Source organism: Panulirus ornatus, chromosome 48 (assembly GCF_036320965.1).
Source record: "Panulirus ornatus isolate Po-2019 chromosome 48, ASM3632096v1, whole genome shotgun sequence".
In the NCBI taxonomy this organism is placed as follows: Eukaryota; Metazoa; Arthropoda; class Malacostraca; order Decapoda; family Palinuridae; genus Panulirus; species Panulirus ornatus.
The window spans coordinates 25,650,015-25,722,103 of NC_092271.1; the positions used below are offsets into that span (position 1 = coordinate 25,650,015).

Below are 72,089 nucleotides of genomic sequence, written 5' to 3' on the forward strand. Positions count from 1 at the left end.
TCTCTCTCTCTCTCTCTCTCTCTCTCTCTCTCTCTCTCTCTCTCTCTCTCTCTCTCTCTCTCTCATTTTTTCTTAAAAAAGGGGTGGTTTGAGGTAAAGAAGAGGTGGGACAGGGGAAGAAACAGTTTGAAATGGAAGAGAGGGGCGAAAAATGCACAGGCTGTATGGTGTAGGTTTTGTGATGTGTATATGTGTGTGTGTGTGTGTGTGTGTGTGTGTGTGTGTGTGTGTGTGTGTGTGTAGTTTTCCACAATGTGTATTTAGTGATGTTGCTTCTCACTGACCTTGAAAGAAAAATTAAGCACTGTCCACCATGTCCATCGACGGCTGGCTGGAGCCTCGCTTAGAGGACCTGAGGCTTCAATCACCCATCTTCCTCTTAGAGGGAAAAAATGAGGCCCAACATCAGCCCAGGTTCTTATCGCCGTTATCACGTGTAACAGTGGTATCAGAGGGGTGCTGGGGCGGACATCCATGAGTTACATTATGGATTTTCGTTCGGTCAGGAAAACACATGGAGTCCACCACTAGACTATGGCCGAAAACACATGGATCCACCACTAACTAAGGCCGAAAACACATGGAGTCCCCCACTACACTAAGGCCGAAAACACATGGAGTCCACCACTAGAGTAAGGCTTAATGTTGTATTCGCCTTCACCCGCACTGCTCGCTGGGTACATAATCTACTGTCCATGCGCCACTGACCAGAGTTACATCAATAGGTAAAGTCACATATGAAATGGTATGATATAAAGTATGTGCAAGACCTGAGGAGATACTGCAGGGTTCTCTTCCCCTTCACACTTCCGTATTCGTTATTGTCATCTCACCCAAGACCTTGCAGACATCATGGTCTCATCACTTGCCAAAGACCTTCAGCTAATAACCCACTTGACAGCTCTCTTCCTTGTGGCGCCCTTGAGACCTCGAAGTTATTTTGGATGATATGAAGTGAAGGACTTGTAAAAGTATGGAAGCCACACGCCATTACCACAAGCAGACCAAAATGCACACTTTAACCTTTGACTGAAGTGAAGGACTTATAAAAGAATGGAAGACACACCTATTACTCCAAGTACACCGAGACGCATTTTAACCTTCCCGAGACTAACCAACCTTCTTTCTAAATGCCTAATTGACCACCTCTCGCAGTAGTGAGGGACTCATGGACAATGCGACGAAATACTGAAGTCTCCCTCTGAGGAGACCTTGAACCTTCGTTTACTTAATTGTCAAACGGGAACAAGCAACCCCCAAGCATGACAGTGACAAGCCCAAGCTTCATAATGAGACAAGACTCAAGCATTATAGCGACGGATTCGGGCTTATGACAGTGAGGTGCGTGTGTGTGTGGGGGGTGGGTGATGGGGGTTACTCCTCAACACCTGCCCCTTCACTAATCAAGAAACAGTCACTCACCTGATCGACCGTTGAGATGGCAGGTTATCTTATCATTCATACTTCACCAGCGGACTCTACCTGACGACCAACACACGCAAGAGCATACTTACCGTCTGTACCTTCGTCTGAGGGCGTTAATGAGGATACATGAGTTACGTGTTCTGTATAAACGAACGTCGTGTTACCATGTGTGGAGGCAAATGTTCATGTGTGGTTACTATCTGTGTTATAGGGAGAGAGTTTTGCACTCGTGTTGCCCCGTCTCTTAACCTTGTAAATACACACACACACACACACACACACACATATATATATATATATATATATATATATATATATATATATATTCCCAACCTCATGTGTATATATATATATATATATATATATATATATATATATATATATATATATATATATATATATATATACATTTATACAGGCCAGCTTACGCCAAGGACCCATTCATGGACCGGCCCCAAAAGGGGAAGGCGAACAGCTGGGTTGCCTGACTGTAACCCAGCTGGGAGCCCCATCCGGATCTCGAACCCAGGCTCGTCGGACTGGTAGGTGGCAACAACGCTAACCACCTCTCGTAGTATGCACTCTTAGGAGCGAGTATGCACGGCAAGGCAGCGGTAAGGAAGGGTAGAAAAAGAGGGGGAAGGAGGGGGTTTATCTGCGCACCATTGGGGAGGTGGGAGAGGGACGGGTACCTGTGAAATCCTTCAGGAGGGGTGGGAAGGGCGTACCTAGGAAGTCCTACAGGGTAGGTGGTAGACGGTAGATGGTAGAATGGATAGCAGGTACTATACACTACACACCCAGTGTGTGGGTCGCAGTCGCCTGGTTATCTTGGGCGGGTAATCAAGATAAGACCACTGATGGCTGTTATCTTATCGTCGCCAGTACCGTGAGAGGACGCGCTCACGCTGCAAGCGTCCGGCACACACACACACACACACACACACACACACACACACACACACACACACCAGAGCCGTGGATGGGTTATCTTGGACCCACGTGGTGGCTGGGTCATGCCTATATTTACCCCTCTCTTGGGTCAGGCAGGCAGGCACAAGCATCTGAGGTTTGTGAATCATGTGTATATCCAACCATCTATCCGTCCCTAGACCACGACGGTACGACCCCCTTGGGCACGACGGGCACGACCAGCGATCACGACGGTAGATATCATTAACAGGATGGTAGAGTCCCTCCCCCCTCCCTCCCCCAATTCTTGTAGAAAACGGTACAATCCGTTGAACAAGAAGTTAGCAACCCTCCCTGAGCCAGACGGTACATCAATTGAACTCGACGTCACGATCCCTTGATCGCGACGGTACGATCAGTTGAGCACAACGTTACTACCCCCAGAGAGCGACGGTACGATCAGTTGAGCACGGCGTTACTACCCCCCGAGAGTGACGGTACGATCAGTTGAGCACGACGTTACGTCCCCCAGAGAGCGACGGTACGATCAGTTGAGCACGACGTTACCACCCCCCGAGAGTGACGGTACGATCAGTTGAGCACGACGTTACGTCCCCCAGAGAGCGACGGTACGATCAGTTGAGCACGACGTTACTTCCCCAGAGAGCGACGGTACGTTCAGTTGAGCGCGACGGTACGACCAATGTTACGGGGGCACGATCCGTGATAGCGAAGGCACGATCCTTGAGCGCAAACGATGGGACCCCCCGGTTGCCAAAGAGATACAACGCACACACACACACACACACGGAAATAACATACATGAAATACGAACAGATGACGTCATCACAAACGTGGGCGTAAGTTTCCACGTCAGTGATGTTATAAACCGCTGGAGTAAACCACCGACAGGTACCGCCAAGGAATGAATATCAGCTGAACTAAAACACAGGAACAAATACTTGAACGACATTACTCACCCGTGAACGAACCTGTTCAAGGACAGACACTAAACTACATACACTTATACACTCGACAGTATTTCAACTCCTCTTCTGATTAAAGACTTTATTGGAAATTTTCCATCCCTCTGTGTTTAGCGCGGCTGAAATTAGATCAAACTTTGTTTTTCCGTTCAACCCTTCCCAAAAAAATTTCCGTGTTAGTATACACAAAGGGTACGCGGTATTTTTCCCTGGCGGTTGATGCGCAGGAGGGGAGGCGGGTGGAAGAGAAGCCTTCTGCTTCATCCTCCTGTCTTCATCTATTGGGGTGGGTGGGGAGGAGCCTTCTGCGCCATTCTGTCTCCGTCTATTGTTGCGGGTGGGGAGGAGCCTTCTGCTTTATTCTCCTGTCTCCGTCTATTTAGGTTAGGAACTTAGATTACTGCTATTGTTCCCCAGCCCTGAGCCGTTACAAAAAATTGCAGGATTGCGACCCAGCCGAGTTTATGGTGATCCGCGTCTTCACATCAAACTGTCACGGAGACATCATGTCACCCTGACGTACTTCCAAACCTCCAGTTAACCATTATCAAAGTAAGGTTTACTCTCACACAAGCTTTACCTCCACAAAGAAAAAAGAAAAAACGAAACCACTCTAGAAATACAGTTCACTTTCACAGAAACTTTAACTCACCACAAAACCTCGTAAACCATCAAACCACAGTTTACTCTCACAGAAAAACTATTTTCGCCCTACAAAACCTAATTAAGTGTATCAGTCAAGCCTTTCAATCACACCAATGCGTTAGAATTTCCTCAGTTCCCTACCACCTCAGTTCACAATGCCTTGACTAAATCCTGCAGCACTTGACACTTTAACTCATGTCTACTGAATGTCTTTCCACTGCTTGGCTAAGTACAAGACAACTCTGTATTGATCTGATTTCCGTCTTACACGAACGACAATAATTCTACCACAATCTTCATTTCCCGTGGTTGTCTACCATAATCTTCTTCATTCCTTGTTGTTGAGGGACTCAATCCCCTATGATACGCGTGATTCTTAAAAGTGGTTAATCTTCGTACGAGCTTTTTTTATGGAATAATCAAAAAGAATAACCTCCCAAGTCATGTATTTTTTGGTTAAGTATTAGTCATGTGGATTGGCTGATGAGAAGTTAAGAGAGCTGCCTGCCTAGCTCAGTGGCTTATCTTATCTCTCACTGCTGATATGGTTCGGCGTTCCATTCTCCTGCCACCTCAATTCTATTTCCTACCTCTTCTACCTTTCCCTTGTTACTTCAGCACCTCCACTCCAGCAGCCTTCACGTCCTTCCACAACCCCAACTGGAGTTCTACTCTGGCCCATGAAACCCACTTCGTTTCTACACCTTAAACCTGACACAACTCTAAGATCCTCCTCGTCGCCTTTATTACTAAAAGATTCATGTAATTCCTTTTTTTTTTAAACAACTTGTATTCATAAGCATTACGACCCTTGAATACAGCAGTTCGACCCTTGAGCACGACAGTTCGATCCTTGAGCACGACAGTTCGACCCTTGAGCATGTCAGTTCGACTCTTGATGAACATGGCGGTACGAACTTTGGGTAAGACGGCCAGGCCTTTTGACCTTGTACCTTCGTGCTCAAGGGTTGTACCGTCGTGTTCAAGGAACTGTGCCTTCGTGCCCAAGGGCTGTACCGTCGTGTCCAAGGGACTGTATCTTCGTGTTCAAGGGCTGTACCCTCGAGCTCAAGGGCTGTACCGCCGTGCTCAGAGGGACGGTGCAGCTGAAATGAAAATAAACAAATCAAAGCTTCAAGTGGAAAGTAACCTCGACAGGTATCACCCACTCACCAGGTAAGGACTGATGATGAAACATGACTCACGCCAGGTCGTCCCGTGTAATCTGACCAGGTGTACCCACACGGAATAACACGGGTCGTTTCCGTCCGCATTCGCTCCCGGACTTGACCTCCTTCCGACCCTCGTGACTGGCCGGTCGCCGTGGTTTCACAACGCGCTGGCTCTTCCCGGCGAAGCGGACTTCGATGTCTCCAATGGTCGCTACGGCCGTGGTATTTTCGACGGTAAACAAAACACGACAGCACGAAGAACTCTCCCTCATGAACAATATCTTCCATCGTCGTCTTGGAGCTCAATAGTTCAATCATCGTGCTCAATAGGTGGTAGTAAAAGTAGCTGTACTTCATTGAGGTTAAAGTCGTACTCATGCGGTAAAGTCGTTGCACTCAACGGGTGATGTTGTCGCAATCAAGGGGAGGTTAAGTCGTCGTGCTCAGAGAGGAAACGGTGTCACGTTCAAGGTGAGTAATTCAAGGACACCACTATGTAAGCAGGTCAGGACGCCTCCTGTTCCACTGGGGTCTGACTAAGACCCCTTTTCTGACCCCCCTGTAATCCTTTTGCGCTACCGCTCACAGGATGAGCATGAGGTGCACAATGAATCTGCCGAGGGAACACCGGCACAGATCAAGTCAATGTTATACAAACGCCGCAGCGGCAGTTATGCACACTTTTTTTTTTTTTCCATATCTCCGTTTTCTATTTCCCAGCGTCGCGTTCCTCCACTCCACTCCATCCTTCTCCGTTTCGTCAGATAATCGCCCATCCGATAATGAAGACGTTTGTTACATGCCTTCGGTGTAACACGTTTTAACTCCATAACTCCTAGAAATACACAAATACATATGCATGTAGACATCCACATACGCACCACTTTCATACAGGCAAGGGGTTCTTTCATCAATAGATTCTTGGGCAACGCTTCGTAAATATGAGGGTTTTGTGCACACCAGCACATCCCAGTCGGTGTTGTGGCGTTGGCTTTGACCTCACCCTAAATGGTCATGTCTTTGGGTAGACAGTCATACCTTATGGTCGTCACATCGTACTCAGTGGTAGTTCTGTCTTGCTCAATGTTAGTCACGTCAAGCTCAAAGGGTAGATCTGTCGTGTTCAGGGGGTCGTTCTGTCGCGATGTGAGGTCGTACCATCGTGCTCATGGGGGGTAAATGGCGTGTCCTCCTGTTCACGTAAGAAGGGACTAACCATTACAACGTAGGAGTATTGGGAACACAAACACATCACCCTCTAGCATGGAAGTCATCATCTAATCTGTTTAAAACCTCGAGTCAGCTTCCCTTTCACCCGCCTACACACACATACACACACACACACACACACACACAACCATATTTAGGTAAGACAGGCGTGTGTATATGACCTCTCTTCCTCCTCCGCACCGAAGCTCATTGTGTTTCACCCTTCCAAAAGGAGGGAGCTAAAGTCTGCAAATCACCGTAGCGTAGGTTGGTAAGGTGGATTTCTCCCGACCTTAGTCAGTGCGCGTGCGCATGCATGTGTCAGCGTTTATGGCTCGGAGGCGGCGGTGTGGGCGAGGACGAACGTGCGCTGTCGTATGTTAGGACGGGTTGTGACGTCCCCCACCTGCCCTGCTTGGTCGAGGTTGTGTGTCAGCCACGGCCTGCGGGGGTAATGATGTTGAAATACCAACAGCAGCCGAAAGGAAAATATACTACGTGATCGGAATATAAAAGGCATAAAACACTAGTTCCCTGGTGCTATTCTTAACGTAGGCGAGAGGCAGGATAAACAGGCTACCAGTCCACCTAAACCTTTGACCTGCAATTTAAGTCAGGCCATCGTAACAAGAGTCGCACCATCTCGGAGCGTCCTAATGAAAAGTCGTCCCGTGGCGCCGAAGTCAGTGACATGTCTTCGAATCTTCACTTTCAATAACGTACGTGCCTCTCATCATCACAGCTGCTGTTGCACAAATGGTCCTTCGCCTTTAATCGATGACCATGCGCGAGTGTAAATCTTCGTAGAATTCCTTGCGTACAGACACGGCCTTGAAAAACAAAGGCGAGATCCCGGAGCACGACAATGCGACCCCGTCGAGCACGGCGATCTTTGCATTTCGCGGTCCTGCAGTCGCGCCATCGTGCTCAGGGGATCGGAACGCCGAGTTCGAACCCTATCATCGTCATGATGGATCGTATTGCCGTTTCCAAGGGAGGTTAGAATAAAATTTGTTTTCTGTCCTCCCATCCCTGTAGCGTAAGACACCCCTCCCTCCCTCCGTATGCTATATTCATCTTAAAAATCGCGGCACCGAAACGCTTACTACTGAGGCAGAGTATGTGTCATGCACGTTATATACAGAAAAATAAAACTCGATGCTTATGTACAGGTCCTCGAGTATTTCTTACTTACTCTCAAGGAGCCACAAGTATATCCTCTTAAGATGGCTTCAAACATCTTGAATTTGATTTACAAATATCCTAATTGGATGCTATACTTTTCGAAGTTCCCTAGATACTTCGCTATTCAATTCTGATAAAAAGTCAGCTCTGAATTAGTGAAGAATCATATTATATAGCCCGTTCTGGCAAAATTAAAGAAAAAATTCTTCTTATGGTTTGTTTACTAGGTTAGTCACTTTCACGAATGCAACACAGAGATGGCGCCTGGATATGGTGAGTCAGAGTGAGTGATACAACATACATTTATTTCCGTTTTAAAGATGATTCATTACCTACACTGACTCACTTATTTCCTCATTCGCCTGGTGTACCTGATTTTCTGTTTCTTTTTCATCTAAAATCCTAGTTACTCCTGTCATAACCATGTTTATCTCGCTGGTTATAAATACAGTACAAAAATTCAAAAACTGAAAAATTCGTCTATAGGTAGCTAAGTTTTTTTTTATGCACAGTTTTCTAAGTTTCTTTCGAGTTGGTTTTATGCTAATATGCAACTTTCGCGTTCCCATTTATACTATCTAATTCACAGCCTAACTCACGTTACTCAGCAATAATAAAGTACTCAAATTCTTACAGCGTTAATATGGACTTTCAAGCGAAAAAAGAAAAAATAATAAAGAAGGTCGCACCATCCACCATAGCAACGACGCTGATCCAATGATCTCGTACAGTGACTCCCACTCCCTCGGCCATGTTCACTGCAGCTGCCGCCGTATCCTGACCTCGCCCTCATACCTTTGAGAGGACCTGACTGATCGGTTACCCACTTGAGATCAACGGTATTACCCTTTGAACACGACGATATGACCCTTAGGTACCAACGAGCCTTAAAGGTCCTTAAAGTTAGAGCGTAATACCTTAAGGTCGTGCCGTTGTGGCCGATGGTCGTACTTGTGCTCGAGGGTCGACACCGTCGTGCTCGAGTCGTAGTTTCTTTAAGGGTCGTACCGCCGGGCTCAAGAGCGCACCGTCGTGATTGGTTGATTAGCGTATCCTTGTCCCGAGCAACACACGCCTGCATATCCTTGAGCAGGTCCGTTTTTGTCTCTCTTTACTCTACATCTCTTTTATCAAATATTCCGCCTGTACATTACACTTGTACTCGATTCTATTTCCTTTATTCTAATCATCTACCACACAACAAACATATATATATATATATATATATATATATATATATATATATATATATATATATATATATATGTATATATACAAGAGAGAGTTATTGCTTAAATAACTCCGTCTGTTTACCTTGGTCGATCATAAAAACATCGTTTCATTGAAAAAAAAATAGGGAAGAATAAACGCAAAAGATAATTAACCTATGATACTGCAACAGTAATAAAAGAGACTCGGTTAACAGAGACGAGATTTAACGCAGAGAGGGCTTGCTGGGGGTGGTGGGAGTGGTGGTGTGGAGTTTTCCTAGTGGGGATTGGGGTTGTAATTATCTCAAGTTTCTAAGTTTCTAGACATCCTTGTGTGGCTTCAGTTTAATTCGGAAGTCCTACCACAGCTACATGTGCGCGAGGCGATCCAAGAAGGTATAGGTAAAAAGTCGTCTGTCTCCCTTGAGTGCACTGTGACATGCTCTCTTATCTTAACCCCCTCCAGCTGTTAAGGATGACATAACGTAGGCGAAAAGAATCTTATAATCACAACGCGTTTAGTACCCACTCGTCTGGTTAATCTATTATTACTTCTTTCTTTCTTTCATACTATTCGCCATTTCCCGCATTAGCGAGGCAGCGTTAAGAACAGAGGACTGGGCCTTTGAGGGAATATCCTCACCTGGCCCCCCTTCTCTGTTCCTTCTTTTGGAAAATTGAAAAAAAAAAACAAATTCGAAACAAATTCAATATACACTATATATATATATATATATATATATATATATATATATATATATATATATATATATATATATATGGAAGATGATAAGAGAGGGAGGGAATGGGAAACATAAGGAATTTAACGCTGACCGAGTGACGAAATATAGAGGATAAAAATAAGTTTGTATGCATTCCCCGCTGCACCTGATCTGGCAACATTGTAACGGAAGGCGTGGCGTTAGAAGTGGAGCTCATTACTGTCAGCTCGAGGGGCGGTTCCTTCAGCGACTATCAAATGTCATACCTATATCCCTCACCTTCCCACCAACACAGACCTGCCTAAAATCAGAGAACAAGATGCGCTAATGTTTGGCCATGCTCCGCAAAGCCTCGCGTATTTCTCGCCACAGTCTTGGGATAACCACCAAATTCTTTTTATTCTTAGATACTGTTGTCTTTAGTTCTAAAGCTAGATTTTCATTTGTTTTCTATCATACCCTTCTGTATAAAGGTATACTTCCCAATTGCAAAGCATGCTAGATTAAATAAAATGCATCGAGGTGAGCGAGTGACCCCGGCAGCGAAGGCTGTGTTACTCCCAGACATAATATAATGGCTTAACGTTCACCAGCGCTGCCAAACGAACACCTCTCGCCAGTGTTGGTCCAACCAATTCAGGCCCCCAGTCAGCTGGATTGGGCAAAGCTGTGCAGTTGTGCGTTTTTCCACCTTCCCGTGAAGGCACGTTCAAAGTCGCCAAATTACGTAGAATATTACGCCATGTGTCCAAAGTCGCCAAATTACTTAAGGACTAACGTAATGCACGGTGCTTAAAGTTGCCAAATTTCATAGGATATAACGTCACCTCTCGCTTCTTCCACACAGTAAGGGGAAATTATTTCATCAAGCGACACCGTGTAATGTGCTGAGTGATAAGTGGTCGCAGGAAAATCTGTCAATGCGTTGTGTGTCATTTGTGTTCTGTGCTTGTTTCCAAAGCAATGCATGTACTTTGTAGCGAAGTGTGTGGAGCGAGTGAGTAATAAGTGTTTTGATGACTCAATCGCTGCTACCCAGCCCGTTGCATGCGTCACCCCTGGAAACTCATGCCTCCACATTTTCACCCTACGCCCCCCCCCCCCCCTCACCTCCCCCATGACCACTACTTCACTTCGCACCATGTTTACCTCTTCAACCATCCCCGACACGCCCACACCCTGACACTGTGACGTTAGCATGGACATTCATTCTCCAGGATTTCAGCACATGGACACTAACGAAACACCGCTATATTTGTTGACAGGAAGTTCATAATATGTTCAGCGGGTGAAACAGAATTTTATTATGAAGTGAATGGGTGCTACATATGAATATTATTATTATTATTAAAGGGAGTTGTTGGGCTGGAGCCTTTGACTGAGTCCTCTTATATATATATATATATATATATATATATATATATATATATATATATATATATATATATATATATATCGGTCTTTGTAATGTTGCAGATTGGTACTGTCCAGAACACAGACAAGAAAGCGTAACTCGTACATGCCTGGGGAAAGGAGTTTCAAATGAGTGTGTCTGGTAGATAGGTCTTAAAAACTGTGATTGACAGTTATGATTTTCAAGTTATTTAGGTGTGTATAGGTTTTTCTATGATGTGTTTGTTGTTGGAGGGAGGACCTTTAAGTAAAGGCTACGAAAGTTTTATTTGGGGGTTGGTAGTTGGTTATGTGGTTTATGTGGGAAGGGTCCACTGTTGTCGGAGAACATGGATGCCAAGCATGTTGAAGTGAGCCTGAATTGGGAGTATTTATGCTTTGTTGTTCAAGTGTTGAAGCCTTGTAGTTTATAAGCAGCCAGTAATTGTTCTGAGCGCTGGTTTGTGTCGTCTGCATCTTTATTTGCGGGGTGTGTGGGGGCTCCTTTGTCGGAGGAATGTCATCGACGTGCGGTGCTCCTCATGAGAGGATGACCTTCGCTGATACATCTCGTAGAGTGTGACTCGTAGTGGGGTCATCTTTCCATCCGCTGGATTGCAACGGACAGGCAGGGTATATCGACACTACCCAGACATGCGCATCAGTTTCGTTTTAATGTCTATGTTCTCGACAACATCTCTCCAGCAACATATCGCAACATCCCTCATGCCCAAGGCGAAACGTCCACGCTGCAGATTCGTAACGCTCGTTCCACAAGTGTCCTTGTACACCTCTCACAACCACATACGACCTGAGCGTTGAAGGAATCCTCAAGAAGTAGGGTCCAGGGACAGGTGTGTGTGTGTGTGTGTGTGTGTGTGATTACCAGTTTTTAAGTTAGGAGGGAATTTACACTCATCTATTTCTCTTTTATTACTATTTGTCTTACAAGAAGTTTATATTCATGTTGACCAGTCTTGTGCGCACACCTGACGCCATGTCTTGTGTGTACTCACATACACATCCTAGCTTATGCCATGTATTCCTCTCGTCTGTCGGACCGTAATCTTGAAGCCAATTTTACGAAAGTCAAGCAAACCTATACAGTGTCACCGTTACTTAAGTGATGCAATCACTGTGCCACCGATACTTATAAGTTCCCTTCTTTAACACCAATGTTCTGTGATTAACTTGACTAAATCCAACCTATTTATGACAACGCTTTTTTTTTGGGGGGGGGGGGATAAATGTATAAAAGCTTTGCAGATCAAAAAAAAATGGGTCAACATGACGGTATGATTAAAAATAAACGCGAGATATCACAATACTTTTATAATGATATATTTCAGGAAACAACTTCGTATGACGGTGAGTAACGACATTAATTCTTGACCAGTCGCCGCCTCCACCCACTCTCGAGAACCTTATTCACAAAGTAAAACCAATTTTTCCCAGCTGCAATTTTCATGATTCGTCAATTGTAGGATCATGATGAGAGAGTACAACCTTGCTCGAAGCAACGGCCAAGGCTTTGATAAGGATAAGATTACATTCCTTTGAGTAGGTCCGCCAACCAATGGCAAGACAGGTTCCAACGGCCGATAAGATAAAAGCCGGCCTGCGCGCATACTCCATTCTAAAGGTATTAGCTCCAGTTGTCCCGTTGATACTTGTGAGTGAGCACCCTCGAACCTGCTGAAGGTAATTATACACTATATCTGTCTCAAATGAACCATATATTACCGCGTCACGTCGCATTCCCTTCAGGCTTGATTGAAGATGGTCTCAAATTTATACCTTACCCTTGAGTCGACTTTTGTTGTTACATGAAAGCGTAAAGATATTTTCATCTTTATAATTAACAAAATGATTAATAACTTGGGTACATTGGAGTGCAGACTTGTTGAGGGAGGGATGAGTGTTCTTTATGATTGTAAGGTCAGGGGGGTCGAGCCAAGCCAGCTAGCCAGGAGGTGTACCAGCCAGCACTTAAGTTGCCGCTAGCCAGTGATATGGGTATCGCACTGATGTTGACCAGGAACAGTATCTTTTATAGTGATGGTGGCGGCGAGAAATTGTTGTGGTTATGGCGAAGAATGGTGGTGGCTGTGCCGATGGTGGATTACGGTGATGGTGGTCAAGAATGCTACTGGTACCCAAAGTAGCAGCAGAAGAGTTATTCACAATGGTATTCAAAGGATTTCATCTGAATATGAAAAATTTACAATTGCATTTGTTAAAATAGTGGCGGTTGTGGTGACGGTATAGCAGCTGAGAGGCGTGGAGGTATATGTGACGAGTGAGGATGAAGCTCTGGTACAGTGACACATTGATGGCAGTTGTAACAGAAGCAGTGCCTATCCTAAAGGCAAAGTTACATCATAACTTACAATCACTGTGGCAGCCACGGGGATTTTGATAAGGATTAATGGCGGTAGACCATTTGTGCGTTGATGGCTGTGACGATTGTTAGGTCAGCAGTGGTATTTATCTTAGCTGGTAAGTAAAGCTGACGGCTACTGTGAAAATAATGAAAAACATGGCAGTGTGACATGCAAATAGCTCACTGCCAATGAAAAACGTGGGAACAATTACTGAGTTGCATATTGTGTTGTGGCAGACAACCCAAACAGCAAGACTAAACGATAGTGTTGAGTCATCATTCATGGTGATGATGGTGTACATTCGTTGTGACAGTGACAGAATGGAACCCTGAAAGAGTTATTATATAGGTCCGGTACAATGATTATGAAAGTAATTGTGAGTTACTGTTAACAACAGTTGGTGTCACAGGAAATGAAGTATATCAGTGAAGATGACAAGATAATGATTCTAGCTCAAGAAATGTAGGACTAAGGTTAGCTGGAGACTCCAGGAGCGTTGTTGTCACGGCCGAGGAAGAAATAATGGTATGCATCTAAACGAGAGAAAAGGAGGAAGGGTTTCCACAAATGAATATGGTAACGGAAATGTTTTCATAACGTCTTCGAACATGAAAATTCGTAACGATAACATACCCGTAAGAATTTTCAGTCTGTTCAGGACAAAGCCGACTCGCTAGGTTTCCTAACGGCAGTATGTGGGGGAACCTGCAAAGCAAATCCGGTGCCGAGTGTCTGGTGTAGCGAAGACAGTTTACTTGGAAACTCAGTGTGACTAGGACGTTATCTAAGCCGCCCGCGGAACATTCAGTGGTGCCTGAGAGCCACTGAAGCCTGGAATTTCTCTTTAAGACAACGAAAAGATATGCACCAAACGTGGTTATAATCGTTAAAGCTTTGTGACGATTAGAATCCCAAACAATTTCCTGTGTAATGATGATTTCACGGTCATGGAGTGCTGTATCAGGACCCAGATCTTATAGGTATGTTCCTGAAGCGTGAGAGTTTTATAGAGATTTATCGAACTTTTAACTCCAAATGACATTTACCGTTGTTATGCGATAACACGATCTTTTCAGACTTAATCGTCTGTGTAAAGACAGATTGTATGCTGTAAACCGTGTGGTCATGATTTGATGAACTGCGTATGTGTATCTACATATCATCATTAGTAAGTTCATCTGTCTGTGGAAAAAGCTACCTTTGACCTTATCCGTAATGGTTAGGCTAAAGGTTTAGGGGGGTTAGCGATCCGTGTGAAGATAAGGAAACTGTGAAAACACAATAAAGCCTAAATAAGAGTGTAATGACGATAAGGGTGCACTGAGGATCGCTGAAGGTGCAGTGAAGATGAGGGTGTAGTGGAGGGCGCAGAGAAAATCAGACTAGAATGAAGATATGGATGCAGTAAAGATGTGAGGATGCAGTGAAAAGGTCACAGTGAAAATCAGACGGTAAGGAAAATATGAATGCAGTGTAGATGTATGCCAAGATGAAGGTGCAATGAAGCAGGTCTTTAGTCTGACCCTAGGAAAGATCCAAACTAGGTTCAAACCTGTCCGAAGAAGTCAGCTGCTGCTACAAATGAGAACACGTACGGCGGACGCGCTGTAAACAACGAAAGGCGGAGGACTGCCACAGGAGCGGATGGATGTCCTGAAATGTGGACACTGGTATGTCCCAGAAGTAGGGTCCGGTGTATGTGTCTGAACACTTGTAAACATTCCATGACAGGCACAACTGCACAGGCAAGCGCATATATATATATATATATATATATATATATATATATATATATATATATATATATATATATATATATATATATATGCACAAACAACTCATGCACAACCAAAATGAAAACAAAAGGGGGTCGGGTTGGCAGCGAGGTGAGTAATCAACCGGTGCCCGTATAGCGTCAAGAACCAGGATGTTATGTATAACAGTTCTAGTCACCGCCAAAAATACTCCTACAGACATAGGGTCGCGTGACACTCTTGCACCATCTATTATCACTTTTATCATTCTAACCGACGTGGTAACATCTGATATACTCTACCATGTTTACAATGGTTATGTATTAAGATACATGTTAATGTATTCCACCTCTGGGGACTTGCGTGAAACAATTCACGGAAACGTATTAAAACTTCTGGTAAATTTTGTGACCCGTTACATTCGTAATTTTCTCGTCTTTCGTATAATAGTTATATAGTGCAAATAATGTTATTACACCATGTGGGCTAGCAACATCTCACGAACTACTAACGAAGTTTCCAACATTCATCAAATGAATCACACAGTGGTTGTGAAAAAGACACGAGTTACTGTATTCAACCACTGAGGGCATGTCGTAAAACAATTCATGGAAAATGTTCCAAAATTTCTCCTTAATCCTACGACCGTTAGGGCATGTCACCGTTACACTTTTCGCAAGACTTTCTTTTTTTTAACATTTGATTATAACATCGTTACTCTTGACTGTTGTAAATGGTGTAATTACTTGCAGGTGAACTAGCAATACCTCCAGTATTTCAAGAAGTACCTAAGAAGCTTCCGACATATATCGCATTATCATATGACTTAAGCATGCAATACTCCAACCGTTATCGCAGGTGCAATCTCTTTACTATAAAATACTAGGCTTTCAGTGTTTTCAACAATGACTGTATCATCATACGCTAGGATTGCAGTATTTTTCGGTGTTAATTGTATCATATGCGCTAGGCTTGCAGTATTTTTCAGTGTTAACTGTATCATCATACACTATTTTCAACATTATTTGTATCATCCTATCTCTCCTTATATGAGGCCCAGTGCACAGCGAGTGTTCATACGTAGTCTCAGAAGAATCATCCTTAACACCTGAAGTTGGTATTAAATGATTTTTCTGTTGGTGGTTGTAGCCTGACGTCAATGGGCTTATTAATTAATGACCCTGACAGTTGACAGACCAAAAACCCAAACAACCATCTGTCAGCGTAAGTTCCAACATTTATTACAGTCATTGCATCCAGGCTGACAGTACATGCAACATTTGTTCCATTATTACAATTATGTCAGCAGTGCTTTTACCATAAGATGATATCTGTAGTTCTTTTATCGCATCATGACTGGATCTCTAATAGCAGTAACTGTACCATTTATCATATCTATATTTATGGCGACTAGGCTTACAGTATTTCAGCTGCCAAGTGTGCAATATATGCAACGTTGACGGTATTATCATTACAAGGTTGGCAGTGTCATTAACATGGTAGTTAAGCAACCATTAATTCATGTAAAAAAAAAAAAATAATAACTCGCATTTTACTTTTAAACAATTCATAACAAAAAGATAAGCAATAAAGTTCACATCAAAAGCATAGGTTTAAATGTTAATATACTGAAATACGTTCTCGAATATGAAATTAGAATATATTTGACAAACGTCATCCCACACACCATGGATACATGAATGTAATGCGAAAAAACGGAATATATTTGCTATTTGTGATGTTTTTATTAAAATTGCTGGCTGTTTCCTGCTGTAGATTTTGACGAAATTTACGAACGAGCTATTTTTGCAATGACATTCCTTTTTCACATGATTTTGGGAGAAACATATCATAGAGAAGGGAAAAATTGATTTTTGAAATATTTTCCTACACACTGAAATAACAGACTGTCCATAAAAGGCCGATTTTATTGAAACTTCACAAATGGAGTAGGACTGAACACAGCCACGAAAAAAAATAATAATAATAATTAAATGTGTATTAGTAAATGAGTACATGTGTACCCTCGTGTTGTGCCTGTATATCCATCCCTGCTTGTCACTGTCATCGGGATTTTTATTTTCCTGACCCAAAGCTGAAATCGAACAGGAGTGGTCCCTCTTTTCATTTTCATCTTCATGAACTTATTTTTTCTTTCTTTTACCAATAATCTTATACGATATATATATATATATATATATATATATATATATATATATATATATATATATATATATATATATATATGTCCGTTCATATTTCTATCGATTCGTTGACTTTGATTTTCGTTTATAATGGCCTAATCGCATTAATGAGCTTGGATATATGTTTTCTAAGAAAGGCTTTTGATAAGTTCAGCAGGCATACACTCGAATGTTCGCACTTTTGCTTGAATGAACCTAATGTTCCTTCATTCAGTAACGCCTAACCGTTCAAAATCCTTTCATGGCGAATCAGATTCGTTATAACCGAGCAACATGAACAACGCTGGCATTCGTATCATATCTTAGGGTACACTTACGCAAGACCGACTGTCCAGGGGGTTGCAAAATGTGTGGACGATTTTGTCCATTACTTTGTTCACAAGTACAGAACAGTGACTCACGTGTTGTACCTGGGAATCTCTTATCGCCCATGATAACCTGATTACCGCAATCTTATCAGTACTAATGACAAAACACCAAGCCCCAAACTCCTACATCCTGGAGCTTAACTAGGAGCAATTGTCAGAGGCTGAAATCACGTTCGATTTCTAAAGCCATGGTGAAAGCACTATCATTACTTCATCTCGTGGTGTTTTTACGGCTGAGTTACGGAAAAAAAAAAAAAGACAGTTCTCTTGTAGGGATTAAAAATGAACTCGTCCTCACCTTAAACCCATAAACACAACGGTGCGACCGACCCTTGAGCACGACGGGTATGACCCTTGGGTATAATTAAGCCTAGCTGTAAGGGTCTGGGCAAAGGCCCTGGCCGTCAACGTACAGGTCGTGCTCAAAGGATCGTATCGCCACGCCATTCTGATTCATCTGATAACATAATCAACAAACAGCTTTATAGCAACACCATTAATATCGTGAAGTCCAATAAAACTCAAGCCACAGGACATTTGCGGCATATTCCCAGTAACGATAGAGTGACAGAGAGTCGAGAGCACCTTAAAATGCATTCATGTGACTGAACCCTGAAATCCATCAGTATTCTAGGTGCTTCTGCGACACCTTACCCAACTCTTAGGTACCAACTGCATAATTCTTACCTGGTGCTTCGGTTCTGAACTCAGTCGTACCGCATGGATCGTACTTATTGTTTCTGATTCGAATTCAAGTCATACTTGCATGCGTAACACCTGCTCAGGTATCATGTTTTCTACGCTTCTCAGTTTTATTTTACATCTCAGACCCTCATCTTTGATATCCGTTCTCTCCCATTTTCAGCACAATGAAAATTTCCTCCTCCTTCCCATCGCCAAAACTCGAGGACCACTGTTCCTCGACCCATCTCCTCTATTCTTCTAATCCTACATAGTGTCACATGAACACACTCACTTGCACCACACGGACACATTCACTTGCCCCATTATGTCTCTCGTGTTCAGTAGCCTCGAAGACGCGTTATATGTTCATATTGTGGTTGAATATAACCAAAGGACATCTAACGGCTCATCGTGGACCTCTGTGTTGTAATAACCGTTTATAACTATGACTCACGCAAGGGCCCGCACCGGGTTCGAATCACAGGGTAGTCAGACGGCTCATAGGCAATAAAACCGTTCTTCCTCCCTTGGGGGCTGGTCGATAACTTGCCATATATATATATAATATATATATATATATATATATATATATATATATATATATATATATATGTGTGTGTGTGTGTGTGTGTGTGTGTGTGTGTGTGTGTGCGTGCGTGTGTGTGTGTGTGTGGTGGCAACGACACATCACATGACGTGCCGTATATGGAAATACTGGAAGTCCGTTCACACACTACTTTTGAGGCATGAGTTTACAACCAAACGGATAGCGAGGCAGCGAGTTTACCATGGGTTAACCCAAGCAATAACGAGGATGTGTTGAAGAAAAAATACCGTCGCACCGAAGAATTTTTACCTCAGGAAAAATAAGGGAAGGAGTTCATATAAAATACACTTCAAATAGCCAACACAAACCAAGCATTTTCACCTCAGATATATTTTCCTGATGATGTAATGGAAATCCTTGACCACACCGAGTGCTTCCTACAAAACTTCGTGATATTGACGGTGCGACCCTTGGGTATGATGCAAAGACTTTACGGCGTTTAAAACTATTCTGAAACATTTTCGTAAGGGAGGAAAAAGAAAGAGAGGAAAAAAAACGATTCGTTGGTTGTGCAAGATCATTCGAATGACTATTTTCTCTACGTTTTCTTTTCAGAGATGTCCAGCAACAACCTAGAATGTGTTGTGTTATAATGTTTACATCAACAGCTTTGCTTATCAGGCTACGTGCAGTAGTCTGTACCGTTATTCTAACTCTCTAGAAGTACGACGGTACAATGCAAGAGTTACAGTGCTATAGATAGAGTAATCATACTCGAGGGTAGTACAGTCGTGCTCTAGGGTCGTACAGCAGTGGTAATTATAACCAATACATCCGAGTCGCGCCATCATGCTCGAGGGTCGTACCGTCGTGCGCAATGGGATAGAGACTAAATCCTAACCTGGTGCACTGGTGAAGGAGTGAGAGGATGGACGCTTCTATGACGGTTCCATTGCCTTCGCTGGGACAAAGGAAGAAGCTTGGATTGCCCGGAGCCGCCACGGTTGCATGCCTGAAACAAGAGTTTTTAAGATAATACATATCTAGTCACCGCTTTCATAACATTGCACTGAAGAGGGGAATTTGTAACGCCTGGTGAGCTAAGCACATTTACACACTAAAATTAGCGAAACATTACTTCGTTACATATAACGAAGTAAATGAAATGTTTCGTTTCATATCATGGAAGGAAAACGTGAACAAATACAAAGAAACAAAACAAAACTAATTCCTTCACCCAAAAATATATCTGATGAAGAAACACTCTGTCTCAAAAAGAACACAAACTCTTAATCTAACAAATATGAAGTTATTGAACAACTACGATATAACTAGCGATAGTTCCTTCAAGCCACAAAGAAGTACAGTGACAATTATAATGGTACAACTTTATGGGGAAAGGAAAGGTAATAAAAACGTCGACAAACGGTTCCTAAACAGGAGAGGATACAAATATAACACCAGAATAAACATCACGTATCATCAGATATTTTCTTTAGGCGAAAAGTAGGGATGCAATTATACCACAGTTAAAAAAAAAAAATAATTATATTACATACTAATGAATAACTCTGTTGAAGAATGACTGCTTGTATGTTGACAAATTTCGATTTCTTATCATTCTACAGATTAGCTGTTAAAATCTTTCTTACCTAGGGGTAATAAGACCAAAATGTCTTTTTTCCCCATTTATCCTATCATAACCCATTTCCGTCGCATCATTCTCTCTATACATGGTAATGAAAAAAATGTCCCATAGGGTCTTTTTAAGATCCCAGAGGGCGAATAATTATACCATGTTATAATAAGGCTTCTTCATGACCTAAGCCTTCAGTTTTCCATAGGTGCATGTACTAGATTAAAATACCGAATACAATTGCAGTATTACAGGTATCTTATTATTAACAGTAACGTGTTCTGCCATTTCTTTCAGGGTTTGTATGGACCCCTCCGTCAAATATTCTACTTTTTATCCACAGTCCAAAGGAGAGTGTGCTAGTGTGTGTTCATATCTCTGGCCATACCCTTACAGTTCACATGATTTACATAAAATAGGCTAAAGTGTTAACAGGACCTATAGCCTATATCTAATATAGTTCTCACAACAACTTGTAGTTTCCTGGTCTTGTTACTTTCATGTCTGCAGATCTATCCGAGGAAGTGGTGAGTGAAGTAGACCTGCTGTACCATGCCTCCATCTGCTGTGGTGGGTGGAGAGGAGCCCTCTGCTTTCAGAGACTTTCTCCACCCGTACACATCATGACTCTTAAGATATTACCACTGTCCTCACGCAAGTAACCTCACAACAGACCATCAGGTCCTTCTCATGAGCTCCCTTAACCTTAACTATTGCCATCTCTCCTTTCTGTAGGTTGGTGCCATGTTACCACTGCAAAGAGTGGGGCTACTACTGGTGCTGCTGGCTGGAACAGGTGAGTGACTTCACATCAAGATCCCTCACACCCAGAAACGTACCCAGAAATTTACATAAGGGTGAAGAGGCATACGGTTCCCCTAATAAACACGTATTTAGAAATAAGCAATCCATAATTTCGTTAAAGGTAAATTGAGTATAACATATTTGTTTGAGGTAAATTCTGACATAATAACTTTCATCTATACAGCTCACTTCAATTACCAAGACAAAGCGACATTAAGCAAGGGGGAAAAAGCTCTGATTACAAAGGGCATTATTGCATTTTCTGTGTGTCACCAGACCACAAAGGCTTTCCAACCCTTAAAGCCTTAAAAGCCTTGAATTAGGGTCAGACCAAGAGGCTAGGCCATCGTACCCAAGGGTTCGTACCGTCGTGCTTAACTCAAGAGTCGTACCGTTGTGCTTGTGAGTCGTACCGTCGTGCTCGAGGTTTTGCGGAATAAAACGTTTCAGTTAGAACTTGATTAAGTTCATGGCACGTTTGCACGATCATCATCATGAATTTCACAAGACAAACATAAAAAATTCTTCTCGGAGAGATTATACATCTTTCTCCATCCTCATATTATCAACCTTTTATCACCACCATCCCAACCGCTGGTGAAATTAATTGTCAAGTTCTTGGAAGACAACACTGGCAATCTCCACAACGCTATTAGCTCACAATATTTCGCAATAGGGGCAAAACGGCAGCTTTTCATCGATGCTCATCTCTTCTTTTAGCCTAGTACTTAAAAAGCCTAATATAATGACATTTCTGGCTCCTGAGCTATATATCATTCGTGATTACCTTTTTTCTCTATAGTAACAAGTGTAACACACAAATGGTAGTCACACACGCATACACACACACACACACACACACACACACACAGTTACTGAATGACGGCACCAAATGCTGCAGCCGTGAAAATAATTCTAATAAATCTGTGGTTTACCGCAGGGGCGTGGGATCATTCATTCCAGTCATGGAGATGTTACGAACAAGACCTCGAGAATCTCGAAGACCGCTTGCCTCTCAGCATAGGCAACTTGGTCGCCCTCATCGAGAAATGGGAAAAAGAAGACTTGGGCTCGTACTACTTCGTCCCTGACCGCATAGCAGCAGCTCTAGTGAAAAGGTAAGGTGAGAATGTATACACACACACACACACACACACACACACATATATATATATATATATATATATATATATATATAGAGAGAGAGAGAGAGAGAGAGAGAGAGAGAGAGAGAGAGAGAGAGAGAGAGAGAGAGAGAGAGAGAGAATCATACGAACAAGAATGAAATGGTTCGTGTGTCAATCTCCCTCAGGTATAGACTGGACGGCATCGTCTATAAGACCGTTACCACCCAGCTGCCCTGGCCACGCAGCGAGACACCAGAGGTGGACAAGCAAGACATTATGAAGGAACTCCTTGTCACAGAGGAGACTGTACCGGACAACATATACGACCCGCGTGAAGAGGTGAGGAAAAAAAATGACTTGTATCCACTGAGATTTGTATTCAAATTAGAAAATTCTTATTAAGGTACAGGGAAATATTGGACGGATTAGGGGGAAAGCCACGGCACTACCTTTCTAAACAAAACACAGACATTAGATTCTCACATTTTCCACCAAATGTTAATACCTTTGTTTACGAATCTACGTATAGCTGTTACAGAAGAACGAATTATGTAATCTGATTTCATAGCACACGTTATACACCGCTCCAACCTGAGTGTACTATACACACTACAAAGCACAGATACATGTTCAGTACTGAAATAGAATAAAAATAGATACACCTCTTGTATTAATGCGTCTATATATTTTTTCTTAACAATCCAATCATTTTTATTTTTCCTTCTTTCTTTACAGTGTTCCTTGCACTTCATGTTGTCCCACAGTACGGACATTTACCCACACCCTGGTCTGGATAAAGTGTGGTATGACGCAAGGGTACGAAGGTCGACAGCAGGGCGATCAGACTCCAGGAGACGAAGGTCTGATCCTTACTCTACCCAGTGAGTGTGAATGTGGGTGTAGTAGATTCTGTCCTCTTTCTTCTGTTGCTCTTTTGCATGTAGTAGTTGTGACCCCAAGCTAGGCTTTTTTTTTTTTTTCTTAATAAGACTAATCTTAAAGTGTAAAAGAACTAATGTAATACTATAGTAAACAACTAACAAGATGTTTTACGAATATGTTCTCTGTATTTTTGAATATCATTGGAAGGTAAGTAAAAGGACTGGATCTAAGAGGAGGGGTCTCAACAAAATGTATATTTCTAAGATTTTTAACATGGATGTGATGGTACGTCTGTACTTATTGTATCTTCGAATCTATCCCATGACGAAGGAAGAGGTAAATATTATGAAATGAATAAGTAAATTATGTGAAGAGAAGGCATATGATAATTCATGTGTGGCAGACAACTAGAAGGGATGTAGAACAATGTCCTAAGTTCAGAAGCCTCTCAACAATAAGTATTATCAGATCTGGAAAAATTTACGAACTTCCCACCGAAACTAAAGCGCCTATTCTACGCTAGGCTGCTGAGAAATCTAAAACATGCACGAATGCTAGGCTGCTCAGAAATTTGCAATATGTACGGATCGACCATACAAGTCCTCAAAAGAAGACTGAACTCTCGACTGAAGGAAGCGCTTCGTTCGGAGAGCCTTGAATTCAAGATGATCACCAGACGGGCGTCGTACCAGATGTTGAGATATTGTGCCACTCAACAAGCAAGACATGCGGTTGGCGCCGCGACCTTCCCATGTAGGCGAAACGTGTCGTCGTATGTACGTTCTCAGTAAAGGTCTTTAGAATCCAGATTCCTTACATTTGTTCATGACTGTAACTTAGAGGAGACAAAATCTTTGTGAAATCAAAGCACAGTGCTTGTAGCTTGTACGTACTATTTTTCTTTCACAAGTAGGATATCCTGTGTGATTTAGATGGATCAAAAACGTCATTACTGTTGAGAGCTCATAATCTGATACAACTAAAAGTATTTGGCTTTTTGGCTCCATGTTCATAGTTACTTCTAAATCCTCTGTGTTATTTAGTTGGATTAGAATCGTCATATACTGTAGAGCTATATACTTCATTTGTTAAAATTAAAAGTAGTTACTTCTAAATGTTGACACTGTAGCATCTGATTGGTAGAGCTTATTGGATGAAATGTGGTAGGGTACACTTAGTGAAATAACTGTCTGGCCTTTGTCAAATTACAAACTGCTTCCTTCTGAATTAGAGTAGAGTAGTGTTAACTTTCTTCTCATGAGTGATTCAGCGCATTTACGTACGATGCACTGAAAAGTAATAATTACAAAAATATCAATACCTTAACATATGAATTTTCTCATGATTTTTTTTCTTTTTCGATTTTTCTGAATATTCTGATTAAAATTTTTGCAAGTATCTATATCGACCTCTTTCCTATATTTTTATTTTGTATTCAGAAAACGTACCCACCAATTCTTTTTCGTGTAGGAACTCATTCATTTTATATAATTTGCTCAGTGCCTTATTCAAATAACTTCTACACCCATTTTTCCCCCATTTTTTTTCTTGTACACATTTTTATATTTTCTAATTCATTATGAGAACACTTATTCACGAAAGAGGTAATCCATGCATTTATTTCTATTGACTATTTCCATCATGCCTCGAAAATCAAAGGTAACTTGAAAACAGTAAACGCATTTTTTTTCCATGACATCCAGTGTGCAAATACAGTTCACTAAAAATATGAACACTACTGTAATTTGTAATTCTAAATGTATACCAATCATTTTCTTACAAATACATACATTTTCTTTAACCTATGACAACAAATTTCTTCAACTTTAAATGTGCAAAATTAAAAATCCATTTCGAATTTGGTTTTACTGTTTTGATGAGTAAAATCTCAGGATTATTCTCCCTCTAAGAAATGCCGACGTGCGCTACATTCTACCAGAGGGCCAGAAGCCGGCAAAGCACCCTATTGAGAATGGAGTCATATGGACGCCTTATGGGCCAATTGCTGCTGGCACCCTTCTTGCAGGTATGGCGTACTAACAAGTGGGTTTCTATGTATAGTTTTCACACACATACTTACATCATATATATATTTATATATATATATATATATATATATATATATATATATATATATATATATATATATATATATATATATATATATATGGTTCTCATTATCTACTCAGTGACTTAGTAAACTCATCAGTATTGCCAACAGAGCTTATAACCATAATCTCATTAATGTACTGCTGAAGTAAACTTTTGTTTCGTAGACCTACGCGTCTCAATCGCCACAGATGCCCTCGCTGTGGTCGTGCCTTGAATGAAATGGGAGGGATCCATACCTCTGACCCTGATCAAAGTGAAGCTGCCAGGAAAGAATTATGTTACCTCGACTGTGTTCGTGGCTTTCGCCCAGTAGGACACACTTATAACCATACCCCTCCTTCAAACACGAACTCCACGACACAAGATGATAATCACCCTGTTATATCCTCCTCCCAACAGGAATTACGGCTACCCCTATGACTGACGAAACTACCATCCGGGAGCTGTACGGTGAGAAATCAGACTATATGCCTGATGAGATGCGGAACAAGCGTCTCCACCCCCAGCACGTCTCTACTTTAGCAGGTACGTCTGTACGCCTTTCCCCTCGTTGGTATTTATGTTTTGCTAATGGAGAACCAGAGTGATTGGACTAAAAGGGTAGAGCTAGGGGGAGGCGTTGCCCCTTGTGGCGCCTTCGTATCTCCAGTACAGCACCAGATGCCTACCCGACGGCAGAGGGAGAGAGTAGCCCTCACCATAACCTGATAGTGTGAGTAAGAGCCACTCGCTCATATCTCAAATTATCCCAAATTGAGAAGAGATGTTTCCTATATATGTTAAAAAAAAAACCCTGCCTCTCCTGATTACAGGAGGCATCTATACTTATTACTCGTTTAAGGTTCCAGTTTGGAAGGTGATGAAAAGTGAAGTCAAAGTAAGAGAAATGAATCACAAGGACAGAGTAAACAACATTTGCATTTAAGAGATCACAGTAGTGGAGGAATGATACAGTGAAGAAGCAAGGAATGCAATAACCAATGGAAAGTGAAATAACACCAATGAAAATAGGTGGTTAGAAGAGATAGGGCCCAAAGAATGTAACATTTATCCTATACATGTAGAAACAAGTAAAGAAAAAAAAACGTTACATTCTCACACCTAAACAGACATATCATATTCAGCATTCTAGACATATCCATCATTCATCGTACAACAGTGAACAGGCGCGATTGATCCCTCCCTCCCTCCCTCTTTTTTTTTTTTTTTTAATCGAGGGAAGGAGGGTAGGATCATGATTTACAACCGAAACATACAGACTGGGAAGCCAGCGTGTTCCTGTGGTAAGTCTGCGTTGCTTGGTTTATGGGTATCATGGTCTGTGACATCACTTTCTTTTCATACATTTTGCTCTAATACTGTGTCTGTCAAGAGGCCATCTTGGCCACTAGGATGGAGGGGGGTTTATGCAGCATCTGTGTTCTCTCCCCATCAGGAGATATTGGACAGTCGGCAATGGTCGGAGCGGTGGTGCCCACGGCGAGCAACAGGATATACCTCGGGCCAACGGGGCTCTTCGTCAATGCGACCGCGGCCCCGAAACTCTTCACCTTAAAGGACGGCTCGGACGGCATCACTTCTTACTTCTCTCGGGCAGAACTATTTGCTGGCATTGACGGTAAGAGAGAGAGAGAGAGAGAGAGAGAGAGAGAGAGAGAGAGAGCCTGCACAAGCTCAGATTCTATCATCTACATGGAGATTAACATAATCTTTACCATGGCTTAGGTTAAGAGCAATTGCCAGACAAAATCATTTGCCATGCAAAGAGGACAGTTGATGCTGTAAATGGTCGTAAATTAGATCAGGAGCCCCTGTTCATTTTTCACCACCATGGATGTGAGTATGTGTGAGTGAAATGAGAGGCCGGAAGCACCTGATCAACCCTATGTAAAACACAGTCAAAAATAACCAGATATATGGGTAGTTATCGATAAAGAGCTATAAGGTAAAAAAAACACGGGGGAAAAATAAAGATGAATGAAAAACACAGAACTGTAAAAGAACGTCACAGATTAACAAAATGATTGAGAGTTAAGAAGAGAAATGTTCAGATAAAAATGTACCAAATGTAGATTTGGTAATATAGGCACAGTAGCACTAAGTGTTATACAGAAAGCTGAAATTCTTATGAGTTGTAGAGAACTGGATACATATACATAAACAAAAAATATCTGTTCTGGACAAGGAACAGATTTTAAAATGAGACCAAAAATCACCTTTAGGGCTGACAATGGTACGAACTGGAACCAGGGGGGGTTTAAGTGATGGTATTTTGAATAACCAACAAGAGTGACCTCTCCAACAGCCATGCTCATCCAGAAAGTCCTGAGGGAGTCGTCATCGAACATGAAACTGTCACAAGTTCTGCGGATGTACTACAGCGATCATGGCCTTCCCAACCACCCAGAGTACCGTGCCTGCAACAGAATGGCGGCCTTCAAAGATCTTGATGCCAACAAGATCAAAGAACAGGTGAGAGTAGCCAGTAACATGGGTGGGTGGGCGTAAGTACTGTTGATGTGACGTCATGATTGGAGCTAAGGAGGTGCAGTTGCTGAGGCGATTTTCTCAGGGTTGTTGAGCGTAGGAAGTGTTCACACATACGCTATCGTCTGAGTACAAGTGCAAGACTAAATGCCTCCTGAAATAGAGGCACTGGTCGATCACAGGTCAAGACGAAATACCGATAGGTGAAAGGTAATCACCGGTGGTGGGATCTTGCCTGCTAATCCAGTATTAAAGATAAGCAAAAAGGATGCGCCTAAGAAAACTCCTCCTCCATGTTCAGATGAAACAGCAAGAGTGGATGTGTACCAACGAAGCCACTGTTTGTTTGTTCCTGACACTACCTACCTAGCAAAGGCAGTAAAAATAACCGAGTATAAAGATTATCATTATTATCATTATCATTATTATCATTATTATCATTATTATTATTATTGTTATCATTATTATCATCATCATTATCACAACCTTTAATTTGTAATCTCCTCTTACACAAAATTACCCACTGACTCCTATCATTTTTCTAACAGGCTCTGAACTTCATGTACGCCTACACCGATAAGTTTTCTGATATCCAACGTGTAATCATAGAGAACCCAGAAAGCTTCCCCGAGATGGAGACCAAGTTCCAAGATGCTCTCAACAGAGTATGGTCGTCCTTCAAAACATTTGTAGGTAAGATATCAAGTAACTTTCCGAATGGAAGAATCGTAATTCATAAGCACCGCCTTTTGGCTTAGCTGTTCTAGGGAAGACTCAGTGATATCTACGTGTCAAAAGTGGAAACTGTTGTGATCGGTATTGCATACTAAAAATATATTAATTTCTTGTGTGCTTAGTATCCTCCGGAGGTCAAGTAATAACTTGGGTCTCTGACAGGTTATCATTGTTTGTAAAACTTTTAGATTATGTGAGTGTGGGCAGTCTTAAGTCCCCTCTCCCACCCAAGACTGATATATATACATATCAAACTCTAAGTGTTTCAACCACTTTAGCATTACTGAATATAATAATCAAACGTTTACCTTCCATTTAGCTCCTTGCCCACCCAGCCTGCCACTTTAGGGAACACTCTCTCCTCAAGTCACCCAAGAACAGTCTAGCATGGGTGACGTGACACGCGTTCTAGCCCCTCTCCTGGTGTGGGTTTGATGCAAATCGTTCAAAATGAATCCCCTTGTCTTGCAGACACCTACAAGTATGAGGATTACCATCCATGCTCCGTTAGCACCAAGAATGAGGCCAAGTGCGAAAACAATGTGGACCTTTTAATTGTGTTCGGGCATGAGGGCGGTGTGACAGAGATTGACAAGGAACGAGAATACATTACGTAAGTATTGGACGAGTGTCAAAAAACATTACACTACCATGGGGTCCGATTCACAGTATCCTTATCAGGGTGCTACTGATATCGCCATATGAATCAGTGCTGTTCTTCGGTGCAATTATAGATACAATGATAGACCAAACCATACACCGTGTCAGATATGAAACCAATTTTTCCCCCCATGCGAGGGAATCTTGTGAGTAGTACATTTAAAAGAGCTCACGGGACGTAAACAGGGCTCACTTATGCCCACCTGACACTCTGGGAGACACTGATCCTCCCTCCTGTTTGTAAACGGGATCTCCAAACCAACGTACTTACCCAGGTCCCTCCAGATCATACCATTTGTTTACTCCCGAAAACTGCTTTCAGGCTGAACGACCCTTGATTACCATTCATCACTATTCCATTAACGCATGACCACTTTGTGTCCTTTATACACTTGTGATCTCTGCCCCCGCCAAAAAATAAATAAATAAATAATACTGGTTTTCACTTCCATCTCTTAACATGAATATCTCGGGCATTCCAGTTATTTGATGGAACACCTGAACACGATTGCTAGGGACTGTGTGTGTGTGTGTGTGTGTGTGTGGTCAGTCTTATCAGCCGCCAATATGGCAAAATGCCCCTTGCTTGAGACGACTGTCCATGCTGAATGCCGGAGCTGTTGTTGATACACAATTGCCTACCTCCCCAATCCAAGCGTGATGCCAATTTGGGCATTTAGTCTTACCAGAAGTTCAAGGTAGCCTGATTTCGTCTTTGGCTTCTGCAGGCACCTGTCCCAGCTGTTAGGTGTCGGCAGAGACAGGTCACGCCTGGGCATCATGGACGGCAAAAATGGGAAGTGGATGTTTCCCATGACCAACTTCACCAACGTGGCTGACTGGGGCAGCAATTTCACGATGAATCCACCCGGTAGGTTTATCTTACACGCTGAACTCACAAGCAGCATGAGAGAGGGGCCAGATGAGGATATTCCCTCAAAGGCCCAGTCCTCTGTTCTTAACGCTACCTCGCCAACGCGGGAAATGGCGACTGGTGTGAAAGAAAAAGAAATGATATATATATATATATATATATATATATATATATATATATATATATATATATATATATATATATATATATATATATTTCTAGCACCAGAAAAGAAGCACGTCCAAGGGTTTAATGCTTGATTATTTTCTTTACATTTAAAGCAGATTTCAAGTTATATCACAACTGCTGTCTTTCTATGACGCAAAAATTTTTATCTACTGACTGTATCATTACGACCTCGGTATAGCCTCTAATCTTAAAACAGCTTTGTTGTACCAATAAAGAGAAAATGAACACTAATTCGACGTGTGCTCCAGGTAACGTGTATGGCTCTGGGAAAGATATGAAGAAAGTGCTGAAGGAGCTAAAAGTTTACTACACCGCTTTCTTCACTGAACTTCACAATGAAACGGATAACGCGAAAGCCCACGCACAGGTAAGTAATACTGTCATGGTACGTAGCCTCGTCTCACCAACTAAGGCATGATGAAATCTAGTTCGGGTTCCGTAAGCAAGTCTGTGAAACTCCGAAGCTAACCTCACTGCAAAGAACTGGCCACTGAAATTCTTCTGTTGAGCAAGTTAACTTTTATTCTCTCTCAGGCATGGTAGGTGGATGAGGAAAAACAAAAATGATACGTGGTCGGTCTCCGGTGAGTATAATTTGCAAGTCTTTGACGGCAAATGTCAGCAAGGTCATTATGATCAACACGCATGACCCTCGTATTAAGATGAACTCAGAGGATGATTAGCAGTGCCAAGGGGGTGGGGAGGAGCCCAGGCATTATCCTTCATATTAAAAGGTATTAGTCATAAGTGACCCAGTCCAGGATGGAAGCAGTAGGAGTGAGGTGTACACGAAGGTGTGTCACAACACACTTTGTCCAGGAACAGCAGCAGAGGTGGAGCATGTGCAGAAGTGTGGCAGATGTGTTTTAATTCAGTCCAGGAAAGTACGATGACTATAGGTGATTGACATGAATGAAGGAGTTGGAAATCATAACTGTATGATCATTAATGAGAGACAGGTTATAATGGGAAGTAATATAAACACAGATAGGCTGCTGGACTTATAATAAACTGAATATAATAATGTGAGCGAGAGATGAAAAAATAGATGTTAGAATTTTGAGAAAGATGAAAAATCCAGGTTAAAAACATGAGTTGATATCCTTGATGTGGTGGTAGCCTCGAAGGTGAGACAGGTTAGCTCAGTCTATAATCTCTGATGTGACAAAAAAAAATTATAATAATAATAATGATAATAATAATAATAATAATGATAATAATAATAATGATAATAATAATAATAATATTAATAATAATAATAATAATAATAATAATAATAATAATAATAATAATGTTCCTGTGCATGGATATAACAATATCCTCTGGAAAGATCATTTCCTTCTTAAGATTTTAAAAATACCAAGCAGGAGAGAAGCGTGTGACATAAAAATGTGAGGTTGGGGTACAATGCAGATGAAAATAAAAAAAAAGTGACTGATGCCTTCTGAAAGATAGTGAAGAAAAGGAAAGGATGAAAGCACGTACAACGTGAGAGTTCACGTGAGTAAAATGAATGGAAGAAGAGGTAAGAGAGTATAAGACGTGATGTAGAGAGAGACGGAACAAGACAGTATGGAGCTCGAGAGACTGGGGGTAGGCAGAGAGACCTACAGGAAGATGTGGAGGAGCCTGCTGGAATGAGGATTTGTGTACATGTAAAACAATGGGACTTGCCATGAACGCAGCATAAAAGCTATTATCATGATAATGTTCGCAGTAGGGTAAAGAGGAAGGACTACTACACTTTTGTCAGACTGATGTATTCTCTTCCAACCCACACTGTCAGTAAGTGTACGGCCTTTAATTCATGGTGAGGAAAAACTCTCGCTGACCTTCCTAAATCATTTGGCAGGTTGTGTTGTGGAACGTACCTTCGAACATGCCGGACGATAAAGAATATCTGAAGGAAATAGAAGACTTTAAGAAAAACTTCCCAGGTGAGTCCTTACCTTGGCCGAGCTATAGATAAGATAAGACAAATAAAAAATCATCAATAAGACTTTACATATGTCCAACGCGTTGTGTCTCCATTACTGTATACATTTGGTGTGCTTGGCAGATGTTTATTTCCTACTGGTGGGCAGAAATAAGAACAACTTCAACGAACTGCTGGTGGACCCTGATACCGACTTCTTCCTCAGCAATATAATTGACGTGGAGAGCTTTGCTGCTACACTGGCTAAGCGCATATGTAAAGGTGAGAAATAATCTGAGTACCTTCATCTGTCTGTCAGACACGTAAATCTCACCCTGTCACTAATCTGAATGAATCTTTGAATGCTGCTAATCCATGTGGTATAATGACCTACGTTTACCCTGGCAGTAACAATAGGAAAAGAAGAAAATCCGTTATTCCTAGTTTCCACCTTTCTAATTTACATCTTATTGAGTCATAACATGCACCATACGACATCATATTATGCTGCTGCATCGCCAGTGTTCATTTCCACTGTTATATGAGATTCTTTTTTTTCCTCCCTCCAACCAACCAAGTTCCCTCCGTCTTTGCGTACCCGGCTTGCGCTGACGAGGACTACAACGAAGGCTACCACAAGTACGTTGGCTACGTGTCTCCCAACTTTACGACGTACATCAGGATCTCGCCAAAGTACTTCCACTTCTCGCCCAAAGTCATACTGAAGGTCAGTAGTTCTTCGTCATCTGCTGCTGGGCAATCCGGTGAAATTTCGGACTGCTTCTAAAAATGTCGCTGGGGTACGGCAATATATTTCTTATGACCATAGCATTCATTATTGCTCAGGTTATTGCCTTCTCACTTATTTGCAGACCAACCATTAAATAAAACCCCATTTCCAATGTACAACAGTAAAATCATTTTTCTATTTTTTCCCAAATACCTCAAACAGCTATTACTCTCTTGATATCCAGTGCTTAATGAGATTTTGTTGAAATCGTCAATTACGATTTAGTTTATATACAACATTAAACATGACAGACTGAAAAACGGATGCGTGCATATGAAGCCAATGTCTGCTTGTTCCTGACGCTACTTTTGCAATCGTGGGAGAGGCAATTGGGTTTTGAAGTACATAAGTTTTCGGAGACCAAGTATTCATGGAGAATGAGAGAGTCATCGGTACCTGATCTTACAGTTACAGCAAAAACCCCAAGTTGTAATATGCCTCCAAATATCTGATACTGGATTCCATTACCAGTAACCACTGGATATGTTATTGTCATCAGTTCATAAACTTGTGGCATTGCAGGTAGACAGTGTGAACATCCAAGTATGCGCCAGAAGAATGAGCACTGGAGAAGACATTGACTGCAGAGATGGGGATGGTGATTTTGAGTGGGAACACCTGTGTGGACGATGGCTGGACCAGTGCGACGCAATCTACCTGGAGGTGACGGGCAAATCCAATATTGGCTCGATCTGCGGCCAAGGTACGCTGATCAATGGACGTATTGCGTAACCGCATTCGATGCGTCCTTTTGCCCTAATCTTTCTCATTAACCTGGTAAAACAGAGTGGAAGGATTACTTGATCACATTTATCCTCCCAGAGTATTCGTCATTTCCAAGAGGTGATGTTAATCCTCCCGGATTATTTGTCATTTCTGAGATGTGATGTTAATCCTCCCGGATTATTTGTCATTTCTGAGATGTGATGTTAATCCTCCCGGATTATTTTGTCATATCTAAGATGTGATGTTAATCCTCCCGGATTATTTGTCATTTCTGAGATGTGATGTTAATCCTCCCGGATTATTTTGTCATTTCTAAGATGTGATGTTAATCCTCCCGGATTATTTGTCATTTCTGAGATGTGATAGACAAAATGGCACTGTCCAGTAAGGCGAGTTATTCAAATCTTGATGCAGAAACTTGCCTTATCTCTGTTTAACCATTGTTCCCCATTCTAGGCGTCACGTGTGAAATGCATTTCCACATATGAAAGTACCGTCAGGTTTTACAGTACAGTGTATAATTAATATATGTAAATAGATCCATCCCTTATCTCCCAGAGTGATGACCTTCGTATAAAGCAGCCAAAAGTTCATTTATCTTAATGATTTACATAATTACTCCCAGGATCAATTATTTCGTATGAAGGAGACCTTGTGTTACCCAAGACCTTTTCTCTCTAAAGGCTCCTGCGGCCCAAGGCTGAGCTCTTCCAGTTGTGCTTCCGATGATGCCCCTCCCTCCTCGCCAAAGGCGACTCTTGCAAGCTGAGTCCGGTAACACCCAAGAATTCACAAATAAACAACTCATTACTTATCCTTGTTATTGAATTGAACAGATGTTTTCCCCCCTTATATTTTGTTTCTGTTATTTGTTCTAATATTCTCACTGATACCATATTTCTTTTTTCCCCTCCCCTCAGACGATGAATGCCAGTACCCGAACCAGATTAAGTTTGATATCACTCATGATGGCATGACGTGTGGTGCCTGGGCTGCTGCCGCCTCCTCCAAGCTACTGCTGCTACTCCTGGCTTTCACACTCTTCATACACTCATAACTGCGGGAACCGTGTCTCGTCTGTCCCGCACACACCCATCCGTGTTTGTGTTTCCACGTGCAGAAAAATCCGAACTCTACATCCCTATGGTTGCTAAAATCTTAAAGTGAGGCATAGCCTTCTCTCAAACGCCCAGGTCATGAAGAACTCCTGTGTGATAATCCCATGATTGGAAAAACTCAGCTTGAACAAATACTGTACAGTTTCTAATCTGCAGACACTGTTCTCCTAAGTCAAATACACTAGGTATTGTTCCCTTGTTACCGCCTCGCACTATTCCTTAGTTCCAAGGAGGTTGTACCGTAATATTCACAACAGGGATTCTCCGTCCCACTTCTCTAACTACTGGCAACTACTTGTATTTAACTACCATTATGTGTCACATCCACACCATTACCTAGGATCTCGTCTCTATTTTGATCTAGGACTCAAATAAAGCTGAGACTATGACAGATTTACAAAAGGATTCGCTTGAGCATCATGCATTTATGGGGCAGCTTGTGTAAATATGCAAGAGTTTATTATTTGTAATCGTTCTATATATACGTGTCTGTGATTTTCCTAAATAAAATCATGAATGTGAAATGAAGACAGGGTTAGTGGGTTGTATCTTCTTGACATGAAAGATTTGTAACAATGGTACAATATACGTAAAAATTAAGTTTGTTACTGATAAGGTGTTATATATATATATATATATATATATATATATATATATATATATATATATATATATATATATATATATATATATATTTACATGAAACCCCAAGACCCCTTTTGTGGATCTTCTAAAGCTTCGGGGCTGAGTTGCAATCAATAGCATGAAAATGATGGACTCCACTGGAGGGAGAAGTTTCTTGACAAGAGTGTATTTCCCTCTGTCAACTGACCATGATACACCCTCACTGAAGTATACTTTTCACAGAAATTTCTCTTACATAAGAGTCCATAATTTCCTGCCACTCATTGTAGCTCAGCCTTGAGGCTGTAAGAGCCCTATAAAAGGGGTCCTAGGGTTATATATATATATATATATATATATATATATATATATATATATATATATATATATATATATATATATATATATATATATATATTACTTTCTATGAATAGCCTTGTTTAAAGGCAAAATAGTAAGTCAGCTTTTTTGATCATTTTTGTAAAGTTTAAGTTTTATAAAATGTCAATAAAAAATGAATCAATACCTGTGCACCCATTACCCACTCGAATAATCACCAACTGATTAAACACAAGGAGGGACCATAAAGATCTATTTCTGAACAACAAATTACGTAGGACACTGCTGTATTTCCCACATAGGAAAATTAGCCCCTGCTGGTACCTCTAAGAGCGACGCCGCCTGATTCCTAACATAGAAAATGGATACGTTGCAGATTTCAGATTTCAAAATTTCATTCGAATCAGCATTTGAATTTCATCTTTCTTAATACTTAAAACACGTTTATGATGCAAGAGACAATGTATGACAGAATCGCTGATACAGAGCAACATGGACATGAAATTCGTTAAAACACGAACAAAGGCCTTATAAGGGAGGAGACTATGTATGGTCTTAGAATTACCTTGAACACCTGATAGCATTCTACGTTTTCTTGACTGACGATAAGGAAATGACGATGATGGCTCTAAAAACCCTGACAGTCGATAGGCCTAAAACCCAAATAACAAACCATGCGCAAAAGTACAAATCTTATTATTGTACGTACACTTGTCACCAACGGGCCATAGTTACTTCACTGATTGTAAACTTGAGCTATCGCTGACACGATAACAATGGTCATTTGGCTGTGAAGAAAGACAAGAGTGCTAACAGGGCAGCAGTGGTTACCAGACAGTAAAAGTGATTGTTTATACTAGCTATAAACACGGAAATACCGTCGCTAGCAGAGTAGCAGTCGTTAACTTCGTTGTAAACACGGAAATGCGGTCGCTAGCAGAGGGCAGCAACAAGCTCATCAACAAACCAATTTGATTAATGAAATCTGTTATAAAGACGTTCATGTCAATCTATGCTTTATAACAAGAATCAGGTAATCCTAAGTAACTATGCCATTATCTTTCCAGACAAAACTTACATAACCTAATAGTTTCTGATACAATAAAGAACATCTATTTGTCAAAACAATACCAAAAACAGTACTAAAGACTTTACTTCGTGCCAATGTTTCCAGGTATTTCAAGCTTAACCTCTTGAGCCCGACTGAATGATCCTTAAGTGTGACCCTTCGGTACAATGACTTGACCCTTTAGCATTCAAGTCAAGGGCCAACGCATCGTATTCAAGGGTCACTCTTATAAGCCCAATGTCTGTTCTGCATTTCGTTTAAAGCCCTGGATTCGATTGAAATCACTAGACATGGCACAACCAGTTAGTTGCTGAATTCTAGAACGTGCAGTCATTAGCATGAATACACGATTCTATTACTATCTCATCTCAATCCTTTTTAACAGAAGTAACTCAATGACTCAACCTCGTTATACAAAGAATATAAACGTCTCTGTATACAGCACCCTATGAATAGTATTTACGATAATTCGCGTCACCGAAAGTTTCCAACGATCGATATTTTTCCTTGGTGTCAACAAAAATTAAAAAGTATAAAACATTAGGTTCGCTGGCAACTCTGATTGTTTCTACCCGGACACCACCACCGTCAACGGCCAGTCAATCACCCTCAGCTCCTATGGTAACCAAGGCGCCACAACAGGATGAACGGCAGCGTCCGCTAGGTGGCCATGGGCGACTGGCTGGCTGGTCGGACGTCAGTGACCGACCGTTAAGGGAAGCCTCGCGTAACGGTGCTTGGGATAAGGTGCTCCACACTCGTACCCTTCTTCCTGAATAAGCTATCCTGACTCATCGTGCCTTTTGCTTTTATCTGTTGCCCTGGGGGTAGAAGTGGGCAATTCCGCGTTGGGTTCAGAACGTTTTCGAGATGGTAAGGCGGCACCCATTTAACAACACACGCTTGTGTCATACAATGGGAAATAAGTTCGATTTCACCTGAAATTAACTCGGGTGAACACATAAAAAAAGTTCCCTATAATAGATAGAGCATCGGAAGACACCTTCGAGTTTGTACACCTCACTAAACTCAACTAGCCATCCTAAAAGATGACAAAAGTTATCAGTAATGAAGGAAATTCTAGTAAAAAAAAAATGCTTTCCTTCGACGAACAAGGTCATGCACAAACATAATCTAACAACTCTGCCTGGACATATTCAAGGTAGAACTTCGAAAAACATGAACACTGCTGAGCCATATATGCAGTAGGACGGAGTATGGTCTTAGAATTATCTTGAGCACCAGACGCGTTAATTTTTCATTTCTTTTTTGATAGGAGGTCATGACTTGACCTCGTCGTCCTTAATGACCCTAAAAATCGACGGGGATAAAGCCCAAACAACCAACCAACAAACAAGGACTGGGTGGTATTGGAAAAGAAATTACCTCTTACTTCCTTCGCAAGCAAGTGCTCAAGGACACGCTAAGTACTAAACTGAGGCAAAAATTCCCCAAAGCCCCATAATCACCCGCCTTACATGACAGGAGCATCTGACAACATATCCTACTCCTCTATGTACGCTACAGCTAAATCCAAGTAACATACAAGGGAAAAAGAATTACCTGAAATGATTTAACAAACCGTAAGATGAAATTATCCTTACAAGGCAGCTTCTCTAAAGAAATTCTAATCACGATGCATTTCAAATTTCAGGTAAGCATTCCTATGTACATGTATATACTCAAGCGGGAAACACAGTAACAAATGAATGAGACATAGTCTGCTTCAGCCAATACAGGGAAAGCGAAAACTCAAATTTTCAGTTTCACTTTCTTATAAGGAATTTTCATATCTCCAATTGCCACCTAGTTGTTGTCGCCTGAGTATTGGATTGAACAATATAAAGAAGAGAAATATAGCGAAGAGATTTTCATGATACTTTTCTATTCATTATCAAGATATCCCTGGCTCATATAAGAAAATAAACTACTATCCTGTGCTATCTTAAACAGTATCTAAACTCAACATGGATAAATAATTAATAATTTTGTAGTTAGTCCCCGCAGCAGAATCATTTTCTTTGGTATGGTCACTCAAAAGATTTAAGGTTAACTAAACTAACACTGACGACTAATTTTTCTAAAAACTTAGTTGCTGACTTACCTTTGGCAAAACACATTAACTATAAGCATATTCAATTATTTCAAAGAGGACAACACAAAAAGTTCATGAAAATACTCATTTCCAATGCGGTCCTCTTTATGCATGCAAAGAATTTGTTCCGAGATGATGGGATAAAAACCTGTTATTGCATCAATTCCAAAACAATTTATGTAAAAGTAATAGATAATGAATGTCCATCCTCTTTATCGCCATTGCCTATGGGATGAGTAGGAATGCACAGTCAACTGATATCTAAATGGAGTAAGAATTTAACAAATGTCATTTTACAATGAGGAAACCGGCAAAGGCATGTACCACTACGTAAATTTCTCCCCGCTCCATCTTGGGAAACAGAGCTCATTTGTCCCCTAAAACACAACGTATCCAGACCAACAAGTCAGTCGGTATGCCTTCCATGCATCTTATTTTCCTTCCACAAACATCACGCAAGATGACGGAAATGAAAATATACCTCTAAGATGAACATAAAAAAATTACTAGTGCATCTTTCCCGGTTTGTCATGCTTCACCGCCAGATGCACACCTTGACCCCATATAAACACTGTTTTACTTACAATTTATACTTAGTCATATCTCAACTATATCCATATACACGAGAACTTTCACGCCCTTACTGTGTTGTGTGAGCGAACTGTGAGCAGCAGATATACCCAAAATAATGCAAAAAGAAAACAGACACGAGAGACAGAATACTTTATCAATGTAAAAGGTAAAAACCGATCAGTCTTATATTCTCATCTATCATGTTGAGGACGCCAATGCCAGTACAGACAGAGGCCTGTGTTGTAACAATAGCTGTGTTCGTGTCCACACACACAGTTGGCAACAAAAGATGCTCCCGGTGTTCATATGGCAACAAGAGCTTGCCCGACTTCCACGTCACTAAACCTGTTTGACGAGTGCTGGATGAAGTGGTAACACACACACACACACACACACACACACACACACACACACACACACACACACACACATGCGCGCGAGTGAGAGCGGACAATGAGGCAGTCTAAGAAACCAACAACTCTTGAAATTTTTTTCTTTTTCAGGCAACATCGTTTTTCCCCCCGCCACACGTCACAGATAGACTGAATTTCCAATATTCTTTTTGTTATGAATGAGAGACTCCATGAGAGGGGTGATCAAAGAATGAATTATGAAAATCAGAGGAACAACTTTTGGTTATAGAAATATGCAGAGAGAGAGAGAGAGAGAGAGAGAGAGAGAGAGAGAGAGAGAGAGAGAGAGAGAGAGAGAGAGAGAGAGAGAGAGAGAGAGAGAGATCCGTGAGCGAGGAAAACGGGATCGAAGAAATAAATATATACGGGAGACTTATAATTCAGATATAAAATCTCGGTGGGGAAAGCTTATCGAATATTCTCAGCGGAGCTAATCGAGTCGGTGAGGAGGGTGGACGGGGTCAAGTGCCGGAAGCTATGCATAGCAAGGATGGCATGAACGACGAGGTGGGCTGAAACCAGAAGCATATATATATATATATATATATATATATATATATATATATATATATATATATATATATATATATTGTCCACAAAAAACTCGTCCGCCTTTCGAATACCTTTTTAAAAAGGCAGTTACTTTCTTCTTTTTTTTTCGTCATATCTCCTTTGGCCTTAATTACCACCTGCAGACGTCTGGGCATGAAACTGGCAACGTTCCTGAAGTATTCTTGGTCCATGTTCTGGAACCATAGGGTCTCGGTTTCCTGAATGAGGCACCGATGAGGAGGTGCTGCAGGAAGCACCCGCCTGATTGAGCGCTCTTGAGTGCCCGAGAAACCTCATGTTTACCCACATTTTCTTGATTCCAAGAGAGAATTCGGGCTTTCTCCTCAGAAATGTCAGAGCCAACCGTCTTGAAGCACTGGTGGAAGAAATACAACACCCTAAAGCGAAATTCACAAAATGAAGTGGCAGCCTGGAAGAGTAAAGAAAGAACATAGTTCCCTCAGGATAACTTGAGGCACACTGAGGCGGGCTTTTGGTGCCGAAAACTCAATACTGGTCACAGCGACCAGATGCACGTACCAAACTGTCCATTTCATTCCTGTTTCCAAATTTCCTCAGCTATGACTCAAAACCGCTTCACACTTGAGGGCTGGTTTAAAGACAAATCAGCAGCTTGTATCATGGGGAATATGCCCTTGGCTATCACTATCATTTGACGGCAGTTACGGCTGGAGACATGAGACGGACTGTTCCAGCATCCTGGGCCTGGCAAAATGGTGCTCAGGTGGAAAGGCAAGCATCGTTCTAACAGGCTGCCTGGGTACTGGTGTTCAGATAGTTGAAAAAAAAAAAAAAATACTATGAGTATTCGGTTATCAATATGCGGTTCAGTCTTCAGTGGTAATTGGACAATGTGAAAAATTGGCGATAACGAGGGAATACAATTCACCTGAGGCAGGAGAGAAAAGCAATAAGCAACCTCATGAGGAATTCTACGATCGTAATAAGCTTGATAGATAACTGATGATTTTGCTAAGATATTCAAAAGGTAAAGTGGAAGAAGCGTGCATTAGAAAACTAGTTACACGTGTGGAGCAAGGCCGAGACGGGCATTAAACATATAAAAGCTTCATAAAATCATACAACGTCTTCGGGAATTCTGACGAAAAACATAACAAAGGACCGAATTAATATAACACTCTTCTACTGTCGAAATGAAATGAAAGAAAAACATTACAAAGACTCAGACGCGAATGTTTTTCAGAGAATGAAGCCGCTGAGCGAAGGATGGAGGAGGGTTGTGCGGAGAATGGAGACATTACCATCAGACGTGACCAACGGCGCTCTTACCTTCCCTCCCACTCACCAGTGCGTATTGGTAAATCCAGGAGGGCGGCCCTTCGGCCGGCACCACTCTCCGATATGCACCCAAGCAGGTACCTGCATATATTTCCAAACATGCGCGTGTATACGTATATTTACACACACACACAAACACACACACACACACACACACACACACACACACAAAGACAAACATGAGGTTGAATCCAACGTTCATGTACCTAAGACGTACGCGGAAGATTAACCCAGCAGACGGTGCCACCAAAACAAGTCCTCCCCCCCCACACCAGGTTAGCGAGAGACGAGGTCGTCAGATATGTCATCACTGGAAGCCAAGCGTGAAGGACACAGGTCGACAACATTCGCACACCCCAAGGTACGTACGTGACCCACTAATCAACTACACTTGCGACGAAACATGGGTGTTAAACACCCCCCCAACCCCCCCATGAGGACGAAGCCGACTTAACGGGTCAGGTTGTCGTAATCCAGAAGATTAAGTCGTCGTGCTCTAATCGTCGGACGCAAAGGGGGTTGCGCAATGTCGTGGTACCAACGGAATTGTTTAAAGCTTAGGAGCACGTGAACAGGATAAAAAAAACACTAGGCTTCGCCTACGCTTTATAAAATACGCTAGGTTTTATAAAACTAGGCTTTTTCTAGGCTTTATAAACTACACTAGGCTTTTTCGAGGCTTTATAAACTACACTAGGCTTTATGAAACTAGGCTTCTTCTAGGCTTTATGAAACTAGGCTTCTTCTAGGCTTTATAAACTACACTAGGCTTTATAAAACTAGGCTTTTTCGAGGCTTTATAAACTAGAATAGGATTGATAAAACTAAGCTTTTTCTAGGCTTTATAAACTACAATAGGCTTTAAGAAACTAGGCTTTTCTAGGCTTTATAAACTAGACTAGGATTTATAGAACTAGGTTTTATAAACTACAAACTACACTAGGTTTTATAAACTACAAACTACACTAGGCTTCATACATAAACTACCAGTGATTTCATTTAGAAATTCGTTTACAGGCTTTTTTCTTCATATGTTGTCTGCATTAACCATGCCCCTAGTGTATGGGTGTGCGTTGTTCTAAACAGTTTGAAATGTTGAAAAAGAGCATTTATCATTATCATTATTATCATCATTATTATTATTATCATTATTGTTATTATCATTATTATTATTATTATTATTATTATTATTATTATTATTATTCTCATTATTACTTTTATCATTATCATTATCTGATACCAAATAATTTCACTTTACTCCTACGTACCGCGGCGCTACTCGTGTGTGTGTGTGTGTGTGTGTGTGTGTGTGTTACGGGAAGAGGTTTACACTTGAGTCACCCACTCTCGCACACCTGTGTAAATGTAACATGTGTATGCATAATGACTCGCTTGGTCCCTGACAACCAGTTCTCTAGAGTACGCCTTTACTAGCACCAATTGGATTCGAGTCTCACAAGTGTGTGGGCCCCAGTTTCCCATGTGTAATAAGATGTACTGCAGCTTGGCTGGTCGGTTCTGACTTAGGTCTACCATCTGCCAAGGTGAATACGGCCGTCAAGCCTCAAGTGTTAACCACCAAACTGATTAATGAGAAACATCTTCCTCGGGTGTTAGAGATAATTTTATGTAGTTTTCTATTTAGTTGCCCAATGGGAGAGTTTAAGTACAAACCTACTGGTGAGTAGTAGTAGTAGTAGTAGAAGTAGTAGTAGTAGTAGTAGTAGTAGTAGTAGTAGTGATAGCAGTAGCAGTAGTAGTAGTAGTAGTAGTAGTAGGGAGAGTTTAAGTACAACCCTACAGCTGAGTAGTAGTAGTAGAAGTAGTGGTAGTAGTAGTGGTAGTGGTAGTAGTAGTAGTAGTAGTAGTAGTAGTAGGTGGGTACGAATTATAAACATGAGAATATAAGACTTCAGATTAAAAGAAAATTACGACATTTCACACGTAACATTACATCAAAAGGCATGTCTCTGAATATGAAATAAGAAAATAAAAAATCTGAAACATATCTTTGAAATGTAAAGACGCACCCAGACTGTCACAGTTCACGCTTACATATTGGATGTATATAACCTCGTATCATCAAAACCAATGACTTGTACAGATTTATATTCTGCTACATCTAACTTTACCTTTCCTCTTATAACAATGTGGAGTTGATAGCTCCCAATATTTCCGGCTTTGCAGTTCCTGGAACAGACGTGAGATTGTGCTCTGCAGTTTTCTGTGAAGAACTTCTATCTATTTCTGTCATTCCCATGATGCAAAAGACTGGCGTCCAACGATGTTGCCATCAAGCAGACTCTGATTTGTCAGCCAAAATCTAAGTTGCCTATCGTTCCTTTTATATTTCATGACCAAAACATCCATGATATGCAGCACTGAATGCGAACAGCACCACTTTTGCGACTAAAATACATGACCTGATTACCTGAAGTGTTCAAGATATATTTTTTTTCACTTCGCGGTCGATGGCTTTAACTTGACTGTGACGGCCTTACTGACCCTGGCAGTGGCTGAGACTGACTGATCTGCTGGTGGCAACAGGTGAAGGCGGGGCCTGCAGGGTTTGCTTATCAGGGACTGCCGCATGACCCCCTTAAGCACGACAATACAACCCTTAACAAACACAACGATACGACCGTATCATATGTGATGGCTTGGCGTTAGGTCTGACCCTTTAAAAAGGGAGCAGGTCAAGGGATGAGCATAGATATTAAGGAGTCGTACCTATCGTGCTTAACATCCGCGTCGCAAGTGGAAATTCCATGATATAAGAGTGTGAAGATCATTTAACAGGTCACGCACCAAACAAAGCAAATTGAGACAATAATCATCTCCTCAACTCCATGTAAGTCTCTCAAACGCCCTCTATGGCCTTGGTTCTCTAAGAAAAGCGACAGGAAATTCTAGTTTAACACATTGTCCGTCTGGAAAAACACTGCAAAGAATATTTCAAAATAAAGGAATTCACACCGTCAAAGAACAGCCTTACATCGTAACTATAGTATTTGTGTGTTCATAGTGGTAATGTACGACCGGGTGGTGAGTTAAGCATCGACACTGGCCGTAATGGTTAGGTCAAAGGTCCGTAGCAACGAGGATGTAGGAAATGAGGAGCGTTACCATGAAGATGATGGAACCCGCTACTGTGGTTCCTTGTGGTCAACACCTCCCCAGGGAATGCTAAGGAACACACGCCCCCCCCCCCCCCAAGAAAGTGGTTCCCTCCAGTGATTCCATCACACACACACACACACCACAACTCTCTGATGAATCATACTATCAAACAGAACTTTCTCTGTGTGCAATATTTTACTCTGACATTTTTTCCAGGATGCCAGAATGCCAAAGAGAAAAAATATATATATATATAAAACAGTCACTTTTTTTTCCCCAGATTTAACCAACCACACAGACATGAAAGAAAACGGGGGCATACTATACAAACGTAATACCAAAAAAAAAAAATCCTTTTTATATATAAAGGATAGATTTTGTATGATGTTTTGTTTGTTACACCGAAGGCTTATTACGTGCCTCCGTAAGTCAACTTAGCACTATTCTGCGTACCATCTCTCTGTATTAGGTGATGAGTAGCCTCGACCAAGATGGTATGGTATCATCGGCATTACTAGCCCCCCCCCCCCCCACTTTCCCCTTGTCTTGGGTGGGTTAGTGACGTGTGAGAGGTTGAGGCTGCACCTCAGTGGCTGTTATGTTGGCATTAGTAAAATCTCGTCGCAAGTATCTATAAATGAATATAAAACCCTAAATCTAACATCCCCGCTCCCTTTTATAGTCAGTGTTTATGTATTTTCTTTCATGTTTTCTTGCTTTTTGCTGAGATCTATTCAGTAAGTTTATTATTATCATTATCATCATTATTATTATTATTATTATTATTATTATCATTATTATTATCATTGTTATTACTATTATCAATATTATTACTAGTAACAGTAGTTGTTGTGGTAGCAGCAGTAATAGCAGTAGTAGAATTATTAACATCTTTTTATCATCATTATTATTATCATTACTAATATTACACCCTCAAACATATTCGTATCTTGAGAGTTAGAGATACCATTGTTCCGGCGGTAACCTAATCCTCCGTGCTGCCACCATGGCCAGCAATGCAACCACAGCAAGATGACTAATCTCGCTGGACACCACAGGACGAGCGAAAAAGAGAGAAAGAAAAAAAAAAGGGTCTCTAAATCAACCAGATAGTGTATCAAACTCCTCCCCTCCCTCGCCACGCCCCGGGTGCTGGTGGAGAGGTTGGCGTCCTCGCCCTGTTGAGACGCGGCGGGCATTGGGTTCGGTATCGCGCCACAACCTTCTCTCTAGACTTCCCCACCTCAACGTTCTTCCCGCCCATTTGTGCACAGACCGAGTCGTGCTCTTGTATCTGTTCGTAACCCGACAGAGGCTGCACAACACGCGAAATCTTCGACAGCAAACTTTACCTACCAGTTACCAACGGACGTAATCACATACAATACAATGGCAACACTACCAACTCGCCACCAACGACACACCTGCGTGTCATAGCGCTACCGCAGCAGCACCCTCACACCCAACATATTCCTCCTCTGCTGTGAGCGTGGCAGCACTCAACAGCGTATTAAGGCCAACGTAACCTGATGAGCCAAACCAAGCCTCCGAGGCGCCTCTGGAGAGATAAGGTGTTTGGTACGGTCGGGAGAGCTGTGTGGGAAGGTTGGCACCACCACCACTACCACCAGCCTGTCGTGTCCCTTGGGCAAGACGGTGGAACCCTTGAGCATAGGGGAACGACCCTTGACGAAGATGGCTCGAAAAGTGAGCACGATGGTACGACCGTTGAACCAGACGGCAAGACCACTGGGTTCGATGGTTTGGCCTCTGGCCTATCCATTAATGGTCGGGTGAAAAGGTAAAGAAGCCACGGTAGGAAAAGAATTAAGTTTATCTCGAGTGAAGGAGAGAATAATCAAAAACTAAATTCATTTCATCATAAGATTAAAGCCTCAATGTAGTGATCTAATAACTAATGCTTCCAAAGAAGTTATAAAATATGTCTTGAAACGCGTGAATGTTAGTGGATCCAAACTCAAGCTATCATCGTGACAATGTCTGTATAGAATCAAAATGACAAAACAAGGGAACAAGAGGACTTCCAGACGCCATCACAGATATAACTACCTTTGAAAAACACCACACCTACCTTACCCAGCTGCGAAATTGATTTCAAATAATCCTCAACTTCAACACGGTGGCAAAACTAGTGTGCCAAACTACTTAACAAGAGATACGAGAGCAGGAGCAGATCTCTCGGCGTTAGACGGGGGATCTCACAGCTACTTGTTGGGGAACAATTACTTCCGCATAGTTTAAGTCCTCGATGGTTGTGCGGTCGTTAAGAATTAGGACTATCGACGACCAGGGTCATTAAGGCCGTCATCATAAAGTTTTGAACCACCCAGAGCAAAATCTTGAACGCTATTTTCTCAAGAGTTCAATATTTACCACTAGCTACTCAAATCGATGTGTATCACAATACATTAAGATGTTTGTGTGTGTGTGTGTGTGTGTGTGTGTGTGTGTGTGTGTGTGTGTGTGTGAATATATATACCAACTCGTGTGTACACTTCCAACTGTGGGAAGACGTTTGTAAAACACAACATTCGCAAATGTAATTAACTACACACACACACACACACATATACATTCGTTCGGACCCGATTTTTTTTAGCCAAATAACTGACAGATGAACAACACACACCAAAACAAACACGAGAGACTCCTCTTGCAACCCTCGTGTGAAGCTTACCAGTCGTCCTGATGCGCCAAGTTGCGTTGCAAACCTGGGGGCTGATACGAGGCAGCAGAGTCGTGTTGACAGAGAACAGTTACGCAGTATAGAATACTGAAGAATGAAAATTGTACAATTATCCTTCAACAAATATGCAAATAAAGACTTTAGTGTCTTAACGTGTGACGTTATCAACACACATCCGTGTGTGTTGTGCGTGGAAACGAGCGGATTGAGACTAGAATTCTGAGATTGAAAGTCAAATAACAATGGCTCTACTTATCTATCCTAGCTTGGGATCACATCAGGAAAACAAGCACATTATGATATCACTCGCAGTTACACTTGTTTTGAATGTGGTCCATTCTGACAAGATGGGTTGGTAGTAAGGATTTAATTCTGATCGGTAAGGAGCTTGTGTCTCATAATTGCCTAACTACCCAACCATTGTTTTCTGCCAGTAAACACCAGCGTAAGTTACGACTGTTTATACTTCAAACAATGCCAATCTGGCGCTCTTTCTTGTACCGGAATTTCACAAGAGGCACTTCTTAGTTTGTGTGTTCTTCTAATGCAAATAATTCAAGTAAACCTTGTCTAATTACAAATGTGAGCTGAGAGCAGAGATAACGTGTACAATCCATGACAAAGTGAATGTGAGATAAAGAACCTTTAAGATAGAGAGAGAGAGAGACACCTGGGTTAGTAGAGATAATATACTGGAACGCAACTGGTATAAAGGATGCAATAAAGGCAATGTCTATTACCGTCCAATTACTGTCTGCCAGCGAGACAGGTGGCATTACTATATTAATGAAGGAAAATGAACTGTGTGTTCCTGGAGCGGGACATAACATGAATACCCACGCCAAGAACGCCAGCGCATCATGCATCTACAACTTCTCACACGTACCAGACCCTGTGAACTCTTCCGAACACCCACACACACACACACACACACACACACACACACACACACGCGCCACCCATGCCAAGCAACCCGACAGTATGGCCCTCACCCACATTCTCTCTCTCTCTCTCTCTCTCTCTCTCTCTCTCTCTCTCTCTCTCTCTCTCTCTCTCTCTCTCTCTCTCTCTCTGTGCAGAGCAGGGAGGCAAGGTAGCCACCTACCAGGGAGGTATTACCGGTAATAAGCGCCCGGGTATCGCAAGGGTTTAGTGATGTCTGCGCATTTGTGCCAACACTTCAGTGGCTGTCAAGTTATATTCCTTTGGCCCAGGTAGCATCATTTTTTTCTTCTTCTTCATCCACACGTGGGTCATTATTGGCTTTTTAGTCTACAAACGTACAATCTTTCCAATCTTACAAATAACACTAAGGAGCCTATATCTCACATGACTCGTTGTGGGTCACCCTGACGTGAGCATAAGTCCTGCCTTATGTAGAAACATCTCGTCGTAAATACTGGTCAGTACTCTCATTCACTCCCTCTCTCTCACACGCACACATGGCCCAGACGTTACTCAATCCCAACAGCATGTGTGTGTGTGTGTGTGTGTGTGTGTGTGACCATGAGTGGAACACGTGAAGCAGGCATGAACACACTGAAGTACTTGACCGGGGGTAAGAGACACCCAGGGTCATGACGAACACTACACTGGGGGAATGCCTGGCACGCAGCGCTACCCTGGGGGCCGTGGCGGTAGCAGTGTTGGGTGCACGCTCCGCGGGAGAGTGAGCGTGTTTGTGTGTGTGTATGTGTAGGAATGCGGGAGTCTGTATAGGAAGTGACATAGAGGGAGGGAGGGAGGGAGGGAGGGAGGGGAGGGGAGGAGAGGAGAGAGAGAGAGATGGGAAGGAGTTTCACAGTTTCATACTTTATGGGCCCCCATCATTCAACCTTACATTTCTGCAGAGCAACTATTCAGTATTTTTGTAGCCATTGCACCTGCTTCCTCCACGCTTAAGTTCATCACCTTACCTACAACTCCATCGCTAAAGAAATGTTCTCTCGTATATTTTCTATTTTCTCTTGTTTCGTTTCTTACGTCCCCTTTGTGAACTAACGAAACTTAGCATAAACTCTCTTAAGCTAAACTACACCAACCTAAGTTAAAGCTACGCTATCTAACATAGCCTTGCTAATCCTGCCGACCCTAGTTCAGTATCAAGATCAAAACGAATGAGGAACTTTAGGTTGTACTCAAGTTCCCTCATGTCCTCCAGTCCCTTATGTATGAAAGTCCAGGACTGCGTTCCTCAGCGTGTGTCGTCGCTCCCTTAATTCCTGGTGCAACTTTGTCAACAGTCGTTGGCTTCGCTCCAGCAACTGGATCTCTCTCTCTCTCTCTCTCTCTCTCTCTCTCTCTCTCTCTCTCTCTCTCTCTCTCTCTCTCTCTCTCTCTCTCATTGTCAAACTAGGAGACAAAACAGGTGATGATAAGTATCATCCTTGCATCTTTTTTTTTTTTTTGTGACGGTCTGAGCTTTATGTTAATCCGTACGTCCTTCTAGGGAAGGAACCCTTAAGACACTAACCACTACTCAATAATCAGATTCAAATCCTGGCCTCGTTCCACTGTGTCCCCATCTTCATAACTGTACATGCGTTTGGGGTTCAGTTTCACTAGCCAAGCTTTGTCGCCAGTACTATCTTATCCTGTCTAGGTCCTACTTTCTGTAGGTTGTCGCACATCAGCAAACAGATACGTGTGTGATGAAAATCTCCCAGACTAGAAATCACAGAAGTGCAACACCCAACCCCGAGGGACGCCGCTTACCCGGTCTGGCAAGATGTCCTCAGACATACGTCTTGTCCCAACCCTTCCGAGGGGCACCTTCGTCTTTTGTCTTGCTTGACGCTCCAGTCTTTCCCAAGAGTCTTAAGGGGAAGAATGGCGTCATAAAGCCTCTCTGGCAGCATAAAAACGTTATGCGGTCCTTTTGGCCATTCCTGTTCTCTCGAGCGATGGCTCACGTCCGAAGACTTGTCGTATCTCTTCAACGGGTGACCATCGCCTTCAAAAACGGGCACGAGTAGTTGTCAGTTCATTCGTGTCGACGACTAGAATATAAGTAACGGCACTGAGAACAGTAACAATATCATATTCTATTGGACTACATGAATAGTGATAAAAGAAAACGAAAATAACGACACAATGGAAACAGCAACAGCAGAATCCACAACAGCGACAGCACCACCACCAGCAGAGGCAAAGAAAAAAAAATATATATTTATACATAAGAACAACATTGTAACTCCCACGTTGCACACCCACTGACCCTCCTTCCTCCTCCCATCTTCTCATCAGCACCCATGATAATTAACTCATAAAGTGACCACCATCTAAACTCTCTCTCTCTCTCTCTCTCTCTCTCTCTCTCTCTCTCTCTCTCTCTCTCTCTCTCTCTCTCTCTCTCTTCTCTCTCTCTCTCTCTCTAACAAAAAAGTAATGTCGGCACTGTACTAAGATGTCAAGCAAATAATTTACAAAAACCCTACAAGAAAGGTGGAAATTAAGCTATGTGTTGTTCTGTCGCAAGTGAAATAAAAAAAGAATGGATGGAATGAGCACAGAAACTTTCTAAGCAAGCCTTGATGAATGGCTAAAAACAATTTCTCATTAACCCAGGATCGTAGATTAAGCAATATGCGTGGCGGCGGGCAGAGAAAAACAGTTTTGTTAACCAAGTTATGTACGGTGATGGTGAGCTCTAAGCTGTAACAGAGATGGGCGCTATCTCATAACTAAGGCATTCCCGGACCCCGCCCCGGGAGCCCACGACCTCAACGTCATAGGTAGAAGCATTCATTCCCATGTCCCCAGAACCCGTCCCGTGGCCTGGCCCCCTAAGCCGACCCATACGAGGAGCACGGCGTGTTCACGACAGAGTCACGTGATGCAGGCGTGAAGAAGGTTGCCGCTGCGTGGCGGAGGTGGGGGAGGTCCAAGAGGAGATGAAGCAACCGGAATGGTTGAGGTGGGTGATAACGCCATGGCCGAGTGATGTGTGTGTGTGTGTGTGTGTGTGTGTGTGTGTGTGTGTGTGTGTGTGTGTGTGTGTGTGTGTAATTACTTATTTATACATCTCTTGAATCTTCTGTCAAAAAACCTTTAAACGCTTGCAGGTTGTCGGCAAAATAAAGTTTCACCACAGAGCTCATTCCATTCACACAACACCATTCATACACGACACCTGATGCTTTAAGAATACATTTCTTTTTATAGATTTTTTTTCTAAGAAGTTTCTTGCTTGAGTGTCTTGCTACGGCCTCTGGATTTTGTATCTTTACATCATTCAGGAAATGTTAACTGTCGACACACTGTTCTAGAAAACAGAAGGTCCCGTTCACGTCATCCCAGAAATTCTATGGTGAGTAAGTATATGGCCTCTGTCTGTATATGTGTGTGTGCGCAGAGCACGTTAATGTCCAAACCGAGGAGGGAGTCGTACATCTGTGTGTGGAATGCTTCTTAAACTTTGCTATCGTACGACTTTTTCAACTTTTGTCTAATGTCAGCATACACAGGCTCGTCGTCAATCTTTGCTCATTCAACCCGTCCTCAAGCCCAGTGAGTGCAGTACATCCTTATATATATAAGGATGCATATTACCTCTGGTTTCTCTTTCCCTGCATCTGTCAGTGAAACAATGATGGAGTCAAACTAGTGTTGGACACTTGATGGGTGGCTGTTATCGAAGCTCCTCCCATTCCCCTCTTTTCCACAGAGGGCAAAGTTATCACCTAATGTCCTCTCATTGTAACTCAAACTCTCTTATTACAGGTGGTGATATCTTTGTTGCCCTTCTCTAGGTCTGTGTGTGTGTGTGTGTGTGTGTGTGTGTGTGTGTGTGTGTGTGTGTGTGTAAGAATGTTCGTTTCCATGTGTTCATGTGCATATACGTGCATTTTCATGCGTCACACAGGCTTGTGTGTGCAAGACAAAGTCATGCAACAATAAAAACAATTCTTGCATGACTATATTACTTAAAGCACAATGAAGCCTAATTGGCACTTACTAAGGCCATTTTCTGTTGACACTGAGCAGTACAAGCTGCATTTCTACGTAAATTCATAAATCGCATGTAGTCTAATATGAAATTAATGAAATGCTAAACTATCCAACGCTAGTTAACAGGATATCAATTATCTTTCTATTTTCAGGTGTCCTTAATGTTGGACATAAATTACTATGAAAAAGGTACATGTAGACACCATATTAAAGTCACAAGCGGAAAATTACTTTTGGTTCCCTGTCATCAGATTCGTATTTTCTTGCAAAGTAAGGCTTACTGCAAAGGCCATACATGCAGTGAGAGCGTAGAAGGTAATATGTATCTAAGGGGTCCGGCCGACTGTGATATAAATTGAAATATGTCGTTCAAGTCAAATATAAACCCACTTTCACCCATGTACAAAATAATGGCCGTCTTAAGACCATACACGATCTCGCTACATGAAAATACAATCAGATGTTAATCTGGTTCTGGTCTATTACTATACATAACATCAATATCTGATGCTCAATCCACAATACCGCTTGCCTAGCAATAAATGTAGCACAGCCAAGGATTAAACGTCATTTGATATATATATATATATATATATATATATATATATATATATATATATATATATATATATATATATATATATATATATATACATATATGTGTGTGTGTGTGTATGTGTGTGTGTAAAATATTTGCAAAAAGAAATTTCAGTGCTTCGAGGGCGTTATACAGATTCAAATACCGCATGCACCTTGGCACATACGCAATGTGCGCACATGTGGTTTCCCAATCATTCTTACACCTGAAGAAGGCAGTAAATATTTTGCGGTCGCTGGAAGTAAACTGGTACTGACAGCCTTAACGACCACGGCAGTTGATATAGGCTTAATTCCCCCCCAACAAACCAACCGTCTGACACTGTCATTATCATTATTCAAGACTGCTGACAATCTACACCAAAATGAAAAAAAAAAAAAAATCTGCAGTTTCCTTGTACAATCGATACGATAAAAAAAATACTTTCATATCAACACATTGTAACACAACAAATAAAAAAAAAAAAAGCTTGAGATACTCTTAGGAGTTATAAAATGGTCGTAACTAGTCAAGGCCAGTTAACACAATTTTTTTGTCGGGTTCCCCATTTAACATTCCTTGTACACATGTATATGCGCACGTAGGCACCAACACAGAGATAAACAATGTACAAGGCACGGTAAACAACTCTAAGAAATCTAGAAGGATGAAATAAAGCTCTGTTTGGTCCGAAAGTTATGTTAGGTTAAGGATAGGACTATGAGAGCAAGAAAAAAAGAATCGTTTATAAAATTTCTTTGTGACAACCTTGAGAAGGCTTGGCAACCTGCGTCACACGGTAATTCGTTCAGTGTAGCTTTTCTGTGAAGAACACGCATGTGTTAGACGTTAAGGTGAACCGGCAACCGGGCTATGGCCTTACTGCAGCAACTGAATGAAAGGCCTTAATGAAATTGGTGTACGAAGATGATATGTAAAGCGAGGATTTAACGCTCGTGTGAACAATACATTTATCATAATGCTAATGCCGGGACGGGACTGTTGCCACAGGAGGCTAACGCCTTCCAATATTTTATATGTAACCACTGTACGAAGATCATTACTGGGCTAGACTTCACACAGCTACTGTAAGGGAAATTTGGATGGTCAAGCTCCACTTCAGCTACTGAAGAAATACTAGGATGGCTAAGCGTCTCTAACAGCTACTGTTTGGAGACTTGCAAGCTAGGCTTTACTGCAACTCAAGGCTTTAACTACTGTAGGGAAATTTGGCTGGTCAGGCTTCACTTCAGCTACTGTAGGAACACTAGGATGGTTAGGCATTTCTACTCAGGATGGTTAGGAGTTTCAACTAAGATGGTTCGTCGTTTCTACGATGTTACCCCCTACCCACATTTGTTGAATACCTATAACCATATTTAATTACAACAATCCTAAGACTGTAGTAATTGTAGATCATTATCGCCAAGAACTAAGTTTTTGTATCTTATCCATCAACATCTATAAATGAAGAACTTCACGCCAGCACTACCACTTAAAGGGTAAAAAAAAATGATTACTTACCCGGGAGTATTATCAATATTACTAATATATACCCTAAGACTTTATCATTGATATTATTTAGATTCGCTAGGTCTTTTTAGCGCTACAAGGGCCGCTGTCACACCTGACAAATCAACAGTCTCTTTCAGGTTGGTTGATTTTGGCGCTTTGGGCCTATCGACTGCCAGGGTTGTTATCATGGCCGTCACTGTCAAAATATACCCACCATTCGAATGTCGAAAACAGGAGTTCAAGATAATTCTCAGACCATCCACGTTCTTCAAGGAATTATGGCCTGTGGGTGAATTCAATTCCTTCCTCCAAATAATACCTGTATATAATGGCATATTCTGCTGACCATACATTTTTCAGTATCATAATACTGCTACGTAAATAAGATGCCGGGTTAGATCAAAATCATGCAGTCATGTCCTGCACTACGCTTTCTTCAACAGTAATTCCATACGGACCCACGTTTGCAATAAGGGGTTCTGAGATCAAACATTACATACGTAACCCACGTCTCTCTCCCCTAATGACGTCAGAGCCAGCAGACTCTAGCAACAAGGTTCAGGGCGCCTTGCACGGCAGCTATGGAAGTCTATTTCTGACACGGAGCTTGAGGGAATATCGCGCCATTTACATAGCCGAGCAAGCCTCATACCTCATCCCACTTGGTCGCGTCATGGCAACCCCGCCGTCAAGTCACGGCAGTATTAGCCTAGTTGCCAAGCTCAACGAAGGGGAGACGGGAGTTAATTAATGATCACATACTGTAGAACAGTCTCCCCTCACCCCACGACCTTTATTACTTGTTCTTCCCCCTCTACAGTAAATTAGGTTAGCGATTACACGCTGGGGAGGAAAAACCAAGGTGGTTTGAGGATGAGCAAGATGACTAACGAAGTTCTCTGGTAAGAGATAGCGAGCTGGCCTGGTTAGAGATGACCGATTGACCTACATAATCCGATTACTCACCTCCTTTGTGATGATAATATTAAGTATCATTCCTCAATCACAATCTTAATCTACACCGATGCTACTTACGAAAAATAGGTCAAAACATCTTTCACTCCGATAGAAAAAGAGTAGGAACTAATGAAATTAAAGTCCATATACTATTTCAAATGAAGTTAAACAATTGTAACGACAAATGAAAAGAATGTGAAATACTTGACCAACGGATGGCACATGTCTTGACACATTTCATTAGTCGTTCACTGAAGTATGGTAGCATACGTTGTGGAAGTGTGCTGCGGCGTTCGTCTCCTCGGCTCCCACATCCTATCCTCCTTCCACACACACACACACACACACACACACACACACACAAAACCATTAAATTCTAATCCTGCTTCTACCTATCCAGCCAAATCCTAGTGGTTGGATATCAAGGTATCAATATCTTGATCATTAATTGGATTATCATTACTATTATTATTTTCTTTTTTTGAGGGGGTAAAGTTAACATGATGGGCGTTCATTGGAAGGCTTGTCAAACTGTTGTAATCAAGAGAAGATAAAAAAAAAACGAATTACATTATCAGTATCGAAGGATGGTTACACTGTTAAGCCAATAATTCAGTTTTCACTGATTCACTGAAGACTAAGTAGAGATGGTGATGAAAGACAGCTGGGATTGCAGCAGGGGGATAGTATGGAAGGATAGAACGATATAATGATGGATGGCAGGCCACCTTTCTAAGTGTGAAGCTATAACAAGGCTGTTATATGATGGAGTCTATTAATACCAGGGAAGCCCTGCCAACTCCATGTGTTACCCGTAAAAAGTATATATATATATATATATATATATATATATATATATATATATATATATATATATATATATATATATATATATATATATGATTTACAATTCATGAAACGATACTGCTCTACAGTGACCTGCTGATCCCCCCCTCCCCCCCAAAGAGACCGTTCGAACGCCAGCTGATCTTCAGCGACCTGTGAGAATTTTCTGGTGACCTGGTTTGTTTACTCGACCTGGTGACCCAGTTGTTGTACAGAGTAACATGATGGTATGGACTCTCTGAGTGGCCTAGGGTTACTAGTCGAGTGAACTGATAGTGTCATAAATCTTGTGGAGTGACACTAGGACGTTACTGGGTTGCCTGGAGTGACCTAAGGACGTTACGCGTCATCTGCGGACGCTACAGGTTTTCTAAGTGACGGGAATGTTACAGGTTTTCTGGAGTGAGTTGATGACTGTGCACGTCTTCTATTGTGACCTGGGAACGTTACAAATCTTACAAAGGGGTCTGAGGGCGTTACAGGTTCTACTACTGTGACCTCGGGACATAACAGATCTTTTGGTGTGACCTCAGGACCGTTGATGGTCTTCTGAAATGACCTGAGGACCGTTAATGGTCGTCTAGAGTGACATCGAGAGACATAACTTGTACTGTACAGTGACCTGGGAACGTTACAGGCCTTCCTGAGTGACCTGAGGTCGTTACTGGCTTACTGGACTAACTTGAGGAGGGTTAGTGGCTCCCCTACAAGATGACGTCATGACCAGAAATAAGACCGAGACAAAGGCGTTCATCAGTGTGATCCATCGATCTAAACAAAATACCCAGCTTTCAAAGCAATCGTACGAAAGTTATATCAAACTTTTTTTCACGGTAATTCGCATCAAACCGGCATTTGTATGATGAGTGAGGAGCCTTGAGCCAAGTATTCAGTTCCCATTGGCTAGGAAACTATGCATAGGCATGCCTTTGTAAGGAACGTTACACCAGGCAGGGGGTTCAAATGATTGCAATATAGCGGTTACAAAAATTGATGATGACGGACTCCATGACTGTGTTAGTCGATATGCCAGCCTGCCTGAAGTCATTGCCGCGTACAAAGGTGATGAAACTCTCCTAGTTAATGTTGTTGCTCGACATGGGTCTACGTTTAGTGATAGTGTGGCGCAACATGTTTGGTGACGATTGCGCGTGGGATGCTGGGCAGTCATCCTTCCTCAGGCAACCGGTGGTACCTTCCCAACCGACATGTACGCTTGCACATCTCTCTCTCTCTCTCTCTCTCTCTCTCTCTCTCTCTCTCTCTCTCTCTCTCTCTCTCTGTGTGTGTGTGTGTGTGTGTGTGTGCTTCTTCTACACTTGAGGCTCCAATCACGGATATGTCTTTAATTGAAAGATAAAGGTTAACGAAAGGGAAAAAGAAGAGACAAGGGAGAGTATTTGCGAATTTTGGAGAAAGTGAAAAAGATACTTTTAAAATGTGCCAGATCATAGTAATTGGGAAAGATTTGAGAGGGGAGAGGGTTCCAAACCTTCGAGGTGTAGGGAAAGATCAGGTATCAAAACGGCACGCCCTCGAGTTGCCAAAGGCCACACAGTAATCATGTGACGCAGTAGCTTGCTGAGTACTGTCACTAGTAACTGCGTGTTGTTGGATTCAGTGGTTATAAACAGCTAAAGGTTATTAAACCAGAATCCGCACGATACATCAAGCATGAAGTACAGGATTAAATTCAATATGTGTTTTTACGAGGAGACTGTTATGCATTAGTTGTCCTGCTTCTTTTTGCCTTGCACTTGCTCATGTAGGTGACTACATGTTATTACTATGTAACCCAACGACCCTTTCTGTGGAGCTCCTGCAGCCTCAAAGCTGCACTCCACTGCTGTACCCTTTCCCGTTCGCTGACGATGATGAAGCCTCGTAGAAAGTGGCTTCTTGCTCGTGGTATTACTTCCTACAGGACGCAGTCAGGTTAACACCGTCAACTTGTTCCATCTTCAGGCTGGATCTGGTGGTTTTCTCGTGCCTGAAGATGGAACAAGTTAGTTCCGAACCGTCGCTGCCCTTTGGGAAACTCCTGAAGAAACTTCGAAAAGACCACCGAAAAAAACTGTACGGTAAATAGAAACTGCAGATAAGAAAATGAATAAAGGAGAGGAGAATATATAATCCACAATGCAGCCAATTTCAAAACTACTTAACCCCCCCCCCCCGGCTTAGGCAACCCTCTTTAAGTTAACTTTTGCCGAACTCTTCCTGACATGCCAAATGCAGTCCGCGAACTAGCTGCCACAAGAAACACAGACCCCCTTAAGAAGAAGACCCGACACCCTCACCCCCCACCACCACCAGGCAACCAATTTAACGTTAACGGACGCCGTCAGGGCGTGGCAAAACTTCCTCTTCCTTCTCGTCCTCCTCCTCCTCCTCGTTGCCCCAGCCACTGGTGTAAAGTCCCTCACAATCCTTTAATCGTCAAGCCATCATATAAAAACTGACGCTTAATCTGCCTTCCCATTGGACAAAAAAAGAAAAAAGTATGGTCGCAAAACCACCGACCTTAAGCCCCTTCCCCCAATAATGATTAAAGAAAAAAGTCATGGCCATCAGAGGTAGATGATACCGTCGGTGCAAGACAGGGTTTCTAGCGAGAAGCCATACACGAACTGAGACTGTGTATGTCCTTAGAATTATCTGAAAAACCTGAAGAAGGTGTTCAAGTTTTTTCATCGTTAGGTGGACACACAAGGACGCTGACGGCCTTCATGGCCCCCTTGTAATCGCTGAGGCTTAGATAAAGCCCAGATAACCATCCAGTCCACAGCCGCTAGTGGGGAAAACGTTTGCAACCCGAAAACGCACCACAGCTCAAGCTCTCCTACGCTGAAGACCTCACTTCCGAATGCAGCAGACGTGGCTACCCCAACAGTCCTTCATGACTTGCAGCTTATACTCTTAATTTTCATCTCAGGCCCCTTACGAGCTGCTGCATCTTTACTTAACGAAGTAAACAACACGAAAGTCAATCTTCGAGAACGAACCCCATTTAACTATTTTGAATTTCATTTCATAGCGGAATGAATGTTTGCAACGATAATGGTATATATATATATATATATATATATATATATATATATATATATATATATATATATATATATATATATCACGTTCAAATACCTTCATTCTGTGCTCAGCGGCTCCGCGCCATTGGGAGGTTACGTAACGCGCAGCCCAGCTATCAGACGGCTCTTCTCAGATGCTGAACAAAAACTTCTCTTCAACCCTTGACTTGAACATGAGATGAATCGTACACTTCACTTCCCCTCGCTGTTAAAGTAGCATGAAATGGCTCACTAGGGCGCCAAACGCAACCGTCGAGGCCTCAGACAAGCCAGATCGGCGGGAGTTAAGTAACGCCCTATGTGCAATACGTGGGCAGACGTGATGTAATCCTTTTTGGCAACAAGTTCGGTAGAATGCGATTCGAGTCTAAAATTGCCATGTCCATGAACCCTCATTAAAGCAACGTCAATAAGGATATGACTATCATTTCCCCCATTATATACGTATAGTACAAGCCTGTGGTTCGATCACGTGACCAGCGCCTGCTAGCCCCCGGGGAGAGCGGGGATGCCCCACACCCATCCCATTACTCACCTCACCTGTCAGCTATCTTCTTTCCCTCTTGCTCACCCGTATCCCTCTCCCGTCATTTATCATCCTTTCCACCTCCTTCACCAGCTGTCACAGTATATATATATATATATATATATATATATATATATATATATATATATATATATATATATATATATATATATCATCTGAAATCTTTACTTACTAAAAAGCGGCCGGGCGAGCAGTCAGCTCACACAAGCTCCATTTTACGTGCTAATGTCACTTTTGCTACTAGATACCGCAGACCCAGATCAGATTCTCGACTCGTGCGAACTGTGAGTGTGGTGGAATGACACTAGTGGAGACAACGAACGGGACGACTTGAACACGACCGTATAACCCTTGAAGACGACGGTACACGCCTTGAGCACGATCGTATAACCCTTGAAGACGACGGTACGCCTTGAGCACGATCGTACAACCCTTGAAGACGACGGTACGCCTTGAGCACGATCGTATAACCCTTGAAGACGACGGTACACGCCTTGAGCACGATCGTATAACCCTTGAAGACGACGGTACACGCCTTGAGCACGACCGTATAACCCTTGAAGATGACGGTACAACCCTTGAGCACGACGGTGCAACCCTTGAATGCGACGGTACAACCCTTGGGCACGACGGTACAAACCCTGTACAAGAACGTATGAACAATTGAGCACGGTTACGACCCTTGGGCATGACGGTGAGACCCTTGAGCACGAAGGACTTGCCCTTAGCCATGATGGCCCGGTTTATGACCTGACCTGTAAGGGTTTCGTCTTTGACCTGACCACCATGAGGGGGTCGGGTCAAAGATGAGGCCATCGTACCGTAAGGCTATACCGTCCTGCTCAAAGGGACCGACGATCGCGCTCAGGGGTCGTACAGTCGAGCTCAAGGAGAACAGGAGGGCTGCGCCGTCCAACCCGGTCGACATTGAAAACCAAGAAATGAGGTAGTGAGGGTGTTTCCCCATCACCCACTGCTCACGTGGACAGGATGGACCGGGCAGGTTGAGGGACCATGGTGTGCGGGGCGCGTGGGGAGTTCTCGACTTAGACCATTCCCGCCCGCCTACATCCACCCCCAACCCAACCCAACCCCCGCTCCTCCCCCCGTGCTGCAGGTGTGATCTCCACTAGACACATGTGTTTTCACCAGATGTGGCGAGAGAGACATGGTCAATATCGTGACGATCGTGGGGTATATCAAAGTGGTGAAAATCAATCATGTAATCTTATATTTACAATTTTCCTTCCTGCAGTGTGGGTGGTTATAGTCCTCCACCAGTGAGGGAACATCCCCCGGAGAATCCCCTTAGCACGTCTGTCATCACAAGGTTAAGCATGTTCGTCCAAATAAGAATTCTGAGGCTTCCACATTATATATTAAACAGATACTTACCACTCCTCATAACACACACGCGCGCACACACACACACACTCACACACACACACACACACACACACACACACACACACACACACACACACATTACTCATCTGGGAATGACACGCTGCACACCTTTACCGCAAAACGCATGAGAAAGAGCAGCTCAATATATCATGTTTCTGAAAGCTATCTAGAAGAATGTTACAGAGACATGCAGATCGCAACATCTGCTTACATCGCACACCGCAATCCTATATTCTACATATGGCTTTTTAGGTTAGCCAATATCCTCCACAGGTTGGGTAGAGGAAATCAGCATTACAGGGATCATGACGCAGGCACCCATCCCCAGACGGAGGAGGTTCCGAGTAATGCACGAAGATATCTCCTGAGAAATGGGATGACCGTGCATCTGGTGTGAAAGTACGCGATGAAAGACAAGTGTTACAGGTTTTCTAACATACTAAGACGTACAGGCCAGTCAAGGTAAGACTGTCAGAAGATTCGAGGAAATGGCAAATGGATCTCACCGTAAGCAAAAGCACTGTGGCGCTAAAAAAAAAAAAAAATAAAATGTACTGATAAATGAATGCAAAATGCTTGGTAAACCATGAGCAGAAATGGAAGAAGACCTAGGAGTGATTACCAGCAACTACCAAAAAATACGTCAAACAATGCCCAGCTACAAATAACAAAAACCGCTTGAATGAGCAACTTCAACATAAAGGATTCACTGCTAGATTGAACTACCACACAAAGGATTCACTGCTAGAATGAGCTACCACACAAAGGATTCACTGCTAGATTGAACTACCACACAAAGGATTCACTGCTAGAATGAGCTACCACACAAAGGATTCACTGCTAGATTGAACTACCACACAAAGGATTCACTGCTAGATTGAGCTACCACACAAAGGATTCACTGCTAGATTGAATTACCATACAAAGGATTCACTGCTAGATTGAGCTACCACACAAAGAATTCACTGCTAGATTGAACTACCACACAAACGACAAAATACCATTAACAACGCACTGGAATACGTTATTCAAGTCTGGTTACCAACTCTTGTCAAAGATGGAGAAAAACTTGAACGACCTCAAAAATGAGCAACGAAACTAGTCCCATATAGACTTGAAAACGATCTAATCAAGTTTTCAAAATATCAAATGATTTCGACAACATACGAAAATTTCTTCAACTGAGACAGACATACAATTGTACATATAATGAAGATAAAAGGAATGAGATGTAATACTGGAGTAATCAGCTGAGCATTCTTTCCTTTTTTTTTTTTTTGTCAGTTGTAAAATGGTAGTGCACTGGAATACATTGCCTGCAGACGTAGTTAAAGCAGAGGTTGTCAGTACCTTCAAATCAAGGCTAAACAAATACGTTAGTGTTATATGTCGGTAAATAATCCTGCTTCTAGAAGCAATGTCAATTCCAACGCTCTGTACCATAGTTTTAGAGAGTTCACCCCAGGGCAGCAGCGCACCACACTCGGTATAAAGAACTCTTCCCGTCAGACATTCTAACAAAATTTCCAAGGTAGTACGTCTTCACACGCCACGTTTTTCTCCTTTTTCTTCTTCCGGCCGGGAATCAGTAGGAGGGAGGGGTGCCTTCTGTTTGGTTATCCTGTTCCTACCACTGTTAAGGAAAATGATGAGCAGATTACTTCGTCATGAACCATCAGGTCTCCTATTTCCTGTCCTTCTCATGCAGTGATGGAGTTCTTTGAAGTGAGTAGACTGAAGTACTCCTTTTTTCGTCCACTGACGATTATGTAACCCCGATGAAGGGGAAGTCCAGTAATACTTGTAATATATATATATATATATATATATATATATATATATATGTGTGTGTGTGTATGTGTGTGTGTGTGTGTGTGTGTGTGTGCATATTGTGTCGGTCTCCCGAGTTTGCGAGTTAGCGCAAGGAAACAGACGAAAGAATGGCCCAACACACCCTTAAATATATACATATATATATATATGGCGTAACTACTCACATATGTCGATAAACAAATCTCACGGCAAGTTTACAAAAGGGTAGTTCCACATCAAACAAATGCAACCCAAGTCCCGGAAGACCTTCGAACGGGGAAGTCCATTCTTTCATCGCGAATGGATGGGATAACATTGTTAATATACCGGTGCGCTACGACACCGGATCTAAACCACCAGTGTAACTGATTACTGAACATTTCTCTCGGGAGGAAAAGAAAAATATAGTTAACAGGTTTACTTTTTGAGTAGAGCTTTTGCTGGAAAGAGCTCCTCTGGGGGTTGGGGGGGGGGGGGGGGGTAGGGAGGGAGGGAAGAAAAAGAAAACGGGACTGTCAGGATGGGCGGGCGAAGGACACTGAGTATATATGGTGGGTTCTTGTTGCTGGGAGATACCAAGGTCTCTCTCTCTCTCTCTCTCTCTCTCTCTCTCTCTCTCTCTCTCTCTCTCTCTCTCTCTCTCTCTCTCTCTCTCTCTCTCTTCTTCCATTCCGCACGGTGCTGTGGTATTGGATGGGTACGCTGGATGCAAGAGTTGAGTGTACAGAGAGAAAGAGGAAAAGAGACTTTGCACCTACTTACGGGGATAATTTTTTTTCCCCTATGGCAACGTTAGCTCGCGTCGTTCACTGCACATCTCGCTTGTGTTGTCACGCCAGTACATTTATCTCATCATCAATTCTTGGTTGATCTGGGGCTTTACTTAATATCTCCGTCTAATCTTCTAGACCAGGGGTTCCCCAACCTGGGGCACAACTACCCCCAGGGGCAAAAGTACCCCCAGGGGCACATATGCACTTCTCAAGGGGTACATAAGGGGTCTGAGAGTATAACCATGGTGTACACTGCTGTACAGTGTACACCACGAGTAGTGTAGAACACAACCAATATAGAACACCCTCGTTACAAATCAGCATAAAATCTTAGTATAGTCTCTTACAGATTTCACAGAATACATAATATAAAATCAATATAATTTCATCAATTTTTGACCCTTAATCCTTAGGGGTACATGGGATCCTGTCAGAATGCCTAAGGGGTACAGAGGAACAAAAAAGGTTCGGAACCCCTGATCTAGACTCTTCGACTCCCTATCTATGATGATGAGGAAGAAGCCACCCCATCTCTCCTTGCAGGGCATTCCTGTATTTTTCTATACATCTCAATAACAATTCCAGAATCTATTGTAGATATTTATGCTGTGTTTCGTTCCAATTGGTATTTGTCCCACATGCTGCTGGCGCAGAAAAAAAAAAAGATTATCAAATATCTCTGTATTTTCTTTTGGAAGTGTATCACTGAAGTTCTTTCAGCCATTCACGGAGGTCAAGGTACTGCAGAACGAAAATATCAACTGGAAAGGGAAGTGTGTGTGTGTGTGTGTGTGTGTGTGTGTGTGTGTGTGTGTGTGTGAGAGAGAGTGAGAGAGAGAGAGAGAGAGAGAGAGAGAGAGAGAGAGAGAGAGAGAGAGAGAGAGAGAGAGAGAGAGAGAGAGAGAGAGAGAGCATGACAAAGAAAAGACGAGAGGAAAGAGGAACTTCCAAAAATGGCATGGTAAAGTTGTGACGAAAAAACAGAAATTCCAGCCAAAGCAAGAAACCCATAACCGAGAAAATTACGAGGGAACGGATCACCGACACAGAAAACGCGCTCTTCTCGTGAGCAACCAGTTCCCCAGCGCGTTCACTCACATGAGAAAATTATTTCCTTCGCCCAGGACAAAGGCCCCCCCGGACATCCGGCTGCGACCGTGAGGTCAACTCGACACCTGTCTGCAGCCTGGAGACAGCGTGACGCTTGGGACAAAAGGCAGCTGGGTCATGTCACCAGCTCTTGCCAGCTGGGAGGGAACGTACCAAATGATCACACGCTCACGCTGCAAGAAGAACTATTATATCTGCTTTAATCCTCTTGCCAAGTGCAAGGGCGAGGGTGAAATTGATGAAAACATTTCCCCCCCCAAAAGCTCAACATTAAAATTTTTCAGTTAGGTATCTGTGTGCTGGTAATTACGAAACGTAACTGGGAAAAAAATTGAGAAAAAACGATGGAAACTTTAGAAAATGGCATCTTCCACTGACGTTTTGTGTTCCTCCTCTGAAAACTTTAATTTTCAGTCAACCTTTGGTGAGGGAGGGGCACGTCGACCGCTACTCTGTCAAGAGCAGCAATTTCATCAAACTCCACCTGCAGCCTCAGACGTTCCCCAGATGGCAACACTGTCCATCCCTGTTTCATAAGTCACAGAAAACGGCTACCTACCCTCATCACTATATCGTCTGCTCCTCGAATTAAGAGAAAAAAAGTCACGCTAACCCCCATGAGTACGGCGGTACGACCCATGAGCATATAGCCTTTGGGTATTAAGTCGTGATCCCCCAACCTGACATTTTAAAAGGTTCAGGTCAAAGACCAGAACATGATACCCAAGGAACGTGCTGTGGTGCTCAAGAACCAATCGCACACTCGAGCTCAAAGAATATAATACAGCGAACTGGTAACACGACCCCCACATCCGAAAGTTGTATTCGTGACAGGGAAAAAAAAATATATATGTATATATTTTGCAGATCAAGCGAATGGCAACACTAGTGTAACTGGCGGTAATTTCAGTTATAGAAACGATGATGTACTGGGAAATAGGTAGAAGTATACGTTAGGCATTTATAGTCCATCACGTTCAAAGCCTTCTAGTTCAAACCAGCTGTTCACGCCTAGATAGTTTATTTTTAATCTTGGCTTTGCGTGTGACTGAACTTATTGTGTTGAAGATAACTACCTTGGATGAATATCCCGTTTGCCTTTCTAACCAGCAGCGAAATCGAGGATAGAATTCCATTTCATATCCATTTCGAAGACTTCCGTGATGTATTCCAATCGTCTTTCTCCTACCCTGCGCATCTCCCTGTGATAGCCAGTAGACGGTCCTAGGCACTCCACGAGAAACGTTCTCCGTCTATTTCTGTCAAGAGTACAGGTGACACTACTCTATCTGGCCAAAACTATCTTCAGACCTCGCACTCTTTTTTTCTTTTTTTTTTCCTGTGACCCAAATCAACTGCGGATCTTTATACACTTTTAAAAGAGACGAACGGTCGTAAACAGGAAGCCTTACTTTGCAGACCTCTCTCTCTCTCTCTCTCTCTCTCTGCAGGGGTTGTCTTCCTTTCGATAATCTATTCTTTTTTTTACCTTACTCTGAAGCGACGGCCTTCTACCGCTCGCTCGCATCTGTTACCTTAAAACAGGTGTTCGAGGCCTCGTATACGCAGTTGTTACTGGGACGCAATACTTACTTACCTCTCTCTCTCTCTCTCTCTCTCTCTCTCTCTCTCTCTCTCTCTCTCTCTCTCTCTCTCTCTCTCTCCATGCCCAGCCTCCAGACAAAAAGCTAGTCGCAAGCTTCCTTTTCCTCATACCTATCATTCTCTCTCTCTCTCTCTCTCTCTCTCTCTCTCTCTCTCTCTCTCTCTCTCTCTCTCTCTCTCTCTCTCATTTATCTAGGAAAACATGGGGTGAGCGCTTGCTCTGTCGCTGTGGCTAAATCCCATCGCAGGTACTCCTAGGTAGGTAGATGGGTACTCTGCCTCTCTCTTGTAGCACAACAACACACGCCGCAGCACATCCCACAAGAGTCGTTGAGAACGCCAACCAAGGTAAGCCGGTGACATAACCGCCCAGTCGTTCCACATTCCCTCACCCCCGTCAGCAGCTGCTCCACCCCCAACACTAACCTTCCCGTCCGCCCCTGCATCACCTCCTGATCACGTGACCAGCGCCTCTGTGTGTGTGTGTGTGTGTGTGTGTGTGTGTGTGTGTGTGTGCCTCCCACCGCCGTTTGACATTACCCTCCCGGGGTGTGTTCAGCGGAATTAACACATCACGGAGGAATCTCCAGGAAATACATAGGCTAAAAGTTATGGCCCAACGTGATCGCTGACAACTTTCACTCTTACAATGTAGTTATGAACCTTGCTAAATAATTCTCTACTTAGTAATGATGACTGAACGCGTGATTACATCCCTTGTGTGACACCTGGGTCACATTAGACCTCGTGCTCAAAAAGTTAACAGTCTTAATCCAGCTGGTATAACTTCACACACAGCTTCGAGGCACGAGAGTGGTGCTCTTCACGTTCAGTCTGTACTCGGGGTGGAAGGAAGAGCCACATGACAGAAACCAGGCTCCTTAAAAAAAAAGAGTCTGCAACTCACCCAATTAGAATAAACGTAGATACTACGAGGCAGTCAGTATGTATGCCAGATGATCCACGCTGACTACAATTGCCACGCGAATTAAACATGATATCCAGACTGTGAGTTCATACCAGAATTCTTACGATTCTTTGTCGTCCAGATCCCAGGCTGCGCGTAACCAGTAAACCGCAGAGCTTAAATTGACAACCGTGACGAGTTCTACTCGACAAAAATGCTCATCTGTTTCCTTCCTGTGGGACTTTTGTTAGTTCTCACGACATTAAGTCACATTTCCACAAACGCAACGAGGAATATATATATATATATATATATATATATATATATATATATATATATATATATATACACGCATGACAGCACCGTTCCCTGCTGAGAATATCGCGAGCACTGAGGACGTGTTAACACAAGTTTTAATTCACTCTGTGCAACATCTTGTCTTTCATGCCCATGTTCGCAATTTCCCGAGTTAGTGAGGCAGCACCGGGCACACTAGATGATGGCCTCATTGGCTCACATCTGAGCGAAACACAATGATAAAAGGGGGAAGCAGGAAAGGCACCATTTTAAAACCGTTGCCAAACAACCCTCCATGTTTTGCTTCGACGGAACGATGACCCTCGCCGGGGCCCAACAGAGAAACGTTTCGCACGTTTATAATTAGCCAAACAAAGTGTCTCTTTTTTTACAGGTGACGGAAAACTGACGAAAGCGTCCCTGCACATTTCTCCCGCCTCAGCGGAGTGGCGTAGCGTGGCGTGGCGCGGCGCGGCGCTACGACAACCTCGGAACAAAGGAAAGCGCTTGCTTGCTTGCTTGCTCGACCCTGAAGCAAGGGAGGAGGAACACGCTCCCGCGGGAGGACGAACCGGATTCTTCGACCCTCCCCCCCCAAAAAAAAAGGCAGACGGCGTTCCTAAGAGCAGACACAGGTGGGTAGTACACTCACCCTGATCATCAACGTTAACATCAAACACGCAACTTCGTCATCATCAACCGGTTATACAAAGCCACGCACCCGCCCCACACACCCGCCAAACAAGATATTGAAACACCCACACATTATGGAACTAGGCCGTCCCGTCATCAATCGCTAACCAGGACATCAACTACAAATAAGACTATCGACCAAAAGGTCCTTATTATGAGTTACGAGTACACCAACTGTAATAAGGGATGCATCATGGTCATCATTACACTGCATCGGCTGAAAATAACACGTTCGTAATGACAATTACAACCCACAACATGGACCAATCTGGCGCCTCAACTCCACGGTTTCATGCGCGTGGACCACAACCCAGGGGGCATCAACCACAAGATCATCAACCCACAACATCAAAAATTAAACAACTAAGCATCATTGTGTGGAGGGGGGGGGGGTGATTTCACATTATCATGACAATAACCTTAAGCATGGTTATAATTACTCCATTAAAATAATTCATTTTTTTTTTCCAAATAATCATTTCTTAACTCTTGCTCATAATTAATGCCACCGAAATGAGTATTTACATGATTATGATAATTAACTAACACTTTGCATAATGATCAACAAAATATGCAATATTTTCATAACTCATAATTACCAAGTGCTTGTAAATAATTACTTCCACCAAAATAAGTACCGGTAATGTTTGAATAATTATGACAATTATCTAGTGCTTTAACATAATTACTTTAATCAGAAAAGGGAATCTTTACATATTTATCATGGGCTTGCACACACCTACTTCCATAAATGAAAAAATATATATATCAGACAACTGCAGTTCATTTCGTTTAATCAAAATTCGATAAATATAATGCCCTTGATCCCCAGCTACTCTGTTAAGAATGATGATGATGATAAGAAAAATTCTTTATTCATAACTTGCCACGCTGTTCCTGCATTAGCGAGGTAGCGTCAAGAATGAACGAACAAAGGCTTCGTTTGCACAACACATCCACTCTCGAGTATAATGAACTAAAACCAGGGCACACCATCCACAAGCGATGCCACACAGACTTTACCATATCGCCCCCCATGCATCATGTCGATCCAGTTTATTCCAATCCAATGCACGCTTCTCATCTTCCTGGATGTTCAGGCCCCGATACCCCTGAGCCTCCGTCACTCCAGCCTTCCATCTCTTTCTTGGTCTCCCTCTCCTCCTGTCTTTCTCCACTTCTGACACGCTGATCCTCTCAGTCAAGTCTTTCTTCGCTGATCCCCTCCTCCATGTCTTCGAATCGTCTCAGCACACCCTGCTGGTCAACTCTCATGGTCAGATTACGCTTATAGTGGTACACTTCTCTCTTTGCACTGTCATACCGCTTACAGTGGCACACCTCTCTCTCTTGCACTGTCATACCGCTTACAGTGGCACACCTCTCTCTTGCACTGTCATACCACACACGATAAACCCGTCTCGTATCATATATTATTGTCCAGGGACACTCCCCAATCTTATGTCGATACTTTCAAGCATAAAACACTTTTTTTTCCCCTAAGAGACACCGAGTGGCCTCACCTTCCACACACTCCACAACGCTCCCGAGACCTAACCCCCCCGCCCCCCCGCTCTTGGAGACCACCCTATGACTCACTTCAGCGTCCATGACTGCATCCGCTGCCAAGTCGACTCCCACTTACCTAAAGCACTCCAATTCCTCTTGTCCCTCCCTCCTGGTTAACCATATATACAAACATGGCTTCTCTCCCTTCGTTGTGTATCATTACTTTTCGTCCGTAGTTAATAATAATAATAATAATAATAATAATAATAATAATAATAATAATAATAATGATAATAATAGGCTTAGATGACAACCAGGCCTTGGGGACGAACTAGACTTTAGATAATAAGTCAGTTAAATCGCAAGGTCAGTAAGGCCAGACAAGCTTAACTAGAGATGTCCAGTCGGACGATCCTGTTCAGGCTGCCCCGTGGGAAGGGCGGGGTTGGTTGCGGGAGGTTGTAAAGAAGCTGTTTACGTAAGGGGTCTATTTCACCATGTCTCCGTAGTCTTCAGGGGCTGTCAACACTTTAAGCAAAGTAGCCTGCTCAGTGAGGTTAACATAGTTATTTCTGGAGGGCTGTAAACAAGTAGTTTACGTTACATCTCTTGTTCTGTGCAGTTAATATGGTCCTTAGGGGCTACATACAGTTTACTTAAGATCTCTTGTTCAATGCAGTTAACATGGCCTTGAGGCTGTAAACAGTTTACGCAAGATCTATTGTTCAATGCATTTAACACGGCCTTGAGGCTGTAAACAGTTTGCGTATCATATTTTGTTCAAACTATCTAACACGGCTTTTAGGCTGTAAACAGTTTACATAAAATCTGCGCAACGCACTTAACAGGTATTGTTACCGGACTCCGCCGGTTTGGGGCTACAAAGAAAATTAAAAAAAAAAAAAGTCCCTACTGGCTAGGCTGTATCACCATCAGTTGACGAAAGTCTCGTCAAACAACTTCTCGCCTCAAAGGAGACCATCCTAACCCTGCTAATTAGTATAGCGCGTGATTCATCTCCATAAGCGGTAATCTGCTCACGCAATACATCCTGGTCAGTAGTTAACATGGTCCTCTCGGGGCTTGAAGCAGTCTACCAAAAAAAAGGTCTCCTATTCAGTACAGTTTACGTGACCTTTAAGGGTCGTCAAGCTTCCATAAGGTCACCTGTTCAGTATACTTCTTGCGTGGTCTTGCCGTGAAGTAACTCATGCGAGTTCTGTGGCTCAGCACTAAAAATGACTTGGTCTTTAACACCGTCAAACTTATAAATGTTTTTTCTGTTTACTTCAAGAATTCATTCATTTGATTCTCTCTCTCTCTCTCTCTCTCTCTCTCTCTCTATATATATATATATATATATATATATATATATATATATATATATATATATACATACGTCTTTTAATTTCATTACATCAATAAATCTATTTTTTTCTATCATTTCACGAGCCATATTACGTACCTTTTCAAAGGAAGTTAATCTTCCTATCGTTTGATAATTTAGGAGCTGCATATCCTCAAAAAAAAAAAGACCCGTTTTCCCTAACAATTCATAAGAACAGTTTCACGCAACTCGCCCTCCTCACACTCACACTCACACTCGAGTTGAGCCGTCATCTACGGCTCAAGTATCGTCTGGCGCTCGACCTCATCAATCCTCCTTGACACTAGGGCGTACCACCGACCCCAGCCGGGAGTACCTGGAGGGGAGGAGAGGAGGAGGAGGAGGAGTAAGAGGAAGGGGGAGAGAGTGTGGGTGGCAGCCATTGGCCAAGTGGTAACGCGGTCGCCTCACGTTCTGCAACCCCTGAGGGTGGGGGGTGAG

At 42.4% G+C, this 72,089-nt stretch overlaps 1 protein-coding gene across 7 annotated transcripts; it reads left to right on the top strand.

Moving 5' to 3' along the window:
• The first annotated feature begins 10,070 nt into the window (after positions 1-10,070).
• On the top strand, positions 10,071-35,550 carry LOC139763873 (uncharacterized). 7 transcript variants are annotated; one of them, XM_071690259.1, is made up of 18 exons: positions 10,071-10,170; positions 21,172-21,232; positions 22,181-22,358; positions 22,553-22,706; positions 23,103-23,248; positions 25,142-25,275; positions 25,761-25,886; positions 26,797-26,979; positions 27,667-27,833; positions 28,397-28,541; positions 29,055-29,196; positions 29,972-30,114; positions 30,555-30,673; positions 32,159-32,243; positions 32,366-32,503; positions 32,800-32,948; positions 33,534-33,714; positions 34,658-35,550. In XM_071690259.1, exons 2-18 carry the CDS (start codon positions 21,181-21,183, stop codon positions 34,792-34,794), a joined length of 2,379 nt encoding a protein of 792 aa, XP_071546360.1. In that variant the 5' UTR covers positions 10,071-10,170; positions 21,172-21,180; the 3' UTR covers positions 34,795-35,550. The 7 variants fall into 7 exon arrangements, with proteins under 7 accessions (XP_071546360.1, XP_071546357.1, XP_071546356.1 ...); XM_071690256.1 differs by lacking the exon at positions 10,071-10,170 and adding an exon at positions 10,241-10,313; XM_071690255.1 differs by lacking the exon at positions 10,071-10,170 and adding an exon at positions 12,472-12,560.
• The last annotated feature ends 36,539 nt before the right edge of the window (positions 35,551-72,089 follow it).

Bases quoted from the DNA above. Each gene is read 5' to 3' on its own strand.
- LOC139763873 (XM_071690253.1), top strand. The intron at 28,542-29,054 runs GTAAGATATCAA...CTTGTCTTGCAG, and splicing joins GTCCTTCAAAACATTTGTAG to ACACCTACAAGTATGAGGAT. The intron at 30,115-30,554 runs GTAGGTTTATCT...CGTGTGCTCCAG, and splicing joins TTTCACGATGAATCCACCCG to GTAACGTGTATGGCTCTGGG.